This window comes from Equus asinus, chromosome 20 (assembly GCF_041296235.1).
Source record: "Equus asinus isolate D_3611 breed Donkey chromosome 20, EquAss-T2T_v2, whole genome shotgun sequence".
Lineage (NCBI taxonomy): Eukaryota > Metazoa > Chordata > Mammalia > Perissodactyla > Equidae > Equus > Equus asinus.
Window position 1 is genome coordinate 87,683,657 of NC_091809.1, and position 72,089 is coordinate 87,755,745.

The 72,089-nt window shown below is 36.9% G+C and overlaps 3 protein-coding genes and 2 pseudogenes across 3 annotated transcripts; 2 read left to right on the forward strand and 3 right to left on the reverse strand.

Annotated features, from left to right (window-relative positions):
- Positions 1-16,855: 16,855 nt before the first annotated feature.
- Positions 16,856-17,785, forward strand: LOC106830136 (olfactory receptor 51V1-like). Its single transcript, XM_014839562.3, has one exon. It carries the CDS (start codon positions 16,856-16,858, stop codon positions 17,783-17,785), a length of 930 nt encoding a protein of 309 aa, XP_014695048.3.
- A 3,466-nt stretch (positions 17,786-21,251) lies between these two features.
- LOC106830139 (olfactory receptor 52P1-like) lies at positions 21,252-38,950 on the forward strand (annotated as a pseudogene).
- Positions 38,951-45,006: 6,056 nt separating this feature from the next.
- LOC106830138 (olfactory receptor 52A5-like) lies at positions 45,007-46,053 on the reverse strand. Its single transcript, XM_014839564.3, has one exon. The coding sequence runs from the start codon at positions 46,051-46,053 to the stop codon at positions 45,007-45,009; it is 1,047 nt and encodes a 348-aa protein (XP_014695050.3).
- A 12,338-nt stretch (positions 46,054-58,391) lies between these two features.
- On the reverse strand, positions 58,392-59,341 carry LOC106830137 (olfactory receptor 51V1-like; annotated as a pseudogene).
- Positions 59,342-69,430: 10,089 nt separating this feature from the next.
- On the reverse strand, positions 69,431-70,390 carry LOC106830140 (olfactory receptor 51G2-like). The gene has a single exon (XM_014839566.1). The coding sequence runs from the start codon at positions 70,388-70,390 to the stop codon at positions 69,431-69,433; it is 960 nt and encodes a 319-aa protein (XP_014695052.1).
- Positions 70,391-72,089: the final 1,699 nt, after the last annotated feature.

The following is a 72,089-nucleotide window of genomic DNA, read 5'->3' on the forward strand; positions in this document are numbered from 1 at the left end:
ATTCTCCACTACTGATCACATATTAGGCCACAAAACAAGTCTCAATAAATTTAAGATTGAAATAATACCTTGTATCTTTTCTGACCACAAAGGTGCGAAACTAGAAATCAACTACAGGAAGAAAACCAGAAAAGCCACAAAAATATGGAGATGAAACAAAATGCAAGTGAACAACGATTGGGTCAATGGAGAAATCAAAGAAGAAATCAAAAAATTCCTGGAGACAAATGAAAATGAAAATATGACATGCCAAAATCTGTGGGATAAAGCAAAAGCAGTTCTACGAAGGAAGTTTATAGCAATTCAGGCCTACCTCAACAAAGAAGAAAAATCCCAAATAGACAATCTAAAAGCGCATCTAAAGGTACTGGAAAAAGAAGAACAAACAAAGCCCAAAATCAGCAGAAGGAAGGAAATAATAAAAATCAGAGCAGAAATAAATCAAATAGAGACTGAAAAAACAATAGAAAAAATTAATGAAACCAAGAGTTGGTTCTTTGAAAAGATAACAATTGACAAACCCTTAGCTAGACTCACCAAGACAAAAAGAGAGAAGGCTCAAATAAATAAAATCAGAAATGAAAGATGAGAGATTACAACAGACACCTCAGAAATACAAAACATAAGAGAATACTATGAAAAGCTATACACCAATGAATTGGATAATCTAGAAGAAATGGATAAATTCTTAGAAACATACAACCTTCCAAAACTGGACTAAGAAGAAGTAGTGAATTTTAATAGACCAATCACCAGTAAGGAGATCAAAACAGCAATCAAAAACCTACCCCAAAATAAAAGTCCAGGACCAGATGGCTTCCATGGTGCATTCTAGCAAACATTCAAAGACTTAATACCTATCCTTCTCAAACTCTTCCAAAAAACTGAAGAGGAGGGGAGGCTTCCTAACTCATTCTACAAAGCCAACATTATCCTAATACCAAAACCAGACAAGGACAACACAAAAAAAGAAAATGACTTGCCAATATCACTAATGAACATCGATGCAAAAATCCTCAACAAAATTCTAGCAAATCGAATACAATAATACATTAAAAAGATCATACATCATGATCAAGTGGGTTTCATTCCAGGGATGCAGGGATGGTTCAACATCCACAAATCTATCAACATGATACACCACACTAACAAAATGAAGAATAAAAACCACAGGATCATCTCAATAGATGCAGAGAAAGCATTTGACAAGGTACAGCATCCATTTACGATAAAAACTCTAAATAAAATGGGTATAGAAGGAAAATACCTCAACACAATAAAGGCCATATATGACAAACCAATGGCAAATATCATTCTCAATGGAGAAAAACTGAAAGCTATCCCTCTAAGAACAGGGACCAGACAAGGATGCCCATTGCCACCACTCTTATTTAACATAGTATTGGAAGTCCTAGCCAGAGCAATCAGGCAAGAAAAAGAAATAAAAGGGATCCATATTGGAAAAGAAGAAGTGAAACTGTCACTCTTTGCAGACGACATGATTTTATATCTAGAAAACCCTAGGGAATCCACTAAAAAGATTTTAGAAACAATTAATGAATACACTCGAGTCATGGGATAAAAAATCAACATACAAAAATCGGTTAAATTTCTATACACTAACAACAAAGTAGCAGAAAGAGAAATTAAGAATGCAATCCCATTTACAATTGCAACAAAGAGAATAAAATACCTAGGAATAAACTTAATCAAAAAGGTGAAAGATCTGTACAATGAAAACTATTAAACATTGTTGAAAGAAATCGAAGAAGACACAAAGAAATGGAAAGATATTCTGTGCTCTTGGATTGGAAGAATTAACATCGTTAAAATGTCCATACTTCCTAAAGCAAACTATAGATTCAAGGCAATCCCTGTCAAAGTTCCAACAACAATTTTTCACAGAAATAGAACAAAGAATCCTAAAATTCATATGGAACAACAAAAGATCCCAAATAGCCAAAGGATTCCTGAGAAAAAAGAACAAAGCTGGAGGTATCACACTCCCTGATTTCAAAATATACCACAAAGCCATAGTAAACAAAACAGCATGGTACTGGCACAAAAACAGACACACAGATCAATGGATCAGAATCAAGAGGCCAGAAATAAACCCACACATTTATGGACAGCTAATATTTGACAAGGGGGCCAAGAGCATATAATGGAGAAAGGAGAGTCTCTTCAGTAAATGGGGTTGGGAAAACTGGACAGCCACATGCAAAAGAATGAAAGTACACCATTCCCTTACACCATGCACAAAAATCAATTCAAAATGGATTAAAGACTTGAATGTAGTGCCCAAAACCATGAAACGTCTACAAGAAAACACAGGCAGTATGCTCTTTGACATCAGTCTTAGCAGCATATTTTCAAGTACCATATCTGATCAGGCAAGGGAAACAAAAGAAAAAATGAACCCATGGGGCTACATCAAACCAAAAAGCTTCTGCACAGCGAAGGAAACCATCAACAAAATGAAAAGACAACCTAACAATTGGGAGAAGATATTGCAAACCATATATCAGATAAGGGGTTAATATCCAAAATATACGAAGAACTCACACATCTTAACAACAAAAAAACCAACAACCCAATTAAAAAATGGGCAAAAGATCTGAACAGAGATTTCTCCAAAGAAGATATACGGATGGCCAACAGACATATGAAAAGATGCTCAGCATCATTAGCTATCAGGGAAATGCAAATCAAAACTACAATAAGGTATCACCTCACTCCGGTCAGAATGGCTATAATTAACAAGACAAGAGAGAACAAATGTTGGAGAAGATGTGGAGAGAAGGGAACCCTTGACCACTGTTGGTGGGAGTGCAAACTAGTGCAGCCACTATGGAAAGCAGTATGGAGTATCCTCAGAAAACTAAGAATAGATCTACAATATGATCCAGCTCTCCCACTGCTGGGCATTTATTCAAAGAACTTGACAACACAAAGGCATAAAGATACATCACCCCTGTGTTCACTGCAGCATTATACACCATAGCCAAGACTTGGAAGCAACCTTGGTGCCCATCAAGGGACAAATGGATAAAGAAGATGTGGTATTTATACACAATGGAATACTACTCAGCCATAAGAAATGATGAAATCCTGCCATTTGTGACAACATGGATGGTCCTTGAAGGTATTATACTGAGTGAAATTAATCAGAGGGAGAAAGCCAAATACCATATGATCTCACTCATGAGTAGAAGATAAAAACGAGGAACAAATGAATTTATCTTGGAGGAAATTTATTATTATTCATGGAAATATTGTTGTAGATATTTCACTCTCACTCCCCAAGCTATTTACCATTTAAGAAAAACCTACTGAATTTGGTGGAGGAGGGTTGGAGGATATAAAAGATTGGATATCATGGAGATCTAAATATAATTCAAGAGGTTTCTGGGGAACTGATATGATATAGGTGATGACTTCTCTCTCTAAGGAACTGAGAAGGTCTTAGACTGGGAACAGAAGAAAGGAAGCTTGAAACAGAACAGACTGCATGTTCTAAATTATTTCACATATCATCTGGAGAGTTGGCAGAGACTCACAAGGATTAGCAATAGACAGCTCTGGCTGGCATATGCACATCTGATGCTTCTCTGAGAGCCTATACCACAGAGATTGGATGTAAGCCACCAGGGAGAGCTGGAACCAGTGCCTTATAAACCTGGTCCCTTGGTGCTATGTTCAAGGCAGGGAGCCTCAAGAGGCCCCAGCTGCACCACAATCCATCCAGCTTATCCCTGCCCTCAGGTCTGGTGAGTGATAGAAACATCTCTGGCTAGGTTAACTCAAATCATGTTGCATGTGTACTTGGGATGGAAGTCAAGAGAAGTCATGGGCTACCCTAGGTCTGGCTTAAAACTCTGTGTGAGGATGTCTGCGGCAGGAAGGACAACTGTTGGAGGTATATAGCACCTCTAAGCCTCTTATATGATATATTCTATAGTTTTGGAAAATAATCCCTGGCCCCTCTTTCCTCACCCAACAATCACTCAGTTCTTGCCCTTAAAGTTTAAGATCAACTGTAAGTCAAACTACATTTTATGTGTGATATATATTAGATAATTGGTGAATAATTGATGAAAGAAAGAAAAAATTGGAAGAAGGAAGGAAGGAAAGCTGGAAATATGATTTCTAATTTTCACTCAACATTGTGATAGAGGGCACACCAAACATTTACCGATGAACCTCCTACGATGAAGAGCTATGTAGAGTTCTTCCTTAAAAGAGATAAAGGACTGTTAATGAACCTAGGCTGTAATATTTTTTTTAAACGTATAATAACTCTGCATTTACTTTCTGAAGAGCTGACATGGCTTAGTTTATGTAGTTTCTCAGGGCAGTGTAGGAAATCCCAGGGCTTCATTCTTGTAGCTTTAGTGCTTATAACAATGTTAACAAGTTTAAAGATCTGTGTTGCCAAAGAGCCATGTAGGGGATAAGCAATGTAGCAATGTTTCTCAGAAGGTGGTACATCTTCAAAAAGAGACTTCTCAAATTCAAAGTTTCATGATCTTCTGGAAATATTAGACAGTGTTCAACAAGATGTAATAAGCACTTGGTTTATAATGATGAGATACATACGGAAGAAACTGTGGAGGGAATTGTTATCAAGAGAGAAGCATGCATTGGTTTGCACTGCAAGCTCTGGCCCTTGTCCACAAGTCTCCTGTCTTCCATTCTTTGTTAGCTGCTGCCATTTTGGCATTTCTTTATGAGAAAATCCAGAGATTTGTAATGTGCATCTCTTCTCCATGTGTAGATGAATGTCAAAATTGTATAGCTGCTCCTTGCTAAATATTAAACATATAAAAATCTTTTAAGACTATGGAAGGAAAGAAGATACTCAGGTGGCTCGTTTTATCAGACAAGAATGCAGGCTGGAATGCTTTAACACAGGCAAAATCTAGACACTCAATTATTAAGTTGGACTTAGAACACTTCTCCAGCATACACACAAGGCAATGCAGGAAGGTAGATTCCTTAATTACTTAAATATCACAGTAGAATGAATTTTTTTCTGAGACATGGAGTTTCGCATTCTTTTGATGGATGTTGCAGAGTTAATTTATCAGGAGTTTCAAGATGACCTTGAAAAATATTAAAATTTTGTTTCTATGGATTTTTCTGACAAAGCTCAAATAAAGATAGCATTTTTGCTGCTCACTTTGTGCTTGAAAACATTTTGTCAAAGGTCCGTGGGGGAGGGATAATTCGCCCATCTGCTCCCAGTTAGCAGTGGACAGCCTGAGGAGAGATAGACAGAGAAATACATGCAAAATTCTAACCTCTGCTTGATATTGTTTAGTCAGTTCTTAAACACTTAGAGCCATGACTAGCCCTCCTGCGAGTACCTCTCTCCCCTCTCGTCATTGAGCACCACAGCTAACTCTGGTGAAATGCTGCTCTTTGGACAACTCTGTTTAATCAGAATTTTTTTTATACACCATTGCCTCTCTGCAAAGTCCAGCTATGTGGCAGATCCATAATAGTCACTGAATTATGCAGAAAGAATTAGTTCATACCATTCACAAAATTCAGTGCCCACTGCTGATTTTCTTTCTTTGTTTTGCTGTCTCAGGTAAGTCCCTGCATCTCTACTGTCCCTGATTCTTCCCACCCAGCCTAATATTCTGGGGGATCCCTTCTCCTTAGGAAGATGGAAGTTGCATTTCTGATGTGACTGGGGACTTGTACGGTTCAATACCTACCTCTGGACAGACTCAGGCGCATGGGCTGGATCTATTCTCTCTGTCTAAGCTCAAGAGTCTGAGAGTAGCAGGTTCTCCTTTCTTACATCTCTACAAGGTGGAGTCAAGACAAAGACTTCCAGTAGCCCCCTAGACTCTTCTCATCTGTGAATTGATCACCACTTTGTCACATATCACCTTGGGCTTGTCTTCTGAATATAAAATTATCTTTTTCTCCTACTATTCTCATCTTTCAACAATGGATTTGTTATTTTAATCACAGCAGTTTGTCAAATATTCTCCCAGAAATATTAATGCTGAATGTCAAATTTTTTATTTTTATTAATAATGATAAGCTTCCTACATTTATGAGAATTTCAGTCTATTATGTTGGGAGGTGGGAATGCTTTTTCTTTCTTTTGAAAACACACTGTAATTAACAGCCTATAAGTAAAACTCATCAGAGGCAGGTTGATGGATGCAACATCTATTCACTGCCCACCTCCTCCTCTGTAACCAAAATTCAGAGACGGTTTTTATTAGCACAACATTGACGACTCCTGGTACTCATCCACCCTCACCTCTCCAGAGGTATACCCACACAAAAACCGACTTCTCTTTCTGCTACAGATGTTTTCTCAACTCTGATAGGCCTGCCTCTGATTTTTGCCTTCCTTACAGGCGGTTGTTATTTTTCTTCCTCCATGACTTGTCCTATAATTACTGCCCATATCTGTTTACTGTTCAATCACCATGCTTGTTTCAAACCTTACACAGATACTCATCCTTCACAGAATTGCTTCTGTGGATTTTCCTTAGACTAACAGTTAACATGTGGAATGGGGATTGTAGGTATTCTTCACAGCTTTATAGGGAAATATTATAGTCAGTTTGTGAAACAGAATTAGAATAAAACGAAACTGCCACATAAATGACAGCCCAAGATGATGTAAAGGTCTCCATTGTTAAGTGAAATTTCCCAAGATATTGAGAGAGGAAATCATCATCCAATGTGGACCTTAGACATGTGACCAAAGTTTCCTCTAAACTCTACGTACTCAGATTTCACACTTTATTACTTTCTTTAATAATTGTCCTTGAAGCTATCCAGGATCATTCTTTAAAAGGGAAGTCATGGAAAACAGGATGTGGATTCTCCATTGGGAGTTTTCATCTGTCCTGTGGTCAATGCCCTCATGAACTGGTCCTAATTAGAAAGTAAAAAGTATATCTATCCACAGATAACATGATCCTATATACAGAAAACCTCAAAGAATTAACAAGAAAGTTACAAAAGCTAGTAAATAATTTTAGCAAAGTAGCAGAGTATACAATCAACAGTCAGAAATCAGTCATGTTTCTATACACCCGCAGTGAATAGTCTGAAGAGGAAATTAAGAAGACCATTCTACTTGTAGAAACATCTAAAAATAATAAAATATTTAGAAGTAAATTTAACCAAGAAGGTGACATATTTGTGCACTGAAAACAACAAAATATTGATGAAAGAAATTTAAAAAGACTTAACTCAAAGGCAAGACATCCTGTGTCCAAGGGTAGAATGACTTAATATGCTTAAGACCTCAGTACTACCCAAGGTGATCTACAGATTCAATGCCATCCTTCACAAAATTCCAAGAGCATTTTTTTACCCTCTGAAGTGGAAAGCCAGTCCTCAAATTCATGTGGAATTGCTAGGGGCTCCAAATACCCAAAACAATCTTAAAAAAGAAGAACAGAACAAAGTTATGAGACTCATGCATCTCGATTTCAAAATGTACTGCAAAGGTACAGCAATCAAAAAAATGTGGCACTGGCGAAAGGATGAGCATAGAGATCAATGGAAGGGAACTGAGAGTTCAGAAATAAACTCACATCTGTGGCCAATTTCCTTTTTTCTTTTTTAAAAGTTGGCGCCTGAGCTAACAATTGTTGCCAATCTTCTGTTTTTTTTGCTGCTGCTGCTGCTGCTGCTGCTGCTGCTTCTCCCCAAAGCCTCCGGGTACACAGCTGTGCATTCTAGTTGTGAGTGCCTCAGGCTGTGCTGTGTGGGATGCTGCTTCAGTATCGCCTGATGAGCAGTGCCATGTCTGCATCCAGGATCCGAACCATTGAAACACTGGGCCACCACAGCAGAGCTTGCAAACTTAACCACTCGGCCACGGGGCCAGCCCCATGCTTCTTTATGATTATTACATTTTGGGGTTTGCTAAAATCTTCATCTGCATTTCTCCTTAATATTTGAAGAATATTTTCACTGAAAATGAAATTCTGGGTTGGTGGGGTTTTTTTCTTTAAATATGTGAAATATTTCATTCCACTCTCCTCTTGCTTGCATTGTTTCTGAAGAAGATTTTGCTATAAATCTTATTCTTCTTCCTTTATCGGTAAGTCTTCCCTCCACACAATGGATTCTTTCAAGATTTTTCTCTTTGTCTTTGAATTCTTCACTTGAATAAACTTTGACTGACGCATTTATTTCAGCATTGTTCCTTCTGTCTGATGGGATTGCTGGATCTGTGGTTTGTTTTCAGTCACTAACCATGGAAAATTCTCCACCATTATTGCTTCATATATTTCTTCTACTTTGTTCTCTGTTTCTTCTTCTGGCATTCAAATTACATATATGTTACATCCTCTACATTGTTCTGTAGGGCTTGAGTGTTCTAGTTTTCATTCATTTTTTTCTCTTTTCACTTTAGTTTGGGAAGTTTCTACCGACTGACCTTCAAGCTGATTTATTCTTTTTTATTCTTGTTTAAATCCATCAATTAGTTCGTCAAAGGCATTCTTCATTTCTATAACAGTGGTTTTTCAAGTCTAGCCTGTCCTTTTGATTCTGTCTTAGCATTTCTGTCTCTCTGCTTACAATGCCATTTGTTTTTTTCATGTTTACTGTTTCCATTAGAGTCCATAATGTTTTATTCATAGACAAATAAATTCCCATTTGATAGTTACATATTCTGTGATATATCTGATTCTATGTGATGAATTGCTTTGTCTCCTTGGAGTGTGTTTTCATCTTTCCTTTTTGCACACCTTATAATTTTTGTTGACAATAAGACATGTTTTATTGCACAATAGGAGGTAGGTCGTTATACCTTTAGCATGAGAATTTATGTTAATCTGACTAGAAGTAGGGTTGTGTTTGTTGTAGCTGTAGATAGGAGAAGGTACTGTCCTTGTTCTTTAGTCTCCCTTGACTTTAGTTATCCCAATATATTCTTCTTCAGAGAAAATCTGTGTTTTGCAGCTCTTTTAGCTGCAATCCATTATTATTATACTTGAAACTTTTTGGGTTAGTGATAAGGTATGGTACGTGGAAGAGGCAAGCATACAATAATCTACTAATTAAACCTTAGTGGGTCTAAGATTTTACTGGATCTATTTCCCAGAGCTGTGACCTTCACAAGGATTTCTACAGAGGTCTTGCCCCCCACACCAGGCTCCTTTCCTTCCCTGATGGCAGCATTCTCAATCTATTGAATTGTGATCCATTTTCCCCCTTAGATGAGACAGGAAGAATGAAGCAGCTGGAGAGGAGAGGAATGCCCTTCCTTCAGTTGGGATAAGGTTCTGGCTGTCTTTTTTCTAGAAACCTTCATTTGTGCTATGGAGAGGCCTCTGGGTATATTTCGTGATGGTTGTCCCTGCTTTCTCTAGTCCAGAGCCACAAGTATATCTTTCTTTGTTTCTCATCTATAATATATCGAAGTTTATGGAGCAAAGAAATATTGTGGATGACCTGGGAATGGAGACTACTCCTTCAGAATTTTAGTTGCAAGAAATAAAACATAGTTAAAAAAAGATTAAGCAACACATAGAAAATTATTTTAATTGTATGAGGGCAGGCTGTGAAAGACAAGAGCAGGGATTCAGCCTGACTTCCAGAGCAACAGAACGTTGGAGCAGGAGAGAAATCAGGAATGAGCTTAAGCCAAGTCCTCCCACCCCCATCCTACACACATACACATCCCCAAGGACACATAGTTTCTTTTTTCTGCATACTTTTTCATCCTTGCTTAGTTTTACTGTATCTTTAGACCTGCAGGTATACGTAAATACTGACTGGTACCCAAACATAATAGAACAATCCATTCACATTGGAGAAAGTCTGCTTTGAGCAAAATTGTGCTTGTACATGAGGGGTACTGACTCCAGGATTACTTTCTCAGTCATTAATTGTCTCATTAGAAAGGTAATAAATTTTTAGGAGAGTAAATTCACCCAGGAAAATCAAAACTCACCCATGTATTCTCTGACTTGTTCCAGGGCTGACCATACAGACAGTGGCCAGAAAATGGAATAAAATTTTTCTAAATTGAAAGATACAGACAAATAAGAAAATAGAAAATTGAAAATTCCCCACTGATGACATGGGAAAATGAGATGGATCACTCAACAGAGCTATAATTGTTTAGGGGGTTTCAAGACAGACTTTATTAATTAAATTCCATTTAAGGTAAATTTTGAATAGGTATTTCTCCAAAGAAGACACACAAATGGTCACTAGATAAATGAAAATGGGTTCAACATCAATAATCATCAGGGAAATGCAAACCAAAACCACAACAAGAGATCATCTCACACCTGTTAGTAGGGCTATTATCAAAAAAATCCCACAAAAGACAGTGAGTGTTGGCCAGTGTGTGGAGAAAAGGGAACTCTGTCCATTGTTGGGAATATAAATTTCTGCAGCCATTATGGAAAACTATGGACATCTCTCAAACATTAAAATAGAACTATCATATGATCCAGCAATACCACTTTTGAGCATATATCCAAAGGAAATGAAGAGAGGATTTCAAAGAGGTATCTGCATTCTTATGTTCACTGAAGCATTATTCACAATAGCCAAAACAGGGAAGCCACCTAAATGTCTATCAACAAACAAATGGATAAAGAAATTGTAGCATATACTTATAATGGAATGTTATTCAGTCTTAGAAAAAGAAGGAAATCTTGTCATTTGTGACATCAATGAATCTAGATGACATTATGCTAAGTTAAATATTCCAGACACGGACGACAAATGCTGCATAATACCATTTCTATGAAGGCTGAAATTTCTTAGCATGACACACAAAATCCTTCTCTCTCATATTTCTATAATTTCTGCCTTAGATATTAATTTCCAGAAACACAAAACTTGTCCTGTAGTGCCTCAGGTCTATCTTACTGTTTCTGGAATTTGTGCTTTATTTTATCCTGACTCACTGGCTGGAAAACCCTTCACAGTCCCAAATATTTGTTCTAACACACAGATCATAGACTTTTATCTCATGTGAGTTCTAAATGGTCAGCTCTAGCCATCAGGGTGAGAGAACTCTTTTAAGAAACTCTTTTTTACCCCAGGCACTTTAGGCTTGCCTCAGCCCAGGATGGAGAGTTCAGAATCTGAAGAATTGACACTTGGACAGGGCCAAAAAGTTCTTGGTCATGAAGGAATCTTTCTATAGCCCATCACAGAACTTGTTTGGCAATGACTTCTCCTAAACCCTGGACGGAACCTTCTGTGTTCTGCAAGGCAGGGATGTTTAGAGCATTGCCCAAGATGCTGTGAAATTACTCTCCATTGAGAACTCCCTGACAGTTTCCTCATACAGAGGGAAGACATTTTCAATTTTGACGTTCTTAAGGGTAAGTCAATATTGTGGGGCTTGGAAAGGAAAGAAGAAACAGCCACATGTTTGAGGATGGTACCAATAAGTTTTGTGATGAAGCCCTGCATTGGATGTCTAGAGAGATGAAAGAGGATCTGTTCTCTAAGGTTCCATTTAGGAGCTATTGGGAGACATAGTTTCCTTAAGCCTTCCCCAAGTGTACTGCTATAAGAGAGAACAACAATAGAATGCATAATTAGGAAAGCATGGAAACCCACTGACAAATCCTCTCTTCTTAAGTAAATCTTGATGTATAAGTATCTGAATCTATGTGTGGATTAATTGTCTGCCTCTCAAATAAGCCAAGGTAAAATTGAGAAAGGACTGTAGGAGAGAACTGCATAGGGAGAAAGCTGTGATATGAAGAGAGTTTAAAAAGATAGAGTCTGGGGCCGGCTTCGTGGCTGAGTGGTTAAATTTGCACCCTCCGCTGTGGCGGCCCAGGGTTCGGATCCTGGGCGTGGACATGGCACCCCTCATCAGGCCATGTTGAGGTGGCATCCCACATCCCACAACTAGAAGGACCTGCAACTAAGATATACAACTACATACAGGGGGTTTGGGGAGATAAAGCAGAAAAAAAAAAGAAGAAGAAGATTGGCAACAGTTGTTGCTCAGGTGCCAATCTTTGAAAAAAAAAAAGATAGAGACAGTTTCCTCTTGCAAAAAAAAGAAAGTGATAATCTAAGTCAATAAACTCAGGTTTCTTGAGTTTAAAGTGAATTATTTCTAAATCATTGACTTATCAACCTTGAAAACATACTTAAAGCATAAAATTATAGGAATTTGGGGCCTGCCAAGTGGAACAGCGGTTAAGTCCACATGTTCCGTGTCTCGGAAGCCTGGGCTTCACCAGTTCGGATCCCGGGTGCAGACACGGCACTCACGTGGCGAGCCATGCTGTGGTAGGCTTCCCACATATAAAGTAGAGGAAGATGGACACGGATGTTAGCTCAGGACCAGTCTTCCTCAGCAAAAACAGAAGGATTGGCAGATGTTATCTCAAGGCTAATGTTCCTCTGGAAAAAAACAAAAACTGTAAGAATTTGAGGAATAAATCAATGAGACTAAATTGACAAAATTGCTTGACTCTATTTTTTTTTATTATTTATTTATTTATTTATTTTTTGAGGAAGAATTAGCCCTGAGCCAACATCTGCCATCAATCCTCCTCTAACAAGCGGTGCATGGGTTCACGCTCTGGAGCTGAACAGGCGAACCCAGGGCCACCAAAGCAGACCATGCAAACTTAACCATTGCACCACCAGCCGGCCTCTTGACTTAACTTTGTTATTAAATATTACGTCTTTTTGATGCATGCCAGTTTGATATGGTATGCGTATATATGGTGGTACGAAATTTATTTGGAGGATGAAAACCATCATCTTTTGACTATCAGGTAGTATGAGTTTCATTAAGCCTTTGGTGTTAATCCTAATGTGGTTGCAGAAAGAATGCATACTGATTTGATCTAAAGTACAGTGCTGTTTGCAATGTTGCTCTCCCTTTGATAACACTTTTGAATAGCTGTTTTGCTGTCTACCTACTAGTGAACACTAAGAGCCCCTCTAAGCAATTAGCTTATAGTCTATGCTTAAAATTGTCCAAATGAACTTCTGCTCACTTCTCTCATTGTCTAAAAATAAGAAATGATTTATTGTCTGAAGCAGACAAAATAATGTTGACAATCTCTAGGTATTGGATTATATATTTCACAAAATATTTGCACTGAATAATTTCTAGGAATCTTCAAGTTAAAAAATCAGGTAAAAGGCATGGAATTGCTATATTTACAATGTACAGAACGTCAGAATGAATAAGAGGTTTGACCAAGTTTATTCAATGAGTTTGTGATAAAGTTAGGATTAAAAGCCATACCCTTTGCTTTTTGCCCTGCAACAATTTTATCACTTTCTATCACTAAATTTGTTTTCACAACAAATAGTCATTTATAACAATAAAAAAATCCTCTTCCAGGTACTTGGATAAATGTGAGAAATGAAAAGTAAATAGGACGTTCCATGTATTGACGAATCTCAAATCCTTGTCACATAATACTCATTTTATTGCCCTGGTTAGGAAAATAAAAGTTGTATTACTGATTCAGTCTACCCCAAGAGCATCCCTTGTGCTTGTATCTTCATGTCAGAAGTCTTTGAGGGGACTATTTAATTAGTTATAAAAGTCCTGAAGTAGCTCTTATTAGTGTAAGATATGTGCAGGGTTGAAAGATGAGGTAGCGAAAGTCCACAGGTACCGTACATTGCTTGCATACTGTTATTCTGAAAGCAGCCTTCTCCTCAATGGGAGTATCCAACATTTCTCTTATCTTATTCATATTATTTCTTAAACTCCCTCCATTTTTAGCACATTATTGGAAATTCATAAAACCATTTATAGAAGGAGTAAAAGCAGTTGTCCAGCTTCTCACCACAGCAGAGCCAAGCTTAAAATAGAGATTCTCTGATCAGTTGGTCTTCTTTGCATTGTATCACCACTGATAAAATGACGGCCTTGGGTTATTATGACATCTCCCTCTTTTTTTGTATTTAATGACTCTCTTTATAAACATGTTGGATCATCTCAGTATGTGTGCATTCCTGGTAAACATTGCCACCATCATTTGTCTCAAAACTTCACTTTTGAAAAGAACTTTTCCTACTTCACCTAAGGACTCAGGGTTACAAACCTTGTCTCTTAATTCTTAACCCTTTCCTCTCCTCCCTTGCCCACTTTAATTGCCATTTAGAGAGCACTAATATATTTTGCTGCATAAACAGTTTTCCCTTTGAAGATCAGAATTGTGTAGGTAGTAAGCACAGATGTAGAATTCAAATTTTAAGATAGATAAGTGAACTTTTCTTAGTGATTGCTTGGGTTTTGGATTCTCTGTGTCTACTACTTTTCCTGTTGGCATCCTCACATGAGCTAAAGCTGGTTTATGTCTGCCAGCTGCCCCTGGCATTAACAAGATTCTTTCCTTTCTTTTCCTGCCTGATGCTTTTCTTTGCACCTACCCCATTAAACACTCACACACACACACACACACACACACATATACAGGCCCAGGCAATGCACTCCCTCACAGTCACACACAAACATATGCACATCTTCAAATGGCTGCTTTTTTTCAATTCTGATCTTACTCCAACTGTTTCCTCCTTGAGAGTTATTCCCAGAACACTTTATATAAAACACTATCACTGGCAGCCCTTCTATCAGCATTATTTACTTCACAATATTTATCTCTATTTGCATCCATTGTGTTCATGATGCTTCATTGTAGCTGTACTTTTGTCTATCCTGCAGATAGCTATAATGCTAGCACTTACAAATAAGGGTCCTTAACACTATTCATTTACTGAAAAAAATATTTAAGCAAATACTAGGATTTTAAAACTGACTCTCTGACTGTATATAAGCTGACATCATATTTGAAACTTTTTAAAAATCAGAATTTTAAGGGAGCCTTTAGCTTATGCAGATATGCAGATAGAAGTCACACCAGGCTTCTGATTCTCCAAAGGCTTTCCTTATCACAGCAGAGATCTTCCTCTGATTTTCTTTTCCTTCTTTTTTTTTCACCGTAAGCTAAAATTCTCAGAGGCTAAATAACAAACACCAAGGATTGTGTTCTCCTCGGGCATCCACTCTTTATTAAATAGGAGGCTTTGGGCAAATTATTTTCTTCATTTGCTGCAGAGTCTATTTCTTAATTTAGAAACCAGGTGTAATACAATCTGATTTCTCAGTCTTAGAGAATTCAGGTGATTCTCTGAGATTATAGACGAAAAAGTGATTTTAAAGTATTTAAACTGAAAATGCAAATATGAAGGATTACACCTGCACTTTGCTACCTTCAGAGGAGAGCAGGATCCATAAGGAGGATCTCTTTTGGAAAGGAGTTGAATACTAGTGTACATATCTCCAGACAAATTAGTTATCATCACAACAGTTTTCAACTCAAGACAATGTCTGTGAAAAACAAACAAACCCATGACTCCTCAAAATTCAGTTGCTCTTACCGGCTATTGTTATTCTTATGTTTGATCATTGTGGATTTGCAGAAAGCTCCTGGCTGGGTTTTGTTGAAGAGGGATTGAGAAATACTTTAAAATAGAGTCATCTTCTACTAGGGTCTGGGACAAAATAGCCCACAGTAGAAAATACATGGATTGGCAGCTGAGAGACCCACAAGGTTCAGGGGACAGAAAACATGGAGGAATGGAGGACAGTGGTTGCATTCGCAAATGTGGTGTATCCTGAGGTTTACAGGAGATCTGATACTTGACAAGTTCTTGCCGTTTTGGAGTCACTGGAACCTCATCACTACAATGCTGGGGATACTGCAGGGTCTATAAGCTTCGTTCTAATTCTGACGTACTTGAGTTTGAGTTTACACTCGTGCTCTTAGATCTCCCTGCACCAGCCCATGTACTACTTTCTGTCTGCTGGCAGTGACCGCCCTGCACCTGTGTGCCTCCATGCTGCCCACCATAAGTACATAATTAACTATGTACAACTAACACATAAGTGAATGTTTTAGCAATATGGTGTGTGTCATTTTATAGTATTTTTATGAAACTTTTTTATATACAGCTCTTATACTACACCTGTCAGAAAGGAGACACATTTCTCTGGAGTTCAAAAAAGGGAGAGAGTTTGACTGAGGAATTCAGTGAAAAATAAAAATTTCCTTAAGCAGAAAACAATAAATAAATCTTATGTAAACATTATAGTTTATTTCAGACTGAAATGGACACAAAAATTCTTCAGATTTCTGATACTATCTTTCCCATTGGATGTTTGCTTCCTAGCTTATTCTGAGCACAGTCAATTCAGTCCATTTTCAGTCAATGCCATGAGTCACCCTCCCTCTAAGATTAGAAAAGTTGTGGACTCTGGGGAAAATGCTGCTACTTATCCTTTCCTCACAATCCCAGGAAACTGCTAGCCTGGAAGAACCAGGAAGAATCTTTCACTTGCATCATCCTTCACAAGAGAATAGTGCTCTCCCTGGATCCCGGGTTCACCAGCTCCCACAATCCTTTTCATTCCTTCCTCCTAACTCTGAGCCTTCTGACTCCCTGTAAACAAGGACTTGGGAAGGAGAGAGCGTTCAGAGGTTACCCAGGAGCAGCAGAGCAGGAGCAGCCTTACGCTCTCGATAACTTGAGTCACTGTCACCTGGTGTGTGTGGTGCAAAGGGCTCAGAGAGACTACAAGGGACGGAAGTTAGAGATCAGTTGCCTATAGTGGTCAGACATTGATTTGCTTCTATAACCTCTGAGACCTGACATCAAGGACGTTCTCTGTGAAACCATCTTGTACAGTAGCTTCTCCTACAGTTGACTTCCCTGGGGTTCTACAATTAACTTAACTTGTGCTACATAAGCTCTGAGCACTGTGTTATGTTAAACTGTTCTCAAAGCCAGATAATATACACAAAACTGTGAATCTTTACCTTTCCTTGGGAATTAGCTCCAAATGCTCATGTCTGCTTCTTCTGCTTCCATTATTAATTCCTCGATATTTATTCTCACAGGGTTCCCTGGCCTAAACCAGTACCATCCCTGGTTTTCAATTCCCTTCTCCTCCGTCTATGCTATGGTTTTCCTGGGAAACTGCATGGTGCTCCATGTGATCCGGACTGAGTCGAGCCTGCACCAGCCCATGTTCTATTTTCTGGCCTTGCTGGCCCTCACTGACTTGTGCATGGGGCTGTCCACAGTGCACACGGTACTGGGGATCCTCTGGGGGCTCAACCAAGAAGTCAATCTGGATGCCTGCATTGCCCAAAGTTACTTTATTCGTGGACTCTCCTGCACAGAGTCTGGAGTCCTTCTCGCCATGGCCTTTGATTGCTTTATAGCAATTTGCAATCCTCTGAGGTATACGTCCATCCTGACTAATAATAGAGTCATTCATTTTATGGTGACCATTTTGATAAGAAGTGCTTTGTCTATTCTTCCCGTCATCATTCGTTTGAAGTTCTTTCCTTACTGCTGTCCCCACATCCTCTCTCACTCTTTCTGCCTTCATCAGGACTTACTCCAGCTAGCCTGCTCTGACATCCGCTTCAACAGCTTCTATGCCCTGGCTCTGGTGATTTGTACCGTGTTGTTGGATGCCATCCTCATTCTTATCTCCTATATTTTCATCTTGCATACGGTGCTGGCAACTGCATCCCGGGAGGAGAGGCTCAAGTCCTTGCAGACCTGTGTCTCCCACATCTGTGCTGTCCTGGTTTTTTATATTCCCATCATTGGTCTCACCATAGTGCACCGCTTTGGAAAGCATCTCTCACCTTTGGTTCATGTCCTTATGGGCAATATCTATATTCTCTTTCCACCCCTGATGAATCCAATCATCTACAGTGTAAAGACCCAGCAGATCCGAAGCAGGATGAAGAAGTAGTTTTCCCTGAAAATGTGGTGAAACCCTTGGATTTTATCAGTAAGAATGTTTTAAGGTCAAAATAATAATGCTAGTCCCCATGTGTGCAACAAGATACAATTTGAATACTCTTTTCTATAATGTTTTATTCTTTTCTAAGGACTTGAGCATTAAAGAACTTAAGTGACTTGCTAATGCAAGAGAGGTAATGAACTAAGTTTTGCTCATACACAATCCAGAGCAGGTTTCTCAAAGTTTACTGTAGGATACTCAAACCATTATGGATGAAACAATGAGGAGCTTTGTATTGTATTGTACATCCTTGCAGCATGATTGCCATATGAAAATTGTGTTATCCTGAGTTAATCAATATTTTCATTCCATTTAGTCACACCTCTACCTAAAATTTCAGAGACATGCCTATTTTTTAGGTTATTCAAGTAATGGACCTTATATCAAAATATATTATACAGTGAAATTGGACTTTCCTCATTCCTACAGGTGAGTTGAGTTACTATGATGTTGAGGCTTCCCTCTGCTCTATTCTCTTTTCTCTATTACTGACTTAATGCAAGTCCATTAAAGATGTTTTGGAATAAAAAGATGTATAACCCCTCTAGTCCAAAGACTTTCTCCTAATTTTTTCAAGGTTATGAAGCTGAGACCTTATTGCATTCAGTTTTTCACTCTACAATTTTTCACTAAATATTGTATCATTAGGACTTCTTTGTGGCATTTTAAATTATCCATAAAGTCTGCAGAGAAGAGTTTAGTTTAGAAACTATTGCAAAGGCTCAATTGAGAACTAACCGTGGCCTCTCTTAGAGTAATGGTTTTGAAAATGGAAATATGATAAGAGATATGAATGATATTTAGGATATATAAGCAAACTTTAACAGCATTTTGGGTTGGTGAACTTTGTTCACCTTGAATCTTTAACATTATGCAGAAATGTGCTGTGTGTCTGTTTCATCCTTCTCCAAATAGATGGGAACCATCTCAAGGAAAAATATAATTTCTGATTCATCTCTCTGCTTCCAGTGCTTTAGAATCCAATTACCAAGTTCTCCTTGAAAAGATCTTCGGTGATAGGGTTCAGTTGGCATTGCACCCATTCTGGAATTGCTGCAAAGACTTAAATCTCCAAGTTTTAAAATATCTTTCATCAATATAGCAATCTCTACAGGATTAATCTTGCCATGTCCTGAAAGCCACACCTGCTTCCTCAGCTGATGAGAAGATATCTTTGTATTAGTTTTCTATAGCTGCTATAAAAAATAACTGCAAGTCTAGCAGCTTAATGCAAATTCATTATCTTACAATTCTGAGGGTTAGAAGTCAAAATAAATCATCAGGGTTCTGTTCTTCTAGAGGATCTAAGGGTGAATCTGTTTCCCTGGCTTTTTAAGCTTCTAGAGGCTGTCTTCATTCCTTGGTTGTGGCCTCAATATGACCTCTACTTCTGTTGTCCCATTATCTTCTGTGATCTGACCCTCAGACCTCCCTCTTATAAGGACCCTGTGATTACATTAGTTCCACCTGGATAGTGCAGAAGATTCTCCTTATCTCAAGATGCTTAACTTAATCACATGTGTAAAGTCCCTTATATCAGGCAAGCTAACACATACACAGGTCCTGAAGATTAGGACATTGTAGGGCCTGGGCCTTGTTTGCTCAGCAGAAACCCCCAGGACCATTGCAACCATGTGTCCTTCCGGCTCCCTCCTGGGCAGGCAGCTCAGCTACTGGAATTTGTGATGATTTGGGCCTGGGCAACCCGGATCCTCCCTTATCCCACAAGAAGAACAGCCCATCTTACGGGGACACAGAGCCCCTCCATGTCTTCCTGGGAATGCTGGTTGCACCAAGGGTAGGCCTCTGGCAAGCATGCAGCCTTTGTTCTTCTGCCCCCGTAAGCAACCTTGTCTTGGGGGGGTTGTGGGCTTATGCATGCTTCTGTCCAGCCAGCCTCCACTGGACACTCTTCCATAAGTAGGACCCAAAAAAACCTATATGCCTTATTTGCAGTCTCTGGGTCGTTTCTTCGGTCTCTCGGCACAATATCCTGCAGCCCTGGCCCAGCTGGTCCTGTGGCGGAACAGGCATAAACATCTTTGGGGGGTAATTATTCAGTCTTCCACAATCTCTATTTTGAAATCTCTGTATTGAACTCATTTTGCTTTGGAATCCATAGGGTTTTTGGTTTGTTTGTTTATTTTTAGTTTAAGGAGTATGATGTGATAAGGACTTTATTTTTCTTGTGGTAAAATATACATGACATGAAATTTATAATTTTAACCATTTTACATGCACAGTTCAGTGGCATTACTATGTTCACATTGTTGTGCAACCATCACCATCATGTCTCTCCAGAACTTTTTCACCATCCTAAACTGAAACCCTGCACCAATTAAACAATTACTCTCTACCTGCTCAATTTTTCCCTACTGCCAGCCCCTGGCAACCACCATTCTACTTTTCATCTCTATGATCCTGACTGTTCTAGGCACCTCATTTAAGTGGAATCATACAGTAATTTCCCCTTTTTGTCTGGTTTATTTCACTTAATATATGTCTTTGAAGTTCATTCATTCTGTAACATGTGTCAGAATTTCATTCCTTTTTCAGATTAAATAATATTCTTTTGTATGTATAGATCACTTTTTGTTTATTCAGTCATCCTCTAATGCACTTTTGGATTGTTTTCATCTCTTAGTTATTGTGAATAACTCTGCAGTGCATTAGAGTATAAATATTTTTCAAGTCCCTACTTTCCACTCTTTCGTGTATGTATCTAGAAGTGGAATTGCTAAATCACATAGTAATTCTACTTTGATTTTTTTCAGGAATTGCATACTGTTTTCCACAGCATTTTACATTCCCGCTAGCAGTGTGCAGGGGTTCGGATTTTTCAAAATCTTTCCCATCACCTGTTATTTTCTGGTTTTTTGGCAATAGCCATCCTAATGGTGTAAAGTAGTACCTCATTGTGGTTTTGATTTTCACTTCACTAATGATTAGTATATCAAGTATCTTTTCATGCGATAATTGAATATCTTTTCATTATCTATCTTCTTTGGAGAAGCCTATTCAAGTCCTCTGTCGATTTTTTGATTTGCTTCTTTTTTTGGTGTTGAGTTATAGGATAGAATCCCTAGTTTTCTTCATTCATCCTTAAATTCTCTCTCGTCTAAATCTGATGAGAAAAACTTTCCTTTATGTTATTTTTTTTTCCACTTATGTGAAATTCTGCCCCAGTATGATGATAAATTCCAAAGTGGAGCAAGGTTCTATTTTCTCCTGTGTCCAGCCTGGTACATTTGTGGTTCTCTTTGAGAGAAGTAGAAGATATGGGATAAGTTGTTCTTTATCAGGTAATAGCTTGGAGTATCTGTGACCACATTGATTAACTATAACTTGGATGATGTTTGGAAAATGTTTAGCAAATTATTCAACATGCTAACCTAAAGTGGTTTGCTGTGTGGCAATGGGTAAGTAAGCAAACTTTGGGGAAATATGGTATAATGTACAGTCTAAGGAGAATAAAGACTTTACCCACTGAAGTAAAGGAATATCAGTTCAGTTCAAAAATGTCCTGTCCAAAGACATAGCAGCATGAAAATACATATTCACTTTGGAAAAAAACTAGTACAAATAATGATTTTGTTATTTTCAAGTTGAAGTAATGCTCATCAAGAATCATATATGTTCTTAGTTATATCTGTTGCTTAGTTTTTGTAATGAGTCATTTAACAAAATATCTTATAAACTGATAAGCGTGAAAATAAAGGGAATTACTTTATAAAAATTAAGTTGGCTCAATGCACCCACTGTGTCCAGGAAGAGAGGCTGCAGTGTCTGAACTCTGGCCTGAGGCACCGGGGCACCTGCATGGCCAGAGTCAGCGTTATTCAGGGCCACTGTCCAGGATGTGAGCGAGAGCAAGCTGCGGCCCATTTGGACCACGCTCGGCCCGACATCTCTGGCAACAAACAAGATGAAATAGCTACTTAGAGATGAACTTGAACACGTGGGTGTGAAATTTGGTGTCTACACTGAGGATCGTAATGGCCTCTCTTATGCTTTAGAATCTATGAAGACCAGAGAAGATCCTGATGAAGTTGTGCAAGATGAAATCAGAGTGTTCGTAAAAAGGAAGCATAGCTGATACTTTCAGAAATCGAAAGTAGACTATGTTCAAGGCAAATTAGCTGGTGATTAAACAACCCAAACCTGAAAGTAATTTGTGGTTGTGGAAAAAGATTTAATGCTTGAGACCTCAGGACCACTCCTCAGGCTGTAAGCTCCGGGTATGCTCATGGAAATCTTGGGGCTTACTAAAGAAATCATGTGACTGTCACATTCTAAAGTTTACAATGTGTGGCTACTTTAAGTAGAAAATAATGTATTTTGAAAGAGAAAAAACCCCACTAAGTTGAATATTTTAGAGATGTGCAAATAGATCCTGATGTATTTTCGTCTTTGGTGTTGAATTTGCCTGAGAGACATTATTTCAAATGATTGAGAAAAGAGATAATAAACTCTGGAAGGATTCTATACCTTGATTCAGAATGTCAATAATTTTTATTCCACTTAAAATGAGAAAAATAATTTTGAGGACTTCATTTTCCATGCAATTTATGCATGAGAGGACATATGTAACACCTGAAAATATTCTAAGACCAAATTTTGGCTGCCTTTATATGAACATATTGGCAAATGAATATACATTTATGCTTCAAGACAAAATACATTCTATGAGCTGGGGCTGGCCCCGTGGTCGAGTGGTTAAGTTCGCGTGCTCCGCTGCAGGCGGCCCAGTGTTTCGTTGGTTCGAATCCTGGGCGCGGACATGGCACAGCTCATCAAACCACGCTGAGGCAGCGTCCCACATACCACAACTAGAAGGACCCACAACGAAGAATATACAACTACGTACCGGAGGGGCTTTGGGGAGAAAAAGGAAAAAATAAAATCTTTAAAAAAAAATACATTCTATGAGGAATATATATACGTTCTTTCAATGATTCTATACTTACTGAATTTTTATAATAACTGAGTAATAGATGGGTTTCACTTTATTAGATTACAGGTCTTCTAGGATATTCATAATTAAAGAAATGCAAATTAAAAAGGGTAGCAAGGCATGACAATGAAAGATGAGAACAGCCAACATAATAGAGGATTTTAAATCCTGCATGCATTTTAGCTGCCATTTATTGAGTACTATATGTCATGATCTTTTCATAGATTGCATGTCATTGTTTTTATAACTTTAAGGACTATTGTTTTCATAGATGAGAGAAATATTGTAACAAAATTTAAGTCATTTGGCCAATATCATACAACTGGAGGAGAACTCTAGATATAAAACACTGTTTGATAAAAAAATATAATGTTTTATTTTGCCTCCTTATCTCCATCAGAAATACAATAGATTGTTTTAAAGGAAGAATCCAAGTCTTAAAGTTCTGTCCTTGCAGTCATTATTTTCGTCTAAGACTACCCTTCCTCTCTGACTCCAATGTCCTCACTCCATACAGAATCTAAAGCCAAGTCTGTGTTCCACATCTGTTCTCAGTTTACATTAGTAACAAACAGTGGGAGTTAGGAAAAAGCAATAACCAAGGAATTTATCATTTACATAAATTTAAAAATTCAGAACATGTTCCGTTCACACCTTCTGACCTTAAACAATGAAGATGAAGACCCTTAACTATAGACTTCTATCGCACTCCGACTGGAGAGTTCTTCTTATGTTCTTTGTGTAAAAAGTACCCATGGTCAGCTCACAGTTATAGTTAAGACAGGCTAAGTGTTTCAAAATTAAGAAGCCAAATACTGTTACTTCACAGATAGGGAAAACAAGACCCAAGGAAGGCATGGATAATTGGAGGTACATTTACCTAAGATTTTACTAGAAATGACTCTGAATGCACAGATTAGAACAGTGCTCCCTGCCAACCAGGAAGGCAGACACACAAGTCAATTATCAGTTTGTCAGGGCTATTTCTAAAAAGAAAGGGTTTAGATAGCTGCAGAGTTCCCAATTCATAGTCTGATTGATTTTGTAGCAATATTACTAGTAATAATAATGTATTTATGAGGAAATCGTCATTGCTTGAGAAACTAGAACATACCCTCCTGAGGTCAACACCGCGTTTCTTGTATAAAACAAGAAGTTCTATGTTGATCAATCTTTGATGCTTCAGGACATTATAGGTAAAATCGTTTTAAATATACTTATTGGGGAAAGTACAGGGACTATGAATCAATGTAACTCTGTTTTGTGTAAATGTGTAAAATGTCACTTCTCCAGTAAACCACAGTAAAAAATGTTTGTGTGAGCCAGCTCATATGTAAGACAGAATAGTTGATTCTGATTGGGAGTTGTGTAGCATCCACTGGTCAAACCTGACAACCACCAGAGCTGATTTCTAGACATAGGGATAGTTATTTGTGAAAAAGATCATATGATCCAGATAGGTATCTCAAGAAGTTAGATCTTCTGTTCTTGGGAGGAAGAACTCATTTCCACAGCTCACTTTCAGTTTCATGAAGTTATAAATTATGAGTCCCTGTGTATAGTGGAAATGGCGTCCCAGATTTGGAGATGATGCCTTCTCAGTATTGATACTTTCAGTTTTAGCAGTCATTCAAAGCCAGAAAAAATATTCTTTCACTTATTATACCATTTCTTGACCTCTCATTTATTAACTCAACTGTTAAGAGCAGTCCAAGCCTGAGACTTAGTGTCCTAAAGCTTTATGGGGACAACTGGAGTCAATAAGATTTAGGAAGGGAGACCCAAGAGCCTTGCAATACTTCCTTAGTATGCTTTCTCCACACAGAAACAGTAACAATAATAATAATAATAACGGGGGAATTGGATACATTTTGTGGCCTATAGAGAAGATAATTTCATCACTGGTCCATTCCTCAGGAGAATAGCCTCCTAGCCCTTGTCCAAGTGCTGATGCTGTTTTTATTCTGTTTGCCTCTGGGAATGGCTTTCTTTATCTTCAGACAATGCTACACCAACATGAGTAGGCACATGCACAAAAGAAGGCTGTAGAATTAAACTTGTGAATTTGTATTCTCACAGGTGGCTGTGAAATCTAGAGGGAAATATTTAGAGAAATATAAAGGGAGTGTAGGAAATTGAAAATGTAATTGTATAAATGGGATTAACTCCAAGTAAGTGTCAGCTCTGTATAGACATTCTGAAAAGGAGCTTAATATTTCATTCAGGATTTGGCCATTCGTGACAACATGGATGGTCCTTGAGGGTATTATGCTCAGTGAAACAAGTCAGAGGGAGAAAGTCAAATACCGTGTGATCTCACTCATAAGTAGAAGATAAAAACAATGACAAACAAACACATAGCATTGGAGATTGGATTAGTGGTTACCTTAGGGGAAGGGGAGGAGGGCAAAAAGGATGCTTAGGCTCACATGTGAGGGGATGGACTGTAATTAGTTTTTGGGTGGTGAACATGATGTAATCTACACAGAATTTGAAATATATTTCGATGCACATCTGAAAGCTATATAATGTTATAATCCAACGTTACTGCAATTAAAAACAAAACAAAAAAAAGTAGTATTTTCCCACTCCCCTAACCCATTCCTTTCCAATTTTCTTTCTCTCTTTTTTTTTTTTTTTTTTAAAGATTGGCACCTGGGCTAACAACTGTTGCCAATCTTCCTTTTTCTTTTCTTCCCCAAAGATTACCATCTGGGCTAACAACTGTTGGCAATCTTTTTTTTTTTTTTTTCCTGCTTTACCTCCCCAAACCCCACCTGTACACAGTTGTATATCTTAGTTGCACTTCTTTCTTGTTGTGGGACACTGCCTCAAGGTGGCCTGAGGAGCGGTGCCCTGTCTGCGCCCAGGATGTGAACCCTGGGACACCGCAGAGCATGCAAACTTAATCACTCGGCCATTGAGCTGGCCCCTCTCTTTTAAATACCTACTCCTATAAAACTCACCCTTGGATGTTAATACACAGCTCAGTTGCCTGTTTAGTGTCATTCACTCTGCAATGACAGTGCAGTGTTTGTTCCAATTTGAACATTTGCTTGCTTGCTAATTTCAAAAAGAGGTAAACATCTGGGGAGTCAGTTTCTATTTTTACAAAAGAATTTAGAGAGAGAGATTATAAAATGACTTCTTTTCAAATGGACTGTAGAACTCTAATACTGCCCAGTAAGTAATTTTTCTTTTTACCTGTGTTGAGTAACAATAGATTTTCTTCCTTCAATATGTTGTACAAAATTCTTTTCAGAGAGATCATGAAATTCCAATTGTACATGAGCCCAAAAGGCAGAACAATGGCCCCAACCAATGTCTCAGTCTCCGGAGAGGTCCCTCCTCTCACCAAGATGCCCCTAGAGACCACCAGGTGAGTCTCATGTCACCAAAGGACTGTCAGCCTTCTCTCTGGTGATTTTAGCTTGCAGCAATGAGTGAGTTTGTGTGTGGGCCCTTTAAGACCCGGGTCTTTTGGACTTTCAGCCCATAGCTTTTCTGGGGGTGTCCTCGCTGCAGTTAATAGCCAGTGAAGCCACAGTTGGGCTGAGTCTGAAGTATGCTTATAGCAGTATCGGCAGGTTACTAACTCTGTTAGACCTTTAAAGAGCGTTTAGGAGGTGAAAATTCAAAGCATTTTTTTTTATTTGTTTATTAATTCATCATTCATCCTTTCTGAATACAGAGCATGTCAATCTCCCTGACTATGTAACACTCTGTCATTAATTCCCATTATCATTCCCCCACAGGCTCACAAAGTTCCCTACTACGAGGCCAGTGTGCTTAGTTTACCATCATTACCTCTTCAGTCATGCAAAATCTCCTGTGTAAAATATCATCCAGGTAAGTGATCTTCTACTCATCAATGCTTAAAACCAGTCTGTCCTGTATTTCTCCCAAAAGAAATTCATTGATCAATATAGTCCTTAAATCATTGTCTCCCTACCCACCTCAGTTCCTGTAATGTTTTTGTCCCCTCTGACTCTGTGTTGATGTATCATACAACTAATTCTTTTGAAATTTTTCTCTCGGCAGTATAGAGCATTTAGTTTCTTGAATGAGATCATTGACTTTGAAATTACTCTTATCTAAATTTTCGTGATTAAAAGAGGTAAGAGAATAAAAAGACATGGCGTATTTTATAATTAGAGTACAGAAATAATAGTTTAAAAGAGATAAATATTCTTGTATTTGGATTTTATTTTTCTTTCCTGGCAGAAAAACTAGTACACTTAGCACGTTTTAGTAATCAGGATGAAGAAAACAGGTGTTTTGTTTTGTTTTGTTGTTTTGTTTAATCTCCATGAATAAAAGCTTTCATTCATGTTTCACATTAGCTATTTCTTCACAGAACTTCAACATAAACCTACATCTCACCTTGAAAATGCTCACAACAGACACTACTCATACACAAGTTACTTATAACCTTACATTCTGACAAATAGCTCATTTTTATTTCCATATTGTGGTCACATGTTATATTTTTCTTTTATTCAGGGCCATTATCCACTCTCTTTAATTCACATTCCTTTCTCACTTTTTATTCATGGTATAATATATTAGCTACTCCTTTGTCTCATGACACAATTTCTTTGCTCTTTTTGCTACTTACCAATCTGTACCTAGAAATCTTAAGTTTTGATCAGTATGCTTAGTTTTTCCAACAGAGAAGCTCAACAATACTAGAGAAAATCTCAATTCTAGAAGCTTTCCCAATAAAATTTATGCAGCTTTGAATTCCCTGGCTGATTTCTAGACATGTTTTTCTTAAATTTTACCTGTCTCTTCAAACTTTCTATGAAAACCATACTATAATCTCTTGGCCATAAAATGCGGTTAGAATACAGTACACATGCAGAAACTCTCACCTCCTCCTGTCCCTCACACCCTGTCTCTGCAGCAGGACAACCTCTTCTCCTCTTGTAGGCTAATTTCCATAGATATGTTCTGAGTTTTTCATTTGTTTATTGTCTTTCCTTGAAAATCTTGTATTTCAAGCATCTGCAATACACTTGTTCTTTCCCTACTCCAAACTATTTAGATTTTAGCACATTTTGTAATACGAGAAGCAATGATCTCCCTCTGCTAAAATTCCCTGTCTCTCATTTCATTTCTAGTTATAACCCTGAACTAATCACTATGACTTGTATTTTTCTAGTTAAGCACATTTCAAACCACAATGATAGCCGTTTGCATCTGTAATGTCAAGTTCACTTTTCTGGAAAAAAATAAAAATGCTCCTCTTTTAACAAGCACAATACATTTTTTAAGGACTCTTCTCAATTGATAATTGTGCAGTACTTGACATTATTTTTTCCTTAAAATACATATTTTGTTTCTGTAATCACACTCTATCTTATTTTTTCTTCCGTTTCAAAATATTCTCCCTTTATTCCTTTGTCTGACTCCCTTTACACTGTTGAAACAATAAATTCCATTGGCAATTATGTTCATCTCCATGGTTCTCTTTCTATTCTTATTCCAGATGTCCTCTCCTGGCTAGATTGCCCAGTTGCATAGTTGCACTCACCACTGACAAAGAGTAAACAAACATTGACTTTCCATAAACCTAACTTGACAGCAGAACTCATATATTAAACCATCTTTTAAACAGTTCCAGCTTGATAGAAAAGAAATAAATCAGATTTGAAGTTTCTTTGAATTAAACTCACTTTTCTCCTTGCTGTTGGCAGAGACTTTCTTCCCAACCTCTTGATTCCTGTTGATGCATAAAGAAGGAAATGACGACCTTGGAATTTTGGGGAAGGCAATCCCTACCCTTGATTCCAGTTCATCATTTACTTTGCCAGCAAGATGAAGATGCAGAGCAACTCATAGGATTTAGACTGAGAAAAGTGTTAGTTATATAAAAGTCATTTTGTTTTTTTTTTATCATTGGTGGTCTCTCTAAATCTTTTTTTCTCCATAAATCATTGTCTTTCTGTCTTTCTCTGTCTCTTTCCGTTTTACTTTTTATCTCTCCAACACAGTCAAGCCCAGTATGTTTGTCTTTCTACTTCTTTTATTTTTTTATTTTTATTGAGGAGGATTAGCCCTGAGCTAACTACTGCCAGTCCTCCTCTTTTTTTGCTGAGGAAGCCTGGCCCTGAGCTAACATCCGTGCCCATCTTCCTCTACTTTATATGTGGGACACCTACCACAGCATGGCCTGCCAAGCGGTGCCATGTCCACACCTGGGATCCGAAGCGGCAAACCCTGGGTCGCTAGAAGTGGATCCTGCGAACTTAACCGCTGCGCCACCGGGCCGGCCCCATGTCTTTCTACTTCTGATGCTACATGGTGAGTAACCCCATTGTTGAACGGCTATGGCTGGTTGAGGAAGTCCCTCTACTTCAATAAGAAGTAGTAAAAAAGCTTATTTTTGCCTGATATTCTAGTATTCTGATTTAATCTGGCTTCTCCAACCTTGTATCAATATACAGGTGTCAGAACAGCTATGAGGAGAACTCTTATTGTGTGTAAACTTACATGGAAAAATTTTCTTATTTTCTCTAGAAAAAGAAAGGATAACGTACTTTTCCTTTAAAGCCAGTCATACATTCAGTGTCTAAATTATCAGCATATAGTAGATAAATTATAGAATATACTATTACTATGATTGTTTTTGCTACCTTTAACTTAACCCTGTTGCAAAGCTATTATTAGTCATAAGGAAATCTATCTTAGAATTTTAAAAACCAGTTTAGATTCTGGACTTTCTTTCGTCCTTCCCTTTGCTTATAATCCTTTTTCCCTTAGGTTTCCTCCTCTACCCAATGTCTTTCCCACCTGACAAATATCAGTTTATTTTTTGACTCTCAGCTCAAGCATCATCTCCTCTGTGAAGTATCTCCTGACGGTCTTAAGCAGAATTCCAAATTCTTCCTTTGTGTCTTCAGTGTAAGATAATGACTATTTTTTGAATGAACCCTAGTGAGAACTAATTACTTTGGCAGTTTAGTTTTCCTGGATCTGTTTAATATCAAAAAGGATATCAAATTTAATGTGGATGCACATCTATTTGTCCTGCTTCCAAGAGAGTATCTACATGGAGATGGAGTTGTTGGGAATTAGAAAACATGAAGAGACAGTTTAAGAAAAATGCTAAAAATCTGATTTTTTTAGGATAGGCTTTCTTCGTTTTCATTTCAGCATTATCTTTATATATTTGTCTAAGGCAACAAACGTGTTTTAATTAAAGATCTGAAGAGATTCATCATGGATAAGAGAAGGGAAAAAAAGGTGAAAAATGCTCATTAGACTAAGAGGTACCCAAGACCTAGATAGAATTATGACAACAGAATTATTATTTTCTTTAAAGATTTCTGCTCAGAGTGACCCTTATGAACAATAACAATGTGCAATTCCCCCACACTCTTCTTGGATCCTTTCTAAATAGTTCTCTATCTAGATACCAGAAGCATCTATTAGAACACATACTCATAAGTTTAGTTCTTCAACTTATGTGCATTCACCTACTCATGTGGTGTGGTTATGAACAGTGCAGTTATAAACATGTAGTTATGAATGAATCACTTTCAAATAGGCAAATATAGATCAGCAGTTGGGCAGGACTATGATGCAATTCTCCTGAGGAAGAGAAAAGTGATGAATTATATTCCCTGTGGTCAATACAACGTAATCTATCTACTTTTATTAAAAAAAAAATTGGTTTGAAGATGGGATATAAAAAAATAAATCCAAGGCCTCTTGACCTCTACTCCCTACTCCCTGAATCTTTGTGATGTCTGTTCCTATCCCACAGAGCTTGACAGCAGAAATATCACTGTCTGGCTGCCTTTCAAGCCTAAGTTAGTAACAAACAGGTCAAGAAATGCCATCACATAACATAATTTTTTTTCTGGCTTTGAATGGATTCTAAAATTGAATATATTGATGGTGGGAAGAAGAAGTCATAACCAATTTTAGGACAACATTTCAAGTATATTCAGACACTCATATCCATTTCGTTAAGCTGAAGAAGAAAGGTATAAATGGGTTTTCCAACAAGAGCTGATCTAAGTAATTAAACTGTTTGGACCCAAGTATTTTTTCACATGTAAGTGTCCTTTAATTGTAGAAAGCACCCCTAGTGGTAGTCGATTTTGATGAGCTAATTGTAGGCAACTCTCAATATTTAGAATCAGCTATCCAGTCTTCCATTTGAGTTGGTTCATAGAAACATATTACTGTTATTATACCAGCCAACTGTTATTTTAGACAAAACTGAATTAAACTGGTTCCTGATGGCTGTACTCCTTCCAATACATTTATTTAAAATTATTTTACGTAGACTATACTGTACTATTAAAGTGTGGTTAATATAGATTTTGCTGTTTTAAACAGGAGAAAGTTTGTTGATGTGGAATGGGCACATTTTGGTTTCTGAAGGGAAGATGATTTCCCCATAAATCTATTTTTATTGTTGCTGTTGTTATTATTATTATTATTTTCATTTCAAAATCAACCAAACCATAAAGTTAGGAACTCTATAGTTAACATAATCCTTTCTCACTAGAAATAATCTTATTGAACTGGTAATCAATTTACACTAAACTTCTTGATTTCCTGGTCAGTGGAAGATGGAGCATTCAGAATATTCAGAGCTATTTCTAGTACAGTCTTGGGTAACTATACTTTCCATTACTCTTGACTATTTTTTGTGACTCATTTGGGCCTTACTCCTCATATCTTTAAAGTGATGGCATTGGCCTCCTTAATCTTGAAAGTTTTAGCCTGTCCTACCATAACTTTCCACTAAAAATGAACTTACCAAAGATCTTCACATACACACAGAAAACCTGAAGACCTTCATGTTCTAGAAATGTGATGGAAGTGGAAGTCTTCATGAGAGAAACTTGATCTTCATTGTTGAAGGCAAAATAGATTATATATGTATTATGTATATATATGTGTATACTACACTCAAGTATACAATTTAGGAATATATAACATCATTTATGAATACATATGAAATATACATACATGTATATTTATATTTCATGTAGTTTATGAAAATCTTGCTTATTACTTTTTCCCACTGCCCATAGTTATTATTAACGGAAACTGAGGACAGTTCTTTAAACACCGTAGATCATACATCTGAATTTACTTCTTTGAATGGAGTGAGGTGATTGGAGGAAGAGGAAAGGCAGCTTTGGAATTAAATAAAGAATGCAAGGAGAATACTCTAAGACTAGAATTGTTGCTTTAACACTCTAAATCTCTCCTCTTTTTGTATGACATTAAACACATTATTTAAATCTAGGATGACACTTGTTTCCATTATGGAAACAATAATTCTTGGAATTATTGAAACAATGAAGTGGTTTATGAAAAATGTGGGGTATATAGCACTAAATAAATGATAGCTAATATATATATGGATTTGAAAATTTTTAATTATTTGGTGCATCTCATCTTCCACCTGTATATTTATCACTCTGATTTCACATTTCTACAAAAGTTTCAGCAGTTTCTATGTTATGATAAGCTTTTATAAGTATAGGGAATCATTGAAAGACATATATGGAACTAATAAAATTTATTTTTATTTGAGACAGAAATTACAATCCTCCACCTTTTTTTAATGTAAAACCAGTCACAACTCATTCTTGAAATGTTGTCATATTTCTAGGTATGATTTTTCTTTCATCAATCATAGCAAAAAGGCACTTTCCAAAACTTTTTATCTCCATTTCCTTATAGTGAAATAAGAAATTAAAAAACATTGTGAAGGAGAGCACAGAATCCTTCCAGAGCATATTGAATTTTCCCAATCACCTACAGTAATATATTATAAGTAACTTCAATTGCAGATATAAAAAATAATGTTCTGTTGTATTTAAGATTTTCTAAAATATGGAATATTTGTATTTTTATAGATAAAAATGGGATTTGTGTAATGCAATCTCATGTATTTTTTACATATTTCAGTACTTTACATCCTATTTACCTAATTGGCAGATTATAAAAATAAGAGTTAAGGAACCGGCTCCATGGCATAGTGGTTAAGTTCGGCACACTCTGCTTTGGTGGCAGCCAGGGTTCATAGGTTAGAATCCTGGGTGCAGAGCTACACCATGATTCAGCCATGCTGTGGCAGTGACCTAGACGCAAAATAGAGGAAGATAGGCACTAATGTTAGCTCGGGGTCAATCTTGCTCCAGCAAAAAAAAAAAAAAAAAGAGGGAGATTGAAAACAGATATCATCTCATGGAGAATCTTTCTGAGCAAAACAAAAAAACACAAAAGGTAACTCATAAATACCAAAATGCAGATATTCTGACTCTTGATGAGTATAGAGTTGAATGGAAGGAAAAATAATATGTGGGTATAGTAGAAAGCAGACTATAAGACATATGCCACTAGTGTAACATGGACATATAGGAATCTATTTTTTCTGTTAAATGGATGTTGGTTAAGAGAACATGCTTTTTACGAGTTTTTCCCCAAAATCAATATGCAGTCTCACATTGCCGTATTTTTACCCAGAATGGTTTATCTCTCTGAAATGACATGCCTCCATCATGGGTAAAAAATTTAGTTCCCATTGGACTTAACATTCTAACAGAATACTCCCTAACATCTTTGTTTACTTTCCCTTTGCTAACATAAAAACCTACCAATAAGTAAAAGATGAAAAATGGAGTTTATTAAATTTTCCCCATTAAAATTATGCAACATACAGTGAATCAATGTCATCACAAATCCACCTAGCTATTACATGGTAAAGAATTGTCCTTGGTTTACATTAATAACTGTGTGCAGTGGGAAAAAGTAATAAGCAAGGTTTTTATAAACTACATGAAATATATATCTAACATGTATGTATATGTTAGATGTAACATATGTATATTTCATGTGTATTCATAAATGATGATATATATTACCAAATCATAAACTCGAGTGTAGTATACACATATATACACATATATATAATTTATTTTCTTCAATCACTGTTACTTTATCCAATGAAGATAAAGACTGTCTTCGGGCCGGCCCTGTGGCAGAGTGGTTAAGTGCGCGTTCCGATTCTCGGTGGCCCAGGGTTCGCCGGCCCGGATCCCGGGTGCAAACATGGCTCCGCTTGGCATGCCATGCTGTGGCAGGCGTCCCACATGGAAAGTAGAGGAAGATGGGCACGGACGTTAGCTCAGGGTCAGGCTTCCTCAGCAAAAAGAGGAGGACTGGCAGTAGTTAGCTTAGGGCTAATCATCCTCAAAAAAAAAAAAAAAGACTCTCTCCTGCAGACTTCCATCACATTTCCCGAACATGAAGGTCTTCCTCAGGTTTTCTTGTGTATGTGAAGATGTTTGGTGAGTTCATTTTTGGTGGAAAGTTAAGGCAGGACAGGTTCATAATTTCAAGATTTAGGAGGCCAATGCCATCAATTTGGAGAGAGAATGTTCATTACGGATTAAAAAGATAAGTGGAAGCTTATCAAGCAGACAAGGGAAAATAGAATCAAGTTCAAAGGTAAAGTAATTTTAACATCACAGAAAACTAAAACCATGTAGTATGATCCCAAAGCTGCTAGAAGATCTGGAACACACAGAAGGGAAGTTGTGGCAAGATTGTGGTCTGGAGAGATTGGCAAAGGTTATAAAGTGAATTAACACTTTTTTGAATAAAAGGATGCTTTTGATGGTAAAATCTTAAGACTATACTAATCATAGTTGCCTTTTGAAGGATAACTGATTTTGTGAGAAGAGGGGGCTTTATAAGGAAAAGCCAGAAACGGGAAAAATAGTTAGGAGGCTATGGCATAGACTATGTGGGAGTTACGGAATATCATAGCTAAGGCAGATGGAGATGGATAAGATATGCTATATTTGATGGATATCAAATAAGTCAATTTAGCAAGCTTTAATAGCTGCCTGCTTTCACTATTAAAGTTACAGAGATGGAGATGTCAAGGATAACTCTTTGATCTAAATGACTGACTGTTGTTGCCAGCAAATGAGATACAATCAGATGGTAGGGGAGCTTTGAGGAAAAATAGAGTATTATTTGGGATATCTTGAAGTGAGATTATTTATGACATTGATGAACATATATATTTATTTCATAACAGAGAGTATGGAAAGCATCGCATGTTCTGTTAGTGTCATGCTCTCTGAAGTAGCAAATTCCAGGCAAGGGACTCTGCTAACTGACGCAGATGCAGGTTCAATGCCAAAGCCCTGGTGGCAGAAGGAGCACTGCATCTGTATGTTTCAGAAGCAGGTACAATGACGGACCAACAGGGAGCTTGGAGAGTGTACACAGGTGTTCTGACTTCCTTGGCAATCTTTCTGCTGAATATAAAGGAATGAACAATCTAATAGGTTTTATTCAAAATAGACTAAGAGGAGATTGAGAAGACTCTTCAGAAGGCCATGCTCTTGGAATTGTTCTCTGCAATTCCTTGTGTTCCACATTCTAGTACACTGAAGGGAGCCTGGTCTCTCTTTAAGTCAAAGCTACTTAACATCTTTCTCTTGGTATTATCTAAAAGTAAATTTATTGACAATTAAAGGCATACATTTGTTAATAAGTACACAGATGTATCACAAAACAGTTATTTTTTATCCTAGGTAATTTTATTAGATAGAAATCACGTTTCTAGTTCTAGGTGGATTATTTTGCTTGCTGCACACCTTGTTCTCTGACAAAGTCTCTTAAATTTTTGGTTCTTCCAAAAGGAGGAAAAATCATGGCACTTGGACAAATCTAGAAAGATATCAAGTACTCTTTTTATTAAACTTAAAAACCTTTCATTTTTTAAACATTTAGAACTCCTAGTTTTTGTTTCGATTTCTTATCAGTTTCTGGGGTTATAGGCCTCACCTGTGATGGAGCAATCCTCTGAGTCTCGGCATTCTAGATAAGGTTTAAAATCTGAAGTCTCCTGAAATATTTTTAATGAATAATTCAAATTTGAATCCTCACTTTCTAACAAGGAAATATCTCAGATACCCATGTAGGCCCAGAGTAGCATATTTTATTAGGAGAATGCACATGTCATAACCAGAAAGTTTTTCTCTACGTAGATAGTATTTGGCAATTCAAACAGAAGCATTGTTAATAGAGGTATTTACTAATATTTATTGAGTTTTCTATCAGCGGAGTTCACGAACAGGAATCTAGATATTGGAAGCAACCAGAGCTTTTTTAAAAAGGCATGTTATGAAAAACGGCGTGCACATTCTAGAATTATGATACTAGGAGGAAACGGGATCCTAGGAAGGTTAGAGAGCAATTATCAGAACAAAAGGACAAGGTCAGAGCGAGATTCCTAGGAAGATACTTGTGGCAATGAGACCTAGAGGACCAGATGGTAGCAGCTCTTCTCTTCATTTCCATTAGGCAGGATGGATACTAAAGCCAGATGTGAGGCGAGGACCCGAGTGGACAGAACACCAATCAGGCTTACGTTATCCCCCTAGCTGCAAATTTGTCCCTGACAGCAATATTTTAATTATCGCAAAGAAAGGAGAGATAAAGTTTTCAAAAAAATTTTTGAGGGAGGCAGCTAACTTATTTGCAACCTTTTGTTTTCATCACTTAAAATGCTAAATTAGTTTAAATGTAAATCTTTTAAAACAGATTATGTATGGCAACTTTCAGAATGTTGAGTAAAGTTAACATTTCTGGAATGACTCAGAAAAACCTTATTACTTCATCCTTAATGCTTGAAATATAGTATATGTTTAGTAAAATTGGATGGATTAAAAAATGTAGTCACATAAGTAGTACTTGTCTTTGAATTACATAGAAAGGCCAAATTGTGAAGATATAACTGATGCTGGGTCGGTGAACTGAGGAGTTGAAAGAAAGATTTCCTGGACTGTCAAGTTCTGGCAGTAGTGCTTTTTATTTAGAGAATAGTGTGGAATAGCATGGGGACAGGACAGTAAGAGCTGCTGCAATCATAGGTTGAAGGATGGGTTAAATTTAAGGTGTAGGTATGTGAGTTATCTCTTTATAAGACAAAGGAAAAAATATGTAAAAAAAGTTGTTAAAATGGTATCAGTGCAGGTGGGGTCTGGCTACTAACTGGTCCTGTAACTTTTAGATAAGAATCAAACCGTATTAAGTAAATGGCTGAAGCCACCACCTTAAATATTATTTTTAGCTAAAGACAAAGGAGGACATTGGGGGTGGAGGGGGAGTCGATCATGGTTGGTTACCACACAAGTACAGTAAACAAGATGCAGATTTAAGTCCTTGCCTCTGGTGTTGATTAAGAGTTTCTAGAGGTAAGGTCATTCTCCCTTTTTCCTGGTACAGAGAGGGAGACACCTTACAGATGGAGATTTCCTTTACAATGTAAATATCTCTTAACAAAGGGTAAGTGAATTCTACTCCTTCCTGTCTGTAGTTTTTAAAAGTAACCAGTATAAAATAATCCTCATCATAACCACTGCAAAAACGTATGTTTAGAGAATGTGCATTTAAAATTCTAAAGGATGATTTGCATTGTTCTACTGTTTTCAGCTAATATTCTTGACTTTAAAGATATGCTTTTAATATCCTGTTCATCTTCTGATTGTCTTTAAGACCTTTTCTGAAATAAGAATACACTAACCAGGGGTGAGGGTAGGAGTTTATTATTTTTAGTGTTCACAAGAATTTTGCTCACATTAAAGCTTCTTGCATTTCTTATTCTGCATTCCTGATTATCTGTTGCCTATTCACTAGTATATTGTTAAAGTTACAATTGTCTTTTGTATAACTTGATTATTATTGCGCATGTGTGTGTGTATGTGTACTTCTTTATGTATTTCCACACTGGATCAAAAATTCCTGAGAACAATGGCCTTTGCCTTAAGACTGTCTAAATCACACAACCCTGAAAAATCTTAGGCACAAAGAAGCAGAAATTTTATCACTACCTGCTTACTTAGTAGATAATAAAAATGAAAGAGTAGAGTAGAATAAATCTGCACAGAGATGGTAAAATTTTAAAAGAACTTAATTCAGTCTTTTTATTTGCAGATGAAGATAATGGGTTCAAAACTGTGAAGTGATTTACCCAAGGGCTTATGGAAATTTTAGAGAAAAGCCAGCACTTCAGAGAGCCTGTTAGAGAGTGTCTGAAATCTTCATACAGAGGACCATGGAAGAATCACTGTCATTCTGCTTTCTGCCCACAGGGGATTAGCCTGGCTACTGGGTATATGAGCATGTGAACTCTCCAGTTTTAACACAGCAGACAATGCTACACATTGCTACATCTCACCGTTCTTCCTGGTGGGTATTCATGGTTTGCATGATTTTCACTGCTGGATTGGCTCCCCTGTGTGCCTTCTGTTTGCCTTGATCCTGCTAGGGAACAGCGTAATCATCATTACCATCAAACTAGAGCCAAGCCTACACCAGCCAATGTATTTCTTCCTTTGTGTTCTGGCGACGAATGACATGGCTCTTGCCTCTTCCACAGCCCCCAAGATGCTTGGCATCTTCTGGTGGATGCTCACAGGTTTGATTTTAATATTGAATGTATCTAGCACAAATGTATTTTATCCACGCATATTGCATAGTTGAGTCAGCAGTCCTACTTGCTATGGCCTTAGACTGTTATCTAGCTATTTGCATCCCACTGTGTTATACCACCATCCTGACAACACCAATGGTCATTAAAATGGGTCTAGGTGGTGTGACCCAAGCTATCCTTATAGTTTTGTCCTGTCCACTTCTCATTAAGAGGCTACCAGATATGACATATTACACCAAACATGTCATTAATCATGCCTATTGTGAGCACATGGCTGTTGTGAAGTTAGCCAGTGCCAACACCCTCATTAACAGAGCATATGGAATCTCTGTAGCCCTTTCGGTGATGATATTGGACCTAGGGCTCATAGCCACATCCTATATCAAAATCCTCCAGGCAGTCTTCCGGCTCTCCTCCCAGAATGCCCGCTCTAAAGCACTGGGCACCTGTGCTCCCATGTCTGCACTATACTTGTCTCCTACACACCTGCACTGTTTAGCTTCCTAACTCACCACATTGGCAAGAAGGTACTGCCAAGTGTCCATATAATTTTTGCAAGTTTGTACCTTGTGGTGCCTCGCACAATTCCCTGGTGTATGGTGCCAAGACCAAGCAGATTCGTGACTGAGTGGTTGGTCTCTTCTTCCCAAACAAGGAAATTTATGAAAATTAAAATACTTAAATACAAACCTTGGTTGTTAGTATCTGTTTTATGAAGTCAGAGTGCATTAACCATGGGTGCAACCTTGTCTCCAACATGCTGTTTCTCAATTCAGCTATGCCTTATTTAACAGAAATGTTAGTTGCTGCACAGTTATTTCTTTTCTCTATTTTCAATTTTTTATATATTTTCCCTTCTTTCTTTTAGAAATAAGGTGATGCATTTTCATGGGACGCTTTCAGTAAATGTCGGCAATAGTTATTTATTACTGACATTGTTTCATATCCTATATTTATTAATAACATTTTCTAACATCCACAAATGTGAAATGGCTAGTCTAATTATTGAAACAATTTAAAACTTCTCAATACTTTGGACTATGCAATTTATAATAACAGGGTTTGGTTTTTTTTTTTATTTTGAATTGTTTTATGCTGTGTTTAATAATTCTGGAGTAAAAACTAATTTTTTCAAGTTTCTTTTTACTTATTATAAGAGGTATAATAATGGTTTAATATTCACATAGTGGTCACTGTGTGTTTGTCTGTTTACTAAGCCTCTGACATGCAATTATTCCTTTAGTCCACAGAACTATACTATGAGATAGGTGTTGTTATTATTCTCATTTTATCAATCAGGAAACTGAGACACGTATTGGTTATAGAAGTTGCACAAGGTGGCTCAGCTAGGAGATGGCCATGTCAAATTTGAACCCAGGGCCTCTGGGGTTAGAACGCATGCTCTGTACCACGTTATATTGTTCACCATGACAGCAGTCTCATACTAATTATTCACTTTAAGAATATGGAAACTTATCTATCTAAATATTTTATATTTTATACTCCTACATCTGTTCTTCTTTTAGATATTGTGGCAGATTTTTTGTGTCTCCCTCAAACCTTTCATACCTTATAAATTTTATGATAGTATTTTGGCAAACCTCCAAGCAAAACTTACTTCTATTTTACTAGAGAAATGTCCAATCAGTGCAGCCAGGTAACATTATGACTATGATCTTCAGACTTGAGTAAAGCTAGAAGAGTCTGAAAATCCTACTTATCCACATGCAGTTCCCTTTTCTTTAGCTTCAGAGAATATCAATTTTCCAATCACATTCATTAGGTGCTGCAACTGAAAACCATTCACTTCTTAATTAAGAATATGAATTTATTATGCATGGAGCACAGAGAAAACTACTTCAAGCATATCTGTCAATGCTGTGTGCAAAACATCTGTTTACTTTCAGGTCATTTCGTGAGATGAGCCTTCATGGAGATGAAAATTGTTGATTTTTGACCAACGATGGTGTATATTTTTCAAATATTTAATGGACATCTGTGTGTTTTCAGTTGAAATAGCTCCTCAAATCTTTGACTTTTTATATATTTCTGCAATAGCCACATTCCTGTTTATTGATGACTGTATATGTACCTTATTAACTTTTGTATGTCTTATATTGCAAATAGTTGTGTTTCCTTATAGTAATGTAATTCTTCCATTTATTCAATAAGTAAATCTTGAATGGCTCTATCAGCTATTTTAGAGCTAGAGTTCTGGGAAGAGAAAAGTCAAGTTCAAACACTGCTTTCATCACTAATAGCTGGGTGAGTTTCATTTTTAACTTTGTAAATTTTGAGTTTCATCTTTGATTAAACGTAGAAAACAGTTTTTATACTTTATAGTATCAGATTAAGATTAAATGAGGTAATGAGTAAAACACAATCATGACAATACTCAACAAAATCTTCTTCCATATATACCAGTGTCAGTGTAATGATAGGCATAGGAAATATGAAGACCTAACTGACTTTTGCTAGTTGCAAAAAGGTATTTTTCCAAATGCCTAAATAGAACTCCCAACTGGATAGCTCTACTAGGAGATCTCATTTCTTTATTCAGCATGTCCAAACGTAGACATTTTGTACTTCTTCACCCACCCAAACAGTCCTACAAAATTTCTTATCTCAGTGATAACACATCAAGTCATTGAAATCAGTAAAAGAGAATCAATTAATTTGATAGATTTTGAATTTATTAAATGTCAAATATATACCAAAAAATATATGAAAAACTAAATAGTAAATAAAATGAATTAAGTAAAGAGAAAAACTCTGATATCTATTCCAGGTAATGAGGAAAAAGATAAAGTCAATGTAATGTAGTTTAAAAATTGTGTGGATGATTATAGAACACCAACAATAACACTGTTCAAGAAAAATTTCTAATTAAGGCATATTGGAGGAGATACCAAGAACAGGCTGAGTTGAGTCTTAAAGAAAGATGATAATATCACCAGGTAACAGGGCAAGGGTTTCCAAGAAGAAGTAACATCACAATGGAATTGAATAGACATAGTAAGAAAAGTGAAAATACATCCAGAAGAGAGTGATGTCATAAAAACAGAAGGATAATAAAGCTTCAAGGAAAAACATAATTAGGAAAGCAGCAGGGACGTCCAATAAGGAGAGATCTGGCTTGTGGTACTATGAAGGTCATTGGTCACCTTAGGAAATAAAGGACAGTGCAATGGGAGTGATGGAAGGACAATACTATCTTGCATGCAATGAATGACCTTGGCTCTAGGTGATAAATCTAATCCAAAGCCTGAACTTGTTTAATTAAATGGTCACACTTATTTTGCACTTATGGAGCCTAATGCTACTTTTGATCAACCAGGCAGAATGTGAATCTGTCAGGTCCATGGGACAACCTATAGCACACAGGCTAAATCCAGCTTGCTGCCTCTTTCTGCAAATAAAAGTTTATTGGGGCACCACCATGTCCGTTAATTTATGTATTACCTGTGGAAGCTTTTGCCCTGTGGTGTCAAAGTTAAATAATTAGGACAAATATCAAAGGATCAAGAAAGCTTAAAACATTTACTGTCTGTCTCTTTACATAAAATGTTGGCTGATCTATAATTTAGAGCAACAATTCACTACATTATAATGTTTTAGTCATTATATTCTTATACGATTGTCTTTATAGAACTGCCTTTAAGTTGTAACTTCTATCAAAATTTTCTATAAGAACCATGTTATAAAAGCCACAAAAATATTCACAGCTAAATTCTTGATAAGATATAGGTCTACTTTATCATTCAGTGTTTTCTGTACATACACATTCATGTGTGAAATTTATTTTGTAGTTTAGTTCCAAGAACACAGAAAAAAAATTCAGTGACCAAAACAGGCACATATAATACAGAAACAAAGTATTTCCTTTGAGGAGTTAATAGTTCTTCCCTTTAACTGATAGTTATGACATGTACTTTAAAATTCATTGTATTTGGATATCAGATCTTAGCTCAAACAAAGTAAATATGTAAATCACTAATGGAAATATATTTATTTCATTCATTGTCCATAGAAATATTGTAATTATGGTTCAAATGTATATCTATTTATCTAAATCCATCTGTCAACCTATCTTATATCTATATTGAGACATATGAATATATGTAGTAATCTGTCGAGGCGTTCAGCAGAAAAAATTGGGATTACAACACATGCAATAATTTTGGTTTCAGTTCCATCACATAAAAACTTGGAAGTCATGACTCCCATCCTTAATAGCAAGGAAAACTGAAGAAATTAAAAAATCAATGACTTTTCTTCTATTCCTCAGAGAAATGAGTTTTCAGGACTAACTACTACCCCCAAATTTTGAGAGTCAGGCAAACACAGAGAATCATAGACAGCATCAGCTTTCTTGGAACAGACACCACTGGAAACTTTAAGGGTCTTGCCCTACAAGAATGTTAAAAGAAATTCTTCACATAGATTCAAAAATATATAGCTCAGAGACTCAAATCTACATAGAGAAAGGTTATCTGAAAAGAATAAATGAGGATAAAATAAAATATTTGATTTTCTTATTCTTAATTAATGTGATAGATAACACATTACTCAATGTAATATTAGTAACTGAATGTTAATTGATTATGGGATGTGGATAAATGAAATGGATGGCAGGAATGTTTAAGGGCTGGGAGGGAGTAATTGGAAAATCTCCATCATAACTTACCAGAACTGCCTGTGAAGCAGTACAGCGTTATTTTTTAATTTGGCTTATATTAGTTGTAAATGTATATTTAAAACTCTAGAGCAAATATTAAAAATTTTCAAAGGTGTACAATTGACACTCTAAGACAGGAGAGAAAATTGAATCATAAAAATATTCAATTACATTCATGGAACATAAACAATAGGGAAGGAAAAATAAAAAAAGGAGGAACAAATGTAATGAATAGAAGACAGTTACAAACATGGTAGATATTAATCCAACTACATTAATATTCACTTTAAATGTGAATTGTCAAAATATACCAAATAAAAGACAGATTTTCAAAGTAGATAAAATACCAGGACCCAGCTATTTAGTGTACAGAAGAAACCCACTGAAATATATAGAAACCTATAAGTTAAAAGTAAAGGTAAGGGAAAAAAAATCCCTTGCTCTTTTTGTTGAGAGAACTTAAAAGAAAGACAGCCACGTAGCAAGAAGCATACCCAGGGCCCAGTTCTTCGTTTCTAAAACTATTTGCCAATAAAAAGAACAAAACTTCTTAGAGAAATGTCTAATTCTAGGACTGGTACAGAAAATATCCAAGATGAGCCTGGAGCATCTTCTAATGACATGAAATAGGAAGTGGTACAAACATACCACACCACACACACACACAAACAGAATGAGTGTTAAGGCAAAGAGGAATGAAAGCCAAATGAAAGAGCTCCTAATGGTCAAACTGGAACAACTTAAGCAATAAAATAAAGTAACATTGGATCATAACCCAAATGATAATAAAAATACCCTTAAGTCCATACTGATATAAATCATTGAATAAATTAATAAGTGGGGGAGAATAAATCCATCTGCCATGTAGAAGAATTCCAAATAGCTTACTAAATTATGTAGCTACTCCACCCTCAAGGAGGAGGGACAAAATCCCTACTCCTTAATTGTGGGTTGCTTGCGGTGACTTCCTTCCCAAAAGTACAGTATGGAAATGGGAAGTTTTAAAAAATAATTCCACAGCTGAGAAATCTGACAATTACTACTTCAGACAAGTGATCAAGGTCAGCGTACACAGGGGATAAATCGTGTTGATAGTATGTTCCCCTGATATGATGTGATTGAAATGGCACTTTAACATCTATAATCTTCCTCCCCAAGCAAATAATCACAGTTTGCTCATGAGAATAGCAACAGATAAATTGTAATAGATGGGCTTCCTAAAAAATACTTGAATAGTACTCTTTGATACTGTAAAGGTCATTAGAAATAAGGAAAGTCTCTGAAACTGACAGCCAAGAAGAGCTTAAGGAGACATGACAACTAATGCAATGTGGCATCCTGGGTGAGATCTTGGGAGAAAAATAGAAAACTAGGTAAAATTAAGAACTTTGAATGAAATATGGATTTTTGTTAATTATAATGTATCAATATCGGTTCACTAATAGTAACAAATATATCATAATAATGCAAGATGATAATAAGAAGGAAAACTGGGTGTGGGGGTCTATAGGAACTCAGTACCATATATTCAAATTTCTGGAAATCCAAATCTATTTTAAAAAAATAAAACATATAAAAGTACTTTCCAATACAAGATTAAAAATCTAAGCCTTCTTAGTACTTAGATCATCATAAAACAGAAAATAACTTGATTTGAACCATGATGATAATTAGAATGATGATGATGATTATGGTGAGAAGGGAGTGGTTGAGGAAGATCGCTGCAATCAAAATTAGAAGACAAAAAATTAGTTAGGTCATTATCATTGAAATTATCTACTTCAGATTGAATTTATTCTGTTGTTAAAGAACTCCATGCACTTCATATTTTTAATCAGAGGCTAACCATTTACATTTAGGTGTGTTGGACATTTTCCCCACTGAAGAATGGGGAAAGAACTTCACTGACTGAATTACAAGCCAGACTTCATGATTCCTGTGTTTTATGTCATCTTTTGATAAATTTATTCTGAATCCATAAAAATTGAAATTGTTTAAATAGGAATTAGAGCTTAACAGTCTCGAATGGAAACTTACAACTCTATACTTCATTACAAAATGAACTTGAGGGAAGCACACACTCTCACCAAGGACAAATGTTTCACAGAGTGAAATTTTGTTATTTGATATGAAAAGCCATAGTGAAAAATCAAGAAGGATTCTTTGCATAAAGTCTTGGATACTCGATCCCGAATCTGTTTTGTCTTCACACCGTAAACAACAGGATTGAGCAGAAGTGGGACAAGTAGGTAAAGGTTGGACAGAAGAACATGAAGGCAGGGTGGAATATGGAACCCAAACCTGTGTGTAAAGAAGGAGAAGAAACCTAGGAGGTAAAACTCAAGGAAGACACAAATGTGGGCAATGCAGGTGTTAAAGGCTTTGAGCCTAGCTTCTTTCAGAGGCAGATTGAAGACGGTAATAAATATTCGGATGTAGGAGAGGATGATAAAGACTATGTCCAATCCAAGTATACTGAAAGCCACAAACAGACCATAAATCTTGTTGATTCGAACATCTGCTGCTGCCAACTTCACAATGGCCATGTGCTCACAGTATGAATGTGATACAACAGTGGTTCGATAGTATTTCAGGCGGCACTTGATGAGGATGAGACATGGAGCTGAAAGGAGGGCTGCTCTGAGTGTCACTCCAACCCCAATCTGAGTGAGAAGTTGGTGGGTAAAAGTAGTTGCATGTCTCAGAGGATCACAGATTGCCACACAGCAGTCCAGGGCCATGGCCAGCAGAATACCTGACTCAATACACTGGAAGGTGTGGACGAGCCACATCTGCAAGAGACACACATCAAAGTATATATCTGGCACATGAAACCAGAATATCCCTAGCATTTTTGGTAAAATACAAGTACTGAGAGCAATGTCTATTGTTCCAAGCATTGCCAGGAAGAGATACATGGGCTCATGGAGGCTCTGCTCAGATTTGATGATGACCAGGAGAAGAAAATTCCCAAACAGAGCAATGATGTACATGGCACAGAAAGGAATCCCAATCCAGCACTGCACAGACTCCAAGCCAGGGATCCCAATTAGTGTCAGCACTGAGGGCATGAAGACTGTGCTATTGAACTTGAACATGTTGGCTTAGAGCTGCCTGATTAATGATTCGAGTTTTGTGTTGGGTTTCTCTTTTCTGTTAGTATTTGTTCTCACCTAGATTTATAGAAATTTTGAGAATTAGAAGTTGAATGTGGCTTTAAAGGGCATTTTTCAAGCATACATGTTCCTGATGATGTAAGTCCAGGAATGCATATACAGATTCCCTAAATTCTCTCTCTCTCTTTTTTAACACAAAGGCAAACAAATACACATACAATTCAATATTCATAGGAGATCCACACACAATTAGTGTTTCACACCCGTCAGGCTATAATCAACAAGAGAAGAAATAACAAGTGTTGGAGAGGGTGTGGAAGAAAGGGAACCCTCATACACTGCTGGAGGAATGTAAACTGGTGCAGCCACTATAGAAAACAGCATGGAGATTTCTCAAAAAATTAAAAATAAAAATATCTCTGATCCAGCCATCTCTTTACTGGATATGTGTCCAAAGAACATGAAATCAATAATTCAAAGAGATTTATGCACCTCTATGTTCATTGCAGCATTATTCACAATAACCAAGCTGTGGAAGCAACCCAAGTGCTCATTTATGAATGAATGCATAAAGAGGATGTGGTGTGTATACATATATATATATATATACACACACACACACATACATACATATCTATATCTATATCTATAGATATAGATATATACACACAATGGAATAATACTCAGTCATAAAAAAGACAAAATTGTGCTGTTTGTGACAACACTGATTGAGGCTATTATGCTAAGTGAAATAAGATAGAGAGAGAAAGACAAACACCATATGACTTCACTCATATGTGGAATATAAACACATGGATAAGGAGAACAGATTAGTGGTTACCAGAAAGCAAGGGCATGGCAGAGAAGGTGAAAGTGGTAATGGGACACGTGTATGGTGATGGATAAAAACTAGATGATTGGTGGAGAATACAGTGCAGTCTATACAGAAACTGATATATATTAATGTACACCTGAAATTTACACAATGTTATAAGTCAATATAACCTCGATGTAATATTAAAAAAAAAAAAAGACTTACTATAAAGCTACAGTGACCAAGACAGTGTGGTAGTGCAGAAGAATAGACAAATTAATCAGTGGAGCAGAACTGAGAGCCCGCAAACAGACACATACACACATATAGTCAACGGATCTTTGACAAAGGAGGAAAGGCAATTTAATGGAGAAAGAGTAGTGTTTCAGCAAATGGTGCTGGAACAAGTGCACATCCACATACAAAAATAAATGAATCTAGACACAGATCTTACACCTTTCATGAAAATTAACTCAGAAAAGATCATAAATCTCCTTGATTTAAAATGGAAAACTACGCAAGTTCTGAAAGATAGCAAAGGAAAAACTTTAGGAGACCTTGAGTTTAGCAATGACCGTATAGTTAACACCAGGCATATTATCCCTGACAAAAGAAATTGAGAAGCTGAACTTCATTAAAATTGAAAAAGTTTGCTCTGTGAAAGACACACTTAAGAGAATGCAAGCATATACCGAGAACTCTTGAAACTCAGCAATAAGAAAACAAACAACTCAATTAAAAATCTGCAAAAAATCTGAACAGACACCTCACCAAAGAAGATATTACAGGTGTCGAATAAGCACATAAAAAATGTTCAACATTTTATGCCTTTAGGGAATTGCAAATTAAATCAACAATGCAATGCTGCTATACACCTATTAGAATAGCTAAAGTTAAAAAACTCTGATATAACAAATGCTGGTGAGGAAGTGCAGCAATAATAATTCTCATTCATCAATGGTGAGGATGCAAAATAGTAAAGCTACTTGGGTCGATAATCTGGCAGTTTCTTACAAAGCTAAACATACGCTTATCATGCAGTCCCTCAATTGTGCTCTCAGGTATTAACCCAAATGAGTTCAAAATTTACTTCTACACAAAAACCTGCACATGAATATTGATAGCATCTTTATTCATGATTGCTAATCCTTGGAAGCCATCAAGATGTCTTTCAACAGGCAAATGTATAAAGAAGTTTTGGTACATCCATAGAATGAAGGATTATTCAGTGATAAAAATAAATGAACTATCAAGTTACAAGATCTTAAACCCATATTGCTAAGTGAATGAAGCTGTCCTGAAAAAGCTACATATCATGTGATTCCTACTATACGATATTCTGGAAAGATAAAACTATAGAAACAATAAAAAGATTAGTGTTTGCCAGGGTTTCAGGGAGAAGGGACAGGGATGAATAGGTGAAGCACGAGACATGTAAGTCAGAGGAACTATTCTGTATGAAACTCGAATGATGGAAATATGACATTATGCATTTGCCCAAACCCATTGAAATGTACAACACAAAGAAAGCGCTCTAATGTAAACTATGCACTTTAATTAATAATAAAATATCAACTTGCTCATCTATTGTAGTAAATGTACCACGCTAATGAAGGTGTTATTGTTTTTGCTACATTTAACCTAACCCTGTTGCAAACATGTTTTTAGTCATAAGGAAATGAATCTTAGAATTTTAATAACCATTTTAAATTCTACAATTTCTCTTATACAGTCTTTTGCTTATAATCCTTTTTCCCTTAGATTTCCTCCTTTACCAATGTCTTTCCCACCTGACAAATATCAGTTTATTTTTCGACTCTCAGCTCAAGCATCATCTCCTCTGTGAAGCATCTCCTGATGGTCTTAAGCAGAATTCCAAATTCTTCCACTGTGTTCTCAGTGTAAGACAATGACTACTTTTTGAATGAACCCTAGTGGGAATTAATTAACTTGGAAGTTTATTTTCCCTGGATCTCTTTAATATCAAAAAAAGATATCAAATTTAATGTGGATGCAAATCTATTTGTCCTGCTTCCAAGAGAGTGTCTACATGGAGAAGGGGTTGTGTGGAATTAGAAGACATGAAGAACCAGTTTAAGAAAAATGCTAAGAATCTTAGTTTTGAAGTGTAACCTTTTTTTGTTTTCATTTCAGCATGATTATCCATACATATTTTCACCTGAGTCAGGGTACATAACTGCTTTAATGAAAGATCTAAAGAGATTCATTATGGATAAGAGAAGAAAGGTGAAAAATGCTCATTAGACCAAGAGGTACTCATGTCCTAGATCAAATTCTGACAGCGGAATTACTATTTCCTTTAAAGATTTCTGCTCAGAGTGACCTTTATGAACAATAACAAGGTGCAATTCCCACAGACTCTCCTTGGATCCTTTCTAAATATTTCTCTATCTTGAACTCAGAGGCACCTATTAGAACATATACTCACAAGTTTAATTCTTCAACTTTCATATGTGCATTCACCGACTCATGTAGTGTAGTTATGAACAGTGCAGTTATAAACACGCAGTTATGAACAAATCGTTTTCAATGAGACAAATATAGACCAGCAGTTGGCCAGGACTATGACACAATTCTCCTGAGGAAGAGACAAGTGATGAATTATATTCCCTGTGGTCAACACAACTTAATCTAGCTGCTTTTTAAAAAACGTTGGTATAAGGATGGGATATAAAAAAATAAAGCCAAGGCTCTTTGACCTCTCCTCCCTGAATCTTCGTGATGTCTGTTCCTATCCCACAGAGTTTGACAGCAGAATTCTCAGTCTTTGGTTGAAATTGAAGCCCGAGTGAGTAACAAACAGGTCAAGAAATGCCATCATATAACATCTAAATTTTTCTGGCTTAATAAGATAGGGTAAAACGTCTCAAAATTCTCATCTAACCCAATCTTAAAGAAATTATAAAAAATAAGGTTTTCCTGGACAAGGTGACACAGAAATGTGTTAAAATAATGCACTAAATTCAAATTAGTTAGAATTATCCTTTTAATAAAACAACGTTTATTCCCACATCCTTAATGTGTCTCTTTTGTATTTTCTGTCCCCTTCAACTACCTTTTCCTGTACAAGCTACCTTTGGATAACATTACTTAACTCAGTTTCCTGTTTGTCGACTTTATTCATTCTGACATGGAGTATTAGTAGGTGTTCCAATTCATAGACTTGCTTTCAATTTTCATTTAAAAGACACTACTACAATTCCTTGGAAGTTTATTTTCCTTTTACATGTTGAACTTGATACGCCATTCATATAGAGTAGAAATTCCACCTCAGAAACTATGTTGATGTCCCATCAATTAAATTCTTTCAGTATCTTTCCCTCTTTGCAATGGGGCGAATTTAGCTTGATGAAGGAGATTCTGGTGTCAAAATTATCTTTCATCTATATTTTCAGAATTAAAAGAGGTAAATGTATAAAAGGTCATAACATACTTTATAACTGGGATACAGAAACAGAAATGTCTGAGAGACAATTATCATTCTTAAGGCTGGATCTACTTTTAATTATGCGGTGAGTGATGTCACTGTAAAATGACGTGGCAGGGTAAGGAAGTCTGTCTAATTAAGAAGAAATTAGTGAAAAGCTGATTTGGCTTTATATTTGATCAGTCTTTTTCAATCCAACATTACCAACAATACAAATAATATACACCACTGGGTTTAGGACTTCTATAGGGAAAACTTTTATGTCTATTTTTGTAAATGACAGCAAAATACCAAACTTCTCTAGGCAAAAAATAACTGAATGTTTTCCTATTCCTTCAAAGTCTCTCATCTATTCAGTGGCTAACTGACAGAGATTTAGCTTCTGACCACCTCTCTGTTCCTTTGTCTCACTCTTTTCAGTCTCTTTTGTTCACCTATGTCATTAGGATGTTATCCTCATTGCTTTCTCTAACATAGATCTTTCTACTTCCTAATTCATGGCTTGCTATGCAACTGAAAATTGTGTTTTTGGATTTTTTTTTAGTGAAATATGAAAACTTGCGTAGCTGTAGTATTTTATACTTTCCAGGGTGAAGGTCACATGAAACTACCTGAGATCTGTACTGCGTCCACATGGAAAACTTCATAGTGAAGTGGTTGACATCATGGATTCGGGAAACTGAGTCTCAGCTCAGTGCTTTCTAGCTGTGCAGGCTCTGCCAAGTTGCTAAATGTTTTGCAGGCCTCATTTGTCTCAATTAAACAATAGGGATCATAAGCATCCTTCTTCACATGGAAAATAAGGGGGTTACTTGAAAAATAATGCTTGAAAGCATTATCTGAAGACAACATGCTTACAAGAATGCTAGGAATATAGGAAGCACTACACAACCGTATGCTATTAACATTGTCATCATTCAATTCAACCTTCCTTACAAACTTCTTACTATTCATTAAGAAATGTATTTTGGAACTCTCAAAAATATATTGAAGTGCTCCAGCATGTATCTTATACTTTCTTATGCTTATATTCTGTTTCTTTTAGATTCTCTCCTGTCCCCATGATTTTACCATCTAACACATATCTGTTTATCATGCAACTCTCAGCTCAACCCTCACCACCTCTATGAAACACCTCTTGGTTTCCTTAAGCAGAAGTCCATATTCCTCCTTTGTGTCCTCAATGGAAGAGATGGAATTTTTACTGATTATATCCCTTTGAAAATTAATGAATCAACTCAAGTTTAATTTGCCCTGAATTAATTAAATATCAAAAATACACAAATTTTAATACAGATGGAAATATATTGGCCCTCCTGCCATGTGTATATTTGTAGGAGGAACAGAGGGCTAGAATTAGTAAAAATGAAGACTCAATCTAGGAAAAATGCTAAGAATCTTTGCATCTTAATGTATAAGCTTCATCTGTTTTTATCACAGCTTTACCTTCCTATGTTGACCTGAGCAGGGATGCATACCCGTCTTAGTTGAAGATTTGCTGAGCAAAGAAAATAAAAAGGAAATACCTACTAGACCAGGAGGAAATCAATAGTAGTTTTAGGCACCTCTCATGTCCTAGCTCAAATCCTAAATGAAATATTAATCTCCTTTTAAGAATGTCTATACAGAGCTGACACTTACTTGGAGTCAATCCAATTTATACAATTACATTTTCAATTTCCTACACTCCCTTTATATTTCTCTAAATATTTCCCTCTAGATTTCACAGCCACCTGTGAGAATACAAATTCACAAGTTTAATTCCCCAGCCTTCTTATGTGCATGTGCCTACTCATGTTGGTGTAGCATTGTCCGAAGATAAAGAAAGCCATTCCCAGAGGCAAACATGGAACAAAAATAGCGTCAGCACTTGGACAAGGGCTAGGAGGCTATTCTCCTGAGGAATGGACCAGTGATGAAATTATCTTCTCTATAGGCCACAAATTGTATCCAATTCCCCCTTTATTATTATTGTTACTGTTTCTCTGTGGAGAAACCACACAAAAGAAGTATTGCAAGGATCCCGGGTCTCCCTCTCTAAATCTTATTGACTCCAGTTGTCCCCATAATGCTTTAGGAGACTAAGTCTCACAGTTGGACTGCCCTTAACAATTGAGTTAATAAATGAGAAGTCAAGAAATGGTATAATAAGCCAAATAATATTTTTTATGGCTTTGAATGACTGCTAAAATTGAATGCCTCAATACTGAGAAGGCATCATCTCCAAATCCAGGACACCATTTCCAGCATACACAGGGACTCATAATTTATAACTTCATAAAACTGAAAGTGAGCTGTGGAAAAGAATTCTTCTTCCCAAGAAGAGAAGATCTAACTTCTTGAGATACCTATCTGGACCCTTGGACTTTTCACAAATAACTATCCCTATGTCTAGAAATCAGCTCTGGTGGTTGTCAGTTTTGACCAATAGGTAACTCACAATCAGAATCAACTATTCTGTCTTCCATATGAGCTGGCTCATAGAAACATTTTTTACTATGGTTTACTGAAGAAGTGGCATTTTACGTAAAATGGAGTTACACTGATTCACAATCCCTGTACATTCCAAAACAAATGTATTTAAAACTATTTTACCTATAATATCCTGAAGCATCAAAGATTGATTAACATAGCACTGCTTGTTTTACATAGGAAACGGGGTGTTGACCTTAGGAGGGTATGTTCTAGTTCCTGAAAGAATGAAGATTTCCTCATAAATACATTATTATTACTAGTAATATTGCTACAAAATCAATCAAACTATGAATTGGGAACCCCGCAGCTATCTAAACCCTTTCTTTTAGAAATAGTCCTGACAAACTGATAATTGCCTTATGTTTCTGACTTGCTGGTTGGCAGGGAGCACTGTTCTAATCTGTGCATTCAGAGTCATTTCTAGCAAAATCTTAGGCAAATGTACTTCCAATTGACCATGCCTTCCTTGGCTCTTGTTTTCCGTATCTATGAAGTGACGTATTTGGCTTCTTAATTTTGAAACACTTAGCCTGTCTCAACTATAACTCTGTGAGCTGACATGGATACGACACTTTGTACACAAAGAACATGAACAAGAACTCTCCAGTGGGAGTGTGATAGAAGTCTATAGGCAAGGGTCTTCATCTTCATTGTGTAAGGAAAGAAGGTGTGAATAGAATACGTTCTGTATTTTTAAATTTATGTAAATGACAAATTCCTTGGTTATTGTTTTTTCCTAACTCCCATTGTTACTAATGTAAACTGAGAACAGATGTGGAACACAGACTTGGCTTTAGATTCTGTATGGAGTGAGGACATTGGAGTCAGAGAGGAAGGGTAGTCTTAGAAGAAAATACTGACTGCATGGACAGAATTTAAGATTGGGATTCTTCCTTTAAAAACAATCTATTGTATTTCTGGTAGAGATAAGGAGGCAAAATAAAACTTATTTTTTTCTTATCAAACAGTGTTTTATATCTAGAGTTCTCCGGTTGTAAGATATTGGCCAAATGACTTAAATTTTGTTACAATATTTCTCTCATCTATGAAAACAATAATAAAGTTGTAAAAACAATGATATGTAATCTATGAAAAGATCATGACATACAGTACAGAATAAATGGCAGCTAAAATGCATGCGAGATTTAAAATCGTCTATTATGTGGGCTGTCCTCATCTTTCAGTGTCATCCCTTGCTACCCTCTTTAATTTACATTTCTTTAATTATGAATATCCTAGAAGACCTGTAATCTAATAAAGTGAAACCCATCTATTACTCAGTTATTATAAAGATTCAGTAAGTGTAGAATCGTTGAAAGAACATACACATATCCCACATAGAATTTATTATGTCTTGAAACATAAACGTATATTCATCTGCCAATCTGTTCATTTAAAGGCAGCCAAAATTTGTTCCTGGAATATTCTCAGCTTCTACATATGTATTCTCATGCACAAATTGCATCAAAAATTCAGTCTTTAAAATTATTTTTCTCATTTTAAGTGGAATAAAAATTATAGATGTTCTGAATCAAGGTATAGAATCCTTCCAAAGTTTATTATCTCTTTTTTCAATCATTTGCAATAATGTCTCTCAGGCAAATTCAACACCAAAGACGAAAATACATCAGGATCTATTTGCACATCTCTAAAATATTCAACTTAGTGGGGTTTTTTCTCTTTCAAAATGCATTACTTTATTTTCTACTTAAAGTAGCCACACATTGTAAACTTTAGAATGTGACAGTCACATGATTTCTTTAGTAAGCCCCAAGATTTCCATGAGCATTCCCGGAGCTTACAGCCTGAGGAGTGGTCCTGAGGTCTCAAGCATTAAATCTTTTTCCACAACCACAAATTCCTTTCAGGTTTGGGTTGTTTAATCACCAGATAATTTGCCTTGAACATAGTCTACTTTCTATTTCTGAAAGTATCAGCTATGCTTCCTTTTTATGAACACTCTGATTTCATCTTGCACAACTTCATCAGGATCTTCTCTGGTCTTCATAGATTCTAAAGCATAAGAGAGGCCATTACGATCCTCAGTGTAGACACCAAATTTCACACCCACGTGTTCAAGTTCATCTCTAAGTAGCTATTTCATCTTGTTTGTTGCCAGAGATGTCGGGCCGAGGGTGGTCCAAATGGGCCGCAGCTTGCTCTTGCTCACATCCTGGACAGTGGCCCTGAATAACGCTGACTCTGGCCAGAGTTCAGACACTGCAGCCTCTCTTCCTGGACAGCGTGGGTGCATTGAGCCAACTTAATTTTTATAAAGTAATTCCCTTTATTTTCACACTTATTAGTTTATATGATATTTTATTAAATGACATTACAAAAAATGAGTAACAGATATAACTAACAAAATATATGACTCTTGATGAGCATATACTTCAACTTAAAAATAACAAAATCATTATTTGTACTAGTTTTTTTCCAAAGTGAATATGTATGTTCATGCTGCTATGTCTTTGGACAGGACATTTTTTGAACTGAACTGATATTCCTTTTCTTCAATGGGTAAAATCTTTATTCTCCTTAGACTGTACATTATACCATATTTCCCCAAAGTTTGCTTACTTACCCATTGCCACACAGCAAACCACTTTAGGCTAACATATAGAATAATTTGTCCAACATTTTCCAAACATCATCCAAGTTATAGTTAATCAATGTGGTCACAGATACTCCAAGCTATTACCTGATAAACAACAACTTATCCTATATCTTGTACTTCTCTCAAAGAGAACCACAAATGTACCAGACTGAACATAGGAGAAAATAGATCCTCGGTCTGACTTTGGAATTTATCATCATACTGGGGCAGAGTTTCACATAAGTGGAAAATAAAATAACATAAAGGAAACTTTCTGTCATCAGATTTAGATGAGAGAGAATTTAGGGATGAATGAAGAAAACTAGGGATTCTATTCTATAACTCAACAGCAAAAAAAACTAGCAAATCAAAAAATGGACAGAGGACTTGAATAGACTTCTCCAAAGAAGATAGATAATGAAAAGGTATTCAATTATCGCATGACAAGATACTCAAAACACTAATAATTGGTGAAGTAAAAATCAAAACCACAATGAGATACTACTTGACACCATTAGGTTGGCTATTGGCAAAAAAACAGAAAATAGCAAGTGATGTCAAAGATGTTGAAAAATCCGAACCCCTGCACACTGCTAGTGGGAATGTAAAATGCTGTGGAAAACAGTATGCAATTCCTGAAAACAATCAAAGTAGTATTACTGTGTGATCTAGTAATTCCACTTCTGGATGTATACCCAAAAGAGTGGAAAGTAGGGACTTGAAAAATATTTGTGCTCTAATGTTCACTGCAATGTTATTCACAATAACTGAAAGATGAAATCAATCCAAAAGTGCATTGGAGGATAACTGAATAAACAAAAAGTGATCTATACTTACAAAAGAATATTATTTAATCTTAAAACGGAATGAAATTCTGACACACGTTACAGAATGAATGAACCTCAAGGATATATATTAAGTGAAATAAACCAGACGAAAAGGGGAAATTATTGTATGATTCCCCTTAAATGAGGTACCTAGAACTGTCAGGATCATAGAGATGAAAAGTGGAATGGTGGTTGCCAAAGGCTGGCGGTAGGGAAAAATTGAGCAGGTAGGGAGTAATTGTTTAATTGGTACAAACTTTCAGTTTAGGATGGTGAAAATGTTTTGGAAAGAGATGATGGTGATGGTTGCACAACAATGTGAATATATTAATGCCACTGAGCTGTGCATGTAAAATGGGTAAAATTATAAATTTTATGTTATATATGTTTTACCACAACAAAAATAAAGTCCTTATCGCATCATACTCCTTAAACTAAAAACAAGCAAACAGAAAACTCTATGGATTCCAAATCAAAATGAGTTCAATACAGAAATTTCAAAATAGAGATTGTGGAAGATTGAATAATTAGCCCCCCCAAAAATGTTTATGTCTTAATCTCCAGGACCTGTGAATGTGTTAGCTTGCATGATATAAGAGACTTTACACATGTGATTAAATTAATCATCTTTCGATACAGAAAATTTTATGCACTATCCAAGTGGAACTAATGTAATCACGGGGTCCTTATAAGGGGGAGGGCTGAGGGTCAGAATCAAAGAAGATAATGGGACAACAGAATTAGAGGTCACATTGAGGCCACAACCAAGGAATGAAGACAGGCTCTACAAGCTTAAAAAGACAGGGAAACAGATTCACCCTTAGATCCTCTAAAAGAACAGAACCCTGATGATTTATTTTGACTTCTAACCTCCAGAATTGTAAGATAATGAATTTGTATTAAGCTGCTAGACTTGCAGTTATTTTTTATAGCAGCTGTAGAAAACTAATACAGAGATATCTTCTCATCAGTTGAGGAAGCAGGTGTGGCTTTCAGGACACGGCAAGATTAATCCTGTAGAGATTGCTATATTGATGAAAGATATTTTAAAACTTGGAGATTTAAGTCTTTGCAGCAATTCTGGAATGGGTGCAATATCAACTGAGCCCTATCCCCGAAGATATTTTCAAGGAGAACTTGGTAATTCGATTCTAAAGCACTGAAAACACAGAGATGAATCAGAAATTATATTTTTCCTTGAGATGGTTCCCATCTATTTGAAGAAGGATGAAACAGACACACAGCACATTTCTGCATAATATTAAACATTCAGGGTGAAAACAGTTCAGCAACCCATAATGTTATTAAAGTTTATTTGTATATCCTAAATATCATTCATATCTCTTATAATATTTCCATTTTCACAACCATTGCTCTAAGAGAGGCCACGATCAGTTCTCAATTGAGCCTTTGCAATAGTTTCTAAACTAAACTCTTTTCTGCAGACTTTATGGATAATTTAAAATGCCACAAGGAAGTCCTAATGATATAATATTTAGTGAAAAAATGTAGAGTGAAAAATTGAATGCAATAAGGTCGCAGCTTCATAACACTGAAAAAAATTAAGGAGAAAACCTTTGGACTAGAGGGGTTATACATCTTTTTATTCCAAAACATCTTTAATGGACTTGCATTAAGTCAGTAATAGAGAAAAGAGAATAGAGCAGAGGGAAGCCTCAACATCATAGTAACTCAACTCACCTGTAGGAATGAGGAAAGTCCAATTTCACTGTATAATATATTTTGATATAAGGTCCATTACTTGAATAACCTAAAAAATAGGCATGTCTCTGAAATTTTAGGTAGAGGTGTGACTAAATGGAATGAAAATATTGATTAACTCAGGATAACACAATTTTCATATAGCAATCATGCTGCAAGGATGTACAATACAATACAAAGCCCCTTATTGTTTCATCCATAATTGTTTGAGTATCCTACAGTAAACTTTGAGAAACCTGCTCTGGATTGTGTATGAGCAAAACTTAGTTCATTACCTCTCTTGCATTAGCAAGTCACTTAAGTTCTTTAATGCTCAAGTCCTTAGAAAAGAATAAAACATTATAGAAAAGAGCATTCAAATTGTATCTTGTTGCACACATGGGGACTAGCATTATTATTTTGACCTTAAAACATTCTTACTGATAAAATCCAAGGGTTTCACCACATTTTCAGGGAAAACCACTTCTTCATCCTGCTTCGGATCTGCTGGGTCTTTACACTGTAGATGATTGGATTCATCAGGGGTGGAAGGAGAATATAGATATTGCCCATAAGGACATGAACCAAAGGTGAGAGATGCTTTCCAAAGCGGTGCACTATGGTGAGACCAATCATGGGAAAATAAAAAATCAGGACAGCACAGATGTGGGAGACACAGGTCTGCAAAGACTTGAGCCTCTCCTCCTGGGATGCAATTGCCAGCACCGTATGCAAGATGAAAATATAGGAGATAAGAATGAGGACGGCATCCAACAACACGGTACAAATCACCAGAGCCAGGGCATAGAAGCTGTTGAAGCGGATGTCAGAGCAGGCCAGCCGGAGTAGGTCCTGGTGAAGGCAGAAAGAGTGAGAGAGGATGTGGGGACGGCAGTAAGGGAAGAACTTCAAACGAATGATGACGGGAAGAATAGACAAAGCACTTCTCATCAAATGGTCACCATAAAATGAATGACTCTATTATTAGTCAGGATGGACGTATACCTCAGAGGATTGCAAATTGCTATAAAGCAATCAAAGGCCATGGCAAGAAGGACTCCAGACTCTGTGCAGGAGAGTCCATGGATAAAATAAGTCTGTGAAATGCAAGTATCCAAACCAATCTCCCGGCTGAGCCCCCAGAAGATCCCCAGTACCGTGTGCACTGTGGACAGCCCCATGCACAGGTCGGTGAGGGCCAGCATGGCCAGAAAATAGAACATGGGCTCATGCAGACTTGACTCAGTCTGGATCACATGGAGCACCATGCAGTTTCCCAGGAAAACCATAGCATAGATGCAGGAGACGGGAATTGAAAACCAGAGATAGTACTGGTCTAGGCCAGGGAACCCTGTGAGAATAAATATCGAGGAATTAATAATGGAAGCAGAAGAAGCAGACATGAGCATTTGGAGCTAATTCCCAAGGTAAGGTAAATATTCACAGTTTTGTTTATACTATCTGGCTTTGAGAACAGTTTAACATAACACAGTGCCCAGAGCTTATGTAGCACAAGTTAAGCTAATTGTAGAACCCCAGGGAAGTCAACTGTAGGAGAAGCTACAGCACAAGATAGTTTCACAGAGAACGTCCTTGATGTCAGGTCTCAGAGTTTATAGAAGCAAATCAACGTCCTGACCATTTTAGGCAAATTGGATCATTAACTTCCTTCCCTTTTAGTCTCTCTCAGCCACTTGCACCACACACACCAGGTGACAGTGACTCAAGTTATTGAGAGCGTAAGGCTGCTCCTGCTCTGCTGCTCCTGAGTAACCTCTGAACGCGCTCTCCTTCCCCAGTCCTTGTGTACAGGGCGTCAGAACGCTGAGAGTTATGAGCAAGAAATGAAGAGGATTGTGGGAGCTGGTGAACCTGGGCTCCAGGGAGAGCACTATTCTCTTGTGAAGGATGATGCAAGTGAAAGATTCTTCCTGGTTCTTCCAGGCTAGCAGTTTCCTGGGATTGTGAGGAAAGGATAAGTAGCAGCATTTTCCCCAGAGTCCACAACTTTTCTAATCTTAGAGGGAGGGTGACTCATGGCATTGACTGAAAATTGACTGAATTGACTGACTGTGCTCAAAAGAAGCTAAGAAGCAAACATCCAATGGGAAAGATAGTATCAAAAATCTGAAGAATTTTTGTGTCCATTTCAGTCTGAAATAAACTATAATGTTTACATAAGATTTATTTATTGTTTTCCGCTTAAGGAAATTTTTATTTTTCACTGAATTCCTCAGTCAAACTCTCTCCCTTTTTTGAACTCCAGAGAAATGTGTCTCCTTTCTGACAGGTGTAGTATAAGAGCTATATACAAAAAGGTTTCATAAAAATACTATAAAGTGACACACACCATACTGCTAAAACATTCACTTATGTGTTAGTAGTACATAGTTAATTATGTACTTATGGTGGGCAGCATGGAGGCACACAGGCGCAGGGCGGTCACTGCCAGCAGACAGAAAGTAGTACATGGGCTGGTGCAGGGAGATCTAAGAGCACGAGTGTAAACTCAAACTCAAGTACGTCAGAATTAGAACGAAGCTTATAGACCCTGCAGCATCCCCAGCATTGTATTGATGAGGTTCCAGTGACTCCAAAAAGGCGAGAACTTGTCAAGAATCAGATCTCCTGTAAACCTCAGGATACACCACATTTGCGAATGCAACCACTGTTCTCCATTCCTCCACATTTTCTGTCCCCTGAACCTTGTGGGTCTCTCAGCTGCCAATCCACGTATTTTCTACGGTGGGCTATTTTGTCCCAGACCCTAGTAGAAGATGACTCTATTTTAAAGTATTTCTCAATCCTCTTCAACAAAACCCAGCCAGGAGCTTTCTGCAAATCCACAATGATCCAACATAAGAATAACAATAGCCGGTAAGAGCAACTGAATTTTGAGGAGTCATGGGTTTGTTTGTTTTTCACAGACATTGTCTTGAGTTGAAAACTGTTGTGATGATAACTAATTTGTCTGGAGATATGTACACTAGTATTCAACTCCTTTCCAAAAGAGATCCCCCTTATGGATCCTGCCCTCCTCTGAAGGTAGCAAAGTGCAGGTGTAACCCTTCATATTTGCATTTTCACTTTAAATACTTTAGAATCACTTTTTCGTCTATAATCTCAGATAATCACTTCAATTCTCTAAGACTGAGAAATGAGATTTTATTATGCCTGGTTTCTAAATTAAGAGATAGACTGCAGCAAATGAAGAAAATAATTTGCCCAGAGCCTCCTATTTAATAAAGAGTGGATGCACGAGGAGAACACAATGCTTGGTGTTTGTTATTTAGCTTCTGAGCATTTTAGCTTATGGTAAAAAAAAAAAAAAAAAAAAGAAGGAAAAGAAAAAACAGAGGAAGATCTCTGCTGTGATAAGGAAAGTCTTTGGAGAATCAGAAGCCTGGTGTGACTTCTACCTGCATATTCGCATAAGCTAAATCCTCCCTTAAAATTCTGATATTTAAAAAGCTACAAATGTGATGGCAGCTTCAGATGTTTCCTTATTACAGTCAGAGAGTCAGTTTTAAAATCCTAGTATTTGCTTAAATAATTTTTTTCAGTAAGCAAGTAGCGTTAAGGACCCTTATTTATAGGTGCTAGCATTATAGCGTCTACAGGATAGACAAAATTACACCTACAATGAAGCATCATGAACACGATGGATGCTAATAAAGGTAAATATTGTGAAATAAATAATGCTGATAGAAGGGCTGCATGTGATAGCATTTTATATAAAGTGTTCTGGAGATAACTCTCAAGGAGGAAACAGTTGGAGTAAGATTAGAATTGAAAAAAAGCAGCCATTTAAAGACGTGGATATATATGTGTATGACTGTGAGGGAGTGCATTGCCTGGACCTCTGTGTGTGTGTGTGTGTGTGTGTGTGTGTGTGTGTGTGTGTGAGTGTTTAATGGGGTAGGTGCAAAGAGAAGCATCAGGCAAAGGAAAGAACCTTGAATTGTTAATACCTGGGGCAGCTGGCAGACATAAACCAGCTGTAGCTAGTGTGAGGATGCCAACAAGAAAAGTTGTAGACACAGAGAATCCAAAACCCAAGCAATCACTAGGAAAAGTTCACCATCCATCTTAAAATTTTGAATTCTATACATCTGTGCTTACGACCTACACAATTCTGATCTTCAAAGAGAACACTGTTTATGCAGCGAAATACATTATTGCTCTCTAAATGGCAATTAAAGTGGGCAAGGGAGGAGAGGAAGGGGTTAAGAATTGAGAGACAAGGTTTGTAACCCTGAGTCCTTAGGTGAAGTGGGAAAAGTTCTTCCCAAAAGCTAAGTTTTGAGACAAATGATGGTGGCAATGATGATCAGGAATGCACATATACTGAGATGATCCAACATGTTTATACAGACAAGCATTAAATGTAAAAAAGAAGGGGATGCCATAATAACCCAAGGCCATCATTTTATCAGTGGTGATACAATGCAAAGAAGACCAACTGATCAGATAATCTCTATTTTAGGCTTGTCTCTGCTGTGGTGAGAAGCTGGGAAAATGCTTTTACTCCTTCTATAAATGGTTTTATGAATTTCCAATAATGTGCTGAAAAATGGAGGGAGTATAAGAAATCATAAGATAAGAGAATTGTTGGAGACTCTCATTGAGGAGAAGGCTGCTTTCAGAATAACAGTATGCATTCAATGTACGTACCTGTGGACTCTCATTACCACATCTTTCAACTCTGCACATATCTTACACTAAAAAGAGCTATTTCAAGACTTTTATAACTAATTAAATAGTCCACTCAAAGACTTCTAACATGAAGATACAAGCACAGGAGATGCTCTTGTGGTAGACAGATTCAGCAATATGACTTTTATTTTCCTAACCAGGGCAATAAAATGAGTATTATGTGACAAGGATTTGAGATTCGTCAATACATGGAACATGTCCTATTTACTTCTTATTTCTTACATTTATCCAAGTACCTGGAAGAGGATTCTTTTGTTGTTATAAATGACTATTTGTTGTGAAAAGAAATTTAGTGATAGAACGTGATAAAAATTGTTTCAGGGCAAAAAGCAAAGGCTATGGTTTTTGATCATAACTTTATCACAAACTCACTGAATAAATTTGTTCAAACCTCTTATTCATTCTGGGTTTCTGTAAATTGTAAATAAAGCAATCCCATCCCTCTTTACTTGATTTTTTAACTTGCGATTCCTAGAAATTATTCAGTGCAAGTATTTTGTGAAATGTATAATCCAATATCAAGAGATTGTCAACATTATTTTGTCTGCCGCAACATGAAACATTTCTTATTTTTGCCAGAGAGAGAAGTGAGCAGAAGTTCATTTGAACAATTTTAAGCATAGACTGTAAGCTGACTGCTTAGAGGAGCTCTTAGTGTTCACTAGTAGGTAGATGGTAAAACAGCTGTTCAAAAGTGGTATCAAAGCGAGAGCAAAGTTGGAGGCAGCACTGTATTTTTCATTGAATCAGTATGCATTCTTTCTGCAACTATATTAGGATTTACACCAGAGGATCAATGAAACTCATACTACCTGATAGTCAAAAGATGATGGTTCTCATCCCCCAAATAAATTTCATACCGCCATATATACACATACAATATCAAGGTGGTATGCTTCAAAAAGAAGTAATATTTAATAACAAAGTTAAGTCAAGCAATTTTGTAAATTTAGACTCATTTATTTATTCCTCAAATTTTTACAATTTTAGGCTTCAAGTATGTTTTCAAAGTTGGTAAGTCAACGATTTACAAATAATTGACTTTGACCTTAAGAACTCTGAATTTATTGACTGAGATTATCACTTTTTTTTTTCCAAGAGGTGAGAGACCCTACATTTTTAAAATCTCTTCATAGCACAGCTTTCTCCCTATGCAGTTCTCTTCCACAGTCCTTCCTCAATTTTACCTTGGCTTATTTGAGGGGCAATCAACCACACATAGATTCAGATACATACACATCAAGATTTGTTTAAGAAGAGAGGATTTGTCAGTGGGTTTCCATGCTTTCCTAATTATGCATTCTACTGTTGTTCTCTCTTATAGCAGTACATTTGGGGAAGGCTTAAGGAAACTATATCTCCCAATAGCTCCTAAATGTCACCTTGGGGAACAGATCCTCTTTTGTCTCTCTAGACATCCAATGCACTGATATGCAGGGCTTCATCACAAAACTTATTGGTACCATCCTCAAACATGTGGCTGTTTCTTCTTTCCTTTCCAAGCCCCACAATATTGACTTACCCTTAAGAAGGTCAATGCTGAAAATACGTCTTCCTTCTGTAAGAGGAAAATGTCAGGGGGTTCTCAGTGGAAAGTAATTTCACAGCATCTTGGGCAATGCTCTAAACATCCCTACCTTGCAGAACACAGAAGCTTCCCTCCAGGGGTTAGGAGAAGTCATTGCCAAGCAAGTTCTGTGATGGGCTATAGAAAGACTTTTGTGACTAAGAACTTTTTGGCCCTGTCCAAGTGTCAATTCTTCAGATTCTGAATGCTCCATCCTGGGCTGAGGCAAGCCTAAAATGCCTGGGCAAAAAAGAGTTTCTTTAAAGAATTCTCTCATCCTGATGGCTAGAGCTGACCATTTAGAACTCAAATGAGGGGAAAGTCTATGATCTGTGTGTTAGAACAAATATTTGCACTGTGAAGGTTTTTCCAGCCAGTGAGTCAGGATAAAATAAAACACAAATTCTAGAAACAGTAAGATAGACCTGAGGCACTACAGGACAAGTTTTGTGTTTCTGGAAATTAATATCTAAGGCAGAAATTATAGAAATTTGAGAGAGAAGAATTTTGTGTGTCATACTAAGAAATTTCAACCTTCATAGAAGTGGTATTATGCAGCATTTGTCTTCCGTGTCTGGCATATTTAACTTAGCATAACGTCATCTAGATTCATTTATGTTGTCACAAATGACAAGATTTCCTTCTTTTTCTAAGACTGAAAAATGTTCCGTTATAAGTATATACTACAATTTCTTTATCCATTTGTTTGTTGATAGACATTTAGGTGGCTTCCCTCTTTTGGCTATTGTGAATAATGATGCAGTGAACATAAGAATGCAGATACCTCTTTGAAATCCTCTCTTCGTTTCCTTTGGATATATGCTCAGAAGTGGTATTGCTGGATCATATGATGGTTCTATTTTAATTTTGGAGAGATGTCCATAGTTTTCCATAATGGCTGCAGCAATTTATATTCCCAACAATGGACAGAGTTCCATTTTCTCCACACACTGGCCAATACTCGCTATCTTTTGTGGGGGTTTTTTGATAACAGCCATACCAAAGGGTGTGAGATGATCTCTTATTGTGGTTTTGGTTTGCATTTCCCCGATGATTATTGATGTTGAACCCATTTTCATTTATCTAGTGACCATTTGTGTGTCTTCTTTGGAGAAATACCTATTCAAAATTTACCTTAGATGGAATTTAATTAATGAAGTCTGTCTTGAAACCCCCTAAACAATTATCACCGTGTTCCATTGTCTATGTCATTTTCCCATGATGTCAGTAGGGAATTTTCAATTTTCCTATTTGTCTGTATCTTTCAATTTAGAAAAAATTTATTCCATTTTATAGCCACTGTTTGTATGGTCAGCCCTGGAACAAGTCAGAGAATACATGGATGAGTTTTGATTTTCTTGGGTGAATTTATTCTCCTAAAAATATTTATTACCTTTCTAATGAGACAATGAATGACTGAAAGAGTAATCCTGGTGGCAATTGGGTGGCAGTCAATATTCTCATGTATCTGCAGACCTAAAGATACAGTAAAACCTAACAGGCATGAAAAAATATGCAAAGAAAAGAAACTATGTGTCCTTGAGGATGTCTATGTGTGTAGGATGGGGACGAGAGGACTTGGCTTAATTTCATTCCTGATTTCTTTCCTGCTCCAAAATTCTGTTGCTCAGAAAGTCAGGCTGAATCCCTGCTCTTGTCTTTCACAGCGTGTCCTTATACAATTAAAATAATTTTCTATGTGTTGCTTAATTTTGATTTAACTATGTTTTATTACTTGCAACCAAAATTCTGAAGGAGTAGACTCCATTCCCAGGTCATCCACAATATCTCTTTTCTCCATAAACTTCGATGTATTATAGATGAGAAACAAAGAAAGATATACTTGTGGCTCTGGACTAGAGAAAGCAGGGACAACCATCACGAAATATACCCAGAGGCCTCTCCATAGCACAAATGAAGGTTTCTAGAAAAAAGACAGCCAGAACCTTATCCCAACTGAAGGAAGGGCATTCCTCTCCTCTCCAGCTGCTTCATTCTTCCTGTCTCATCTAAGGGGGAAAATGGATCACAATTCAATAGATTGAGAATGCTGCCATCAGGGAAGGAAAGGAGCCTGGTGTGGGGGGCAAGACCTCTGTAGAAATCCTTGTGAAGGTCACAGCTCTGGGAAATAGATCCAGTAAAATCTTAGACCCACTAAGGTTTAATTAGTAGATTATTGTATGCTTGCCTCTTCCACATGCCACATCTTACCACTAACCCAAAAAGTTTCCAGTATAATAATAATGGATTGCAGCTAAAAGAGCTGCAAAACACAGATTTTCTCTGAAGAAGAATATATTGGGATAACTAAAGTCAAGGGAGACTAAAGAACAAGGACAGTACCTTCTCCTATCTATAGCTACAACAAACACAACCCTATTTCTAGTCATATTAACATAAATTCTCATGCTAAAGGCATAATGACCTACCTCCTATTGTGCAATAAAACATGTCTTATTGTCAACAAAAATTATAAGGTGTGCAAAAAGGAAAGATGAAAACACACTCCAGGGAGACAAAGCAATCCATCACATAGTATCAGATATATCACAGAATACGTAACTATCAAATGGGAATTTATATATCTATGAATAACATGTTATAGGCTCTAATGGAATTACTAAGCATGAAAAAACGAATGGCATTGTAAGCAGAGAGAAATGCTAAGAGAGAATCAAACGACAGGCTAGAAATGAAAAACCCCTGTTGTAGAAATGAAGAATGCCTTTGATGAACTGATTGGTGGATTTAAACAAGAATAAATAAGAATAAATCAACTTGAAGGTCAGTCAGTAGAAACTTCCCAAGCTAAAGTGAAAAGAGAAAAAAATGAATGAAAAATAGAACTCCCAAGACCTATGGAACAGTGTAGAAAGATGTAACATATACGTAATTTGAATGCCAGAAGAAGAAAAAGAGAACAAAGTAGAAGAAATACATGAAGCAATAATGGTGGAGAATTTTCCATGGTTAGTGACTGAAAACAAACCACAGATCCAGGAATCCCATCCGACAGAAGAAGGAAGAATGCTGCAATAAATGCGTCAGTCAAAGTTTATTCAAGTGAAGAATTCAAAGACAAAGAGAAAAATCTTGAAAGAATCCATTGTGTGGAGGGAAGACTTACCGATAAAGGAAGAAGAATAAGATTTATAGCAAAATCTTCTTCAGAAACAATGCAAGCAAGAGGAGAGTAGAATGAAATATTTTACATATTTAAAGAAAAAAACCCCACCAACCCAGAATTTCATTTTCAGTGAAAATATTCTTCAAATATTAAGGAGAAATGCAGATGCAGATTTCAGCAAACCCCAAAAATAATAATAATAAATAAGCATGGGGCTGCCCCGTGGCCGAGTGGTTAAGTTTGCGCGCTTTGCTTCCGCGGCCCAGGGTTTCACTGGTTCGGATCCTGGGCGTGGACATGGCACCGCTCATCAGGCGATACTGAGACGGTGTCCCACACAGCACTACCAGAGGCACTTAGGACTAGAATATACAGCTGTATACGAGAGGGGGGCTTTGGGGAGAAGAAGAAAAAAAATGATAAAATAAAAAAGAAGATTGGCAACAGATGTTAGCTCAGGTGACAATCTTTTTTTTAAAAAAAGAAGCAATTCATGAATTCATGGGAACTAGCTGACCTTCCCTGAATGAGATGTTAAAAGAAATCTTTCAGACAAAAGGAACGTTATATGTCAGAAACTTAGCTCTCCATTATGAAAGGAAGAATGTCAAAGAAGGAATAAATGAACGTAAAATAAAGTCTCTTATTTCTATAAGTCTTAATTGATCTAAAAAGTACTGTTTACTTAAAGCATATGAATCATTGAAACAAATGTCAGCAATGTCACAAGGCACAGCAGGGAGGATTTGGGACTACCTTGTTGTCAGATAATTGCGTTACATGAGCATGGAGTAGAGATACTTGAAAGTAGATTTAGATTATTTCAAAAGGTATAATGTAAACTCAAGGACAACCACTGTTTTGAGTTTTTCATTAAGATTTTGTTTTGTCTCTATAACTCCAGTTATGGTATTACTGTAGTGTGCCTACTGATATTTCAAGAGATGAGTAAACAATATGAGACTATTTAGTCCCTGCTCTGTTAGCTCTTCTTTTACTTGTGTTAGATTTCTCAAAAATTTTTATCTTGTTTTCCCGTCCTGTTATAACATCTGTAACTCACTACTTCCCTCCCACTGCTGCATCTCTAAGTTTCCCTCCTAATATGTGTGAGGAAGCCAAAAGTAAAGGTGTTATGAAGTATATACAAAGAAATAACTACTGCATTCAGTGTGAGGGCTATAGTAATAAAACTCACACATTTTATTTTCAAAGCATCTTTCATTTATAGTTGGGCGACTACTTGTGTTCAAGACTGATGAGATTTAAAACAAAAATAAGCTCAAAGCTAAAAGAATTTTGCTCAAAATTGTTTTTGTTATTTAAAAAAATATGTTGGTAATTCTGGCCAAAGCTATTTGCAATTTAAGAGCTGGATAGCCACAGCATCTTTGAAATTTATATTGAGAAGGAAAGAAAAACAGCAAAATCCTGGAATGCTCTAAAAGTTAAATTCAGAAGTTCTTGTAGGCTTGATTTTCCACATATCTGGAATTACATTCATTGCCTCATTTCACCCTTGCCAGAAATCTTCCTCAAAAATGTGACCCGCTCATTCATTCATTCTATACAAACCAAATACCTAATATGTGGAAACCTCTAAATTCAGGAAAGGTGATGCAATGGTCAATGAGAGAAAGAATATGTTTCCTCACGGGGATTATATTTAGTAGGGATTTTCCAAAATGCTTCTAATATCATTGAATTCCAAACATATCCATCACTCCATCTGTCAAAATTTTTTCTCCTAAACTCTAAGGCAAAGCTTTTTGTGCATTTTTATAAATTTGTAAAGGTCCTAAGCTATTCTTTAGAGTTCTTTTTCCTTTTAGAATAGCGGTTCCCTTCATGAATCTTAAATAGTATGAACTTTTCCTCTAAGACAGAGGTTGTATCTTAGTTATATTTCTATTTTCAGGGTCTATAATAGTGTATTTAACATGGTGAGTATTTAATGCAGTTTTGATTTGCATTTCCCTGTCTATCTTACATTTTTCTCTTCACTACCGGACTCACTTTATGTTCAGTGGCTCATTAAAGACTGTGACTGAAGTCCCTCCTGCCTTTTATCTCTCTACCAAAGACTTAATGATCCTGACCGTCTCTGATGCCAGCCTTATGCAACCAGAAGAGGCGCAGCATCCTCAGTCGAATCTGCTTGGTCTTAATGGTGTAAACCACTGGATTGAGAACCGGGGGTGTGAAAAAGTGAAGATAGGAAAGCAGTACACGGGTGCCTGGGGAAGCCCGTCTCCCAAATCTATGGATCATAGACAGGCCAATCATAGGTGTATAGAAGAGCAACACAGCACAGATGTGGGAAACACAAGTATTGAGGGCTTTGAGGCACTCAGCCTTGGAGGCAATGAACAGCACTGTTTGGAGGATCAGCGCATAGGAGAGGACAATGAGCACTGAGTCCACTCCGAGAGTAGAGAGCACTACAAAGAGACCATAGGCACTGTTGATATGGGTGTCAGCACAGGCCAGCTTCATGACATCTGGGTGCAGGCAGTAGGAGTGGGAAAGCAGGCGATTCCCGCAGTAAGGCAGCTTCTTCAGCATGATGGGGGCTGGGATGTGGAGAACAATGCTGCGCACCATGATGGCCAGGCCCAAGCTGGCAATCCGGGGACTTGTGAGGATGGTGCCATAGCGCAGGGGGTTGCTGATGGCCACAAAACGGTCAAAGGCCATGGTCAGCAGAACAGAGGATTCCATGATGGAGAAGGTATGAATGAAGAAGAGCTGTGCCAGGCACACATCCATTGCCACTTCCCTGAGACCCAGCATGTAGATGGTGAGCATGGTGGGCAGTGTGGAGGCAGACAGGCCCAGGTCGGTCACTGCCAGCATGGACAGAAAGTAGTACATGGGCTGGTGCAGGGAGGGCTCTGACCTCACCACCCACAGAATCAGGCTGTTCCCTGCCAGGGATGCCAAATACATGACACACAGAGGGATAGAGAGCCAGGTATGCACAGCCTCAAGGCCTGGGAAGCCTGTTAGGAAGAAGGAGGTGCTGCTTTGGTTGGAGGCTGACATGATCACCAGGAAGAGTCGAACTCCAGGCAGAGGGGCAATCACAGACCCTAGAATCTAAATCAGTTTCTGAGTCAAAACCTGTCCCAACAAACAAGACCTTATAAAAACTCACCAAAGTGTCTTTTTGATAGCCACGGCCGTGCAATTTGCCTAAATATTTCCTCTAATTCATAGACAAGAGCCCTTAAAGAAAAGTTAGTTTGAATTATTAGAACAAACCTTGCATACCTAGTAAGCTTGGGTCAGGAGCCACACAACAAAATTTACTCCAAGTCAGAGTTTCAAACACAGCTCTGGAAAGGGGCAGAGGGAGTACTGGTCTTAACTCTTCAGTATACATATTGAGAAATGAACTCCAGGTTCCAATATAGTTAGTGTGTCTGGTCTGGGACCAGAATCTAGGTTACTCACTTCCTGTCGAGTTCTCATTCATACTGCTTTCAATGGGTACTTCTCCAATGTGGTGAATATGAGAATTTTTCGGAGACATCTTCTTTCATAATTAAAACAATACAAAATGATTCCTCAACGTATCAGCCCACTTCTGTGAGCACACAAACACAATTTTGTCACAAAATTTAAAATGCCAAGCTATGGCAAAAATAGACATTTACACAAATACCATTCATTCTCTAATGGAGCTGTGCATATGGAACATTAAATAGATGGATTCTTAACTCATAGAACATTAAGCAGATACCTTAAAGCTTACCTGTAATTATTCAGCATTATACTGATGAGGATATAGAGACTAGAAAAAGACACTTACTTGCCAAGGAATCAGGACTTCGATCCACTTATATAAAGTAAGTTCCGGAGAAATGCAACACTCCGAGAACAGATCTTCTGCCGCTGTGTTCTCTCCCTTGAACATTAGCCACTGTTCCACTTTCTGCCACCTCAGCTACCTCCCTGTATTTGCTCCATTATGAGTTCTATTTTTTGAGAACTCAGTGAAAGAGAACTTGATTTGAAAGTGTTACATCTTCCCTCCTAATCTTAAACAAAGATAGGAGATTTCTGGAGTTTCCCAGAAATACAAAATGCTAAAGAATAGTGACTAAGAAGGACAACTTAGTTTTGAGGAATTTTATTTAATCATATATTCAGAGGTTTTTTGTTCTGCTTTTCTTTTAGATGATCTCGATTTTCTCTTGATTTTGTCATATTCCCTCTCGTATTCTTGTTCCCTGCATTCTTGGGGAATACAATCCAGTATTCCTCTCTCTTTGAAAAATAAGTCCAATTAATAATGAATTCTGTCCCTTTTTTCTGCAGGTAAAAATGTGCAAGTGCAATTCATTACTTTTTTATTTCATTTAAAGTACTTTACAAAACAATTTCACATATACCATTTTAAAGCATCTCAATCCTCATACGTTGGCAGATTAGTTTTTCCAGACTAAGAAATTTAATCAGTAAGGATTCAAGTATATAACTTTGCTAGTCACATGGGTTGTAATTGGAGGATCCAAGACTGGAAATAATTCTGTCTCACTTAAGGTTCTTTACTCGGATGCCGTTGTTTGTAGTTGAAGACAAATGCCAGCTATTAACCCACAGACTCAGGACACTCACAAGGCTTATCCTTAAATCAAAGGAAGCTGAAAACTCCCATGAATTTCTATTTTTTAAAATTTATTATATGACGGCCACTTCTGGTTTTCCTCTTGTATTCCACTTTATTACATCCAGCTTA

Coding starts and splice junctions, on each gene's coding strand:
- LOC106830136 (XM_014839562.3), top strand. CDS start 16,856: ATGCTCATGTCTGCTTCTTCTGCTTCCATTATTAATTCCTCGATATTT.
- LOC106830138 (XM_014839564.3), bottom strand. CDS start 46,053: ATGTTCAAGTTCAATAGCACAGTCTTCATGCCCTCAGTGCTGACACTA.
- LOC106830140 (XM_014839566.1), bottom strand. CDS start 70,390: ATGTCAGCCTCCAACCAAAGCAGCACCTCCTTCTTCCTAACAGGCTTC.